The sequence below is a fragment of the Lissotriton helveticus genome, chromosome 12 (genome assembly GCF_964261635.1).
Source record: "Lissotriton helveticus chromosome 12, aLisHel1.1, whole genome shotgun sequence".
NCBI classification, from domain to species: Eukaryota; Metazoa; Chordata; class Amphibia; order Caudata; family Salamandridae; genus Lissotriton; species Lissotriton helveticus.
Window position 1 is genome coordinate 54919155 of NC_136073.1, and position 72089 is coordinate 54991243.

The 72089-nt window shown below is 43.8% G+C and overlaps 1 long non-coding RNA gene across 1 annotated transcript; it reads left to right on the top strand.

Moving 5' to 3' along the window:
- Positions 1-3750: 3750 nt before the first annotated feature.
- Positions 3751-26521, top strand: LOC144799786 (uncharacterized). The gene is made up of 3 exons (XR_013603869.1): positions 3751-3866; positions 5720-5789; positions 21518-26521. It is a non-coding gene; the product is annotated as an uncharacterized LOC144799786 (long non-coding RNA).
- The last annotated feature ends 45568 nt before the right edge of the window (positions 26522-72089 follow it).

Genomic DNA, 72089 nt, shown 5'->3' on the forward strand with positions numbered 1-72089 from the left:
TTCTCAATATGTGGCCTGGAGTAGTGATCCTTTTTTTTAATGGATTTATTTACTAATATGACTGGCTGCATACACAGATGGGTGGAGTTTAACTAGGTGGTTCCTTAGATTTCTTCCTCGGTCATCTGATCTATCTCCTTTTCCCCTAAGCAACCCCCCCTTTCCAAAGAAGTGCCTTCTTTCATTCAAATGCTGGCATGGGGTGGCTAGGAGGACAATTTTGACCCATCATTGCATCTTCAAGTGGGATGTATGTTGATACTATGCAGAGGATTGCTAACAAACCCATCGGTCTTTGAATGAGCTGCAGCTGGTTGTGCCATTGGGACGGGTAAATCTGGAGAGAGAAGTACAATCTTCTACTGGTCAGGTAGACTTTCTTTTTTTTTTTTTTTCTTTTTTAAGTAACTTGGACACATTCTATGTGGTGAGATGGTGCCAATGGGGTGGGGACCCTGAAGCAGTGAAGTTAACTGGTGTAATGTCTTGACTGCAGGACGTTTGTCCTTTTGTAGATGTTGGCACCTCATTAGGGGATTCGTTTTACACCCATTTTCTCCAACCTCTGCAGTGACAAACACAGCTTTCTGGCGATGGTTCAAGGTTTTTCATGTGGAAGGAGTGTTTAGGGGCAGAAGACCTGAACATGGCTGTAATTTGGGTGGCAGGGCTGATTGTGGTTTCAAGAGCACTTAAAGAAGGCAGCAATGCATTGTCCAGCCTCTACTTCTCCGAAGAAGAGCATTATGAGGTAAACAATGTCCAATAGTTAGCGCCTCTGTAGCAGGATGGGTAAGCGGCTTCTGAAACCTATTTTTCTGAGACGGCAGGTGTTGGAGTGGACTGCAAACAAAACCAGGTCTATTTAAGTTGCTCAGCAAGGTCAAGACCAAGTCCTCTGGATGTGGAATGAAGCCGCTTAAAGGAAGCCCTTATATGAGACTTGTATCTGAGGTAAGGTTTTTAATTGTTTAGTCTTTATTATGGTGTGGGGTATACTTATATAAATGTGCATTTAAGTTTCCATAGTCCTATGACTGCGCTAACTTACATATTGCTTCTCTGACTGACAACTGTGAAGCTTCAACTCTCGTGGGGTTGAAATATGTATCCGCTTAAGACAATAGTTGGATATTAATTATTGAGCCCTTTATGGAAGAAAAAGGAGTGAGTAAAATTGTGTTGACGTTTGAGTGGAGATACCTTTTGGCACTGAGCATATGCCAGGTGGTTAGCAATATTTCACAGGTTCAAGTCAAAGCTAAGTTTGCCCAGTAATAGTGGTTATCTTAACAGGGCTTGAGGCTAATCCTTACCTAGTCAGTAGCTTCCTTGTCTGATTGTTTATGCAAAATCTTTGCCACATCTAACTTTCATATTTTATCTGTATCACAAAGTTGAACTCCAGAGGAGAAACCTCCTTTGATTGAACCTAGATTAAGTTTACCTTAATGTCACTGGTATTCTATTATCAGTGGCCTCAAAGGCTCAATTTAGAAGTGACTCTGTCAATAACACAATAGATTACTTACCATCTATAATGTTTTCCTTTGATTCGTTGGCAGTGAGGTAAATAGCAGCAGCGCCTACTGCTAATAGGCCATTCCATCATGGGCTTGGTAAAACCTCTAATGCTACATGTGAGACAGAGCCAGATCTGAGACTGGTATAGTTGTGCTCCCTCGTAATGGTGCCTCTGTCTGCTTTATCTGTCCCCAGCATGCACAGTACCTAAATATGGGGTGCTAGACTGACTGAAGACCTGTCCCAGCGTCCTTCATTTGCCCTCTCATGCATTCCAAGTCTTATCACCACAATCGAAGGTCCTCCTCTTGGGACCTCTAAGCACTGTACCAGTGACTGGGCAGAGCTTAAAGGGCTAGGCAGTAGTCTATCCTTCTGTGAGGATCCAGAGGGTACTTTCCTCACCATTAGTACGGTTGTCCGTAAACCTACTGTTTGTTGTAATGAGACCAATAGCTCTTAGCTTGACATTTTAAAAAAATGCATACCTGGTGGAGTTCTCAAACCCTTAAATGACTATCTCTAGTAAATACCTGAAGATAAGCACATCATCTTTTAGGGTTGTCTGTCATGACGAAATGGCTTCCTGACACATGCACTTTCTTTTGTGGGTCTCTATTGATTAGAACTGTTTATTTTGCACCCCAATGTAAAACAAAAACTTATTTTAGATTGACAAAGGAACTACAGGGATCTTAACTAGACCTTAAACCTCGTATTTCTATGCCTCATGAGGAAGATTACTTGTGTTACATTTAGCTCTCTTGGACCATGTGCAAGTTCAGGCAATAAGATTCTTGGGCCCCTAAGTATGATTGATCACTCAGTTCCTAAATCTGAATTAATATACTAATCTTAATTTACCTTTTTCCAAATATATAAAATTAGTGATATCTTTAGCTCTAGAGTATGGTTTCTTCTGTCTTTTTGTGTTCCTGTATCCTTTATGCACTATCAAATGGATGTGCCCTTTGATTTGAGTGATCTCCCTCCCCAAGGACCAATGGTATAGGGATGACATTATCTCTTTAAATGTGTGATCCTGTGTAATGTTGGCAGGTGGGAACTGGGGCAAACTCACTCCCTGGAGAACCTCCACCGAAATATCGCACTCAGTCCCTTGGTTTAATAATAAAATGGTCCTTTAATCTGTGAATTCTGACTTGTGCCTTTCATTTTGTAACTATTCAGTCAGTTCCACGCTACTCGTGTGTGCGTGCTCTTCAGGGATAGACCAGTACCAGCCCCCGGTGATAAAGTAAGTTACTTCATGAAAGTACCAGTGTGTTTACATCTTTTTTAATATTCACCAAAACCCTGTTTCCAAAGGCGATACGAGTCTTTGGTTGAAGATTTGTGAAGTGAATGTATGAATGCAGTAGACATTGTGGTTTTTTGGAACAGGTACTTTACAAACCTATCTGCATGCATTTGAAATGAGCAATACAACACATTTTATGACTACTCACTTTTTATCTGTTCTTGTACAATGCAGTTGTGAGTGCATGAAGCATCATGTCTTGGGTTGTGCAAACACTTGAAATGAATGTGAAAGCTAGTAAGGACTTAACTTTAAAATCTTATAAATGTCTCCAAGCACTCGCCTTGCCTTTGACTAATGTTGCTGTGTATTCCTCGGCTTCCACACCTCAACATGCATGCCTAAGTGTAATCCGAGTGTGTGACACTGTAGGGAAAGGGGTTATGAGGTATAGAGGACACTAAGCTCCTGAGCTAGATTCTTCACTGAAGAAACAACTTCTGTTGGCCCTCAGATCACGTTCACCTTACTCCCAATTCGGCTCAGTAAATGCCTCCTAAATAAAAGCCATATGTTAAAGCATGTTCCACATGATTCCACATTTTCTAATCAGTTTCCAGCAGTTTGAATTTTTCTGTCCACTTTCTATCAATTTTGCCTTACCAAATAATAATCTTAGAGAATTTTGTTAGCTTACTAAAGTTTAATTTGATTTCTCACTATTCAACAGTTTACCGATTAAATAAATCAGAATTCAGTTTTCAAGACTGTTTCTCCGACCAATTATGCATTATTTTGCCGCTATATCTTACGGATTGAAAAGTTTTGCAAGACTATTACTGCATCCAAATTCAAATGTTTACACACACATAAAATAAAGTCTTGTAATCCTGCTGTAATGTGAATGTCCAAATTAGGTGAACATCAAATTGTTCTTGTCGTCTTCCTTTGCTTTTCACAATCATGAATTGGTGCCCCTACCTTGTCGCATAACTTGCTTCTTCTGTTTTATAGGTCCCAATGTGGAATATATGGTTACTGCCAAGGAAGACTCTTTCGACTCGATATTGGATTTCTGCAGGTAAGCTTCTCGGATACCTTCTCAATGCTCTTCTTGGGTCAAGAGAACAAAGTCAAGCAACTGGTGGTAGTTGTGTGTGTGGTTTAAATAGTACACACCCCAAAGATGGCCGCTGGTTTACAAACTCCAAAATATTGCTTGTTATTTAATAAATCACGTTTCCATTTTTTTATTTGAGGGGACATGGGCAAGATGATGGTCTTGAGGGTGGAGACAGTGAATGGTACACGGGTGATGAGTAAGTGACATGGGGATTCTAACCAGGGACCATCCGGGGATTCATTAGAAGAGAGAATGAGGGTATTTTCAATATGTGGCATTAAAATCCGCACAATAAGGAGGGGCCCAAAGTACAGTGACCTATGTCTTATTATATTTCTCCTTGGCATACAGCACATGACTAAATGGAACGCCTCCAAAATGTCACTATTGGTCGTGGTTTGGTAAAATTCTGTTATGTGGAAGAATTCGCAGCGGCGGCCCCTCAAGGCGGAGAAGCGTCGCCCTGCCTGCCGCGAGCACAGCAGGTACCACAGAATAATAAAATAGTCATTACCATTTTATTATTCTATGTGCTGCCAGCTGCAGTGAGTGGATGCTGAGGCACATTTCTCCAGATTGCAGGATGACTTGATAGGTTCTCAGTGGGCATGTCTGATTGGCTGTCTAAGTCCTATGTAGAACAATGAGGCGCTCCAATCATCAGGATAGTTTCTTTCCATATCAATCTACTAAACTTGGAGATAAAGTTGTCAATAATACCCTCTTTTAGATGATGAACCTCATTGTCAACTGCCTGCATGTTTTTGTTAGGCAAAGTCTTTTCTCCCAGCTTTAATATTGTGGGAATTGTATAGCAATGCCCCCCCCCCCTCCTCTACTAATGTAATAGATCACAAAGCGGCATTCTAGTCCAATTAAAACAAATATGAATGCCACCTTTGAGGCTTACAAGAAACTGTAGTTGCCATTGATTCTCATACAGCATTTTGTGCTACCACCAGTGCTTTATTTGTGACTGTGTATGTAGGAGCTCAGCACTTATTTTTAAACTCATGCTCTTGGTTTGAAGTGTGAACCAAACGGATTCTCTCAGCCTATTTCTTTCACATGAGTGTTCAGTAATTCAGTGTATCAAATTATACTAAAACTTCCAGGCCAATCCTAATGCTGGGGTTACCAGCAGTAGTTCAGAATGTTAGTCTTTAATTTTGGTGTTTTAGAAGATAATGCTGGCAGTGGCATTCAGCAGCAGAGGCAGGAGCTGTAGATGGGGCCACTGGCAGTAGAATACCATAGGCCCTGGCACTTACTTTTTTTGTTTTTAAAAATTAAGCACTGGCTGTCACTGGTAAAACAAACTGGTAGGGTTTAAGTTAAAGGCTGAGGAGTAGTTACTGTCAGATTCAGGGGTTTTCATGAAGTTAAATTAGAGGAAAATGCAGTAGTATTTGGACTAAACAGCCTGTCTTGTTTACCCAAAGAGGGCTGTAACACCGGCCTCAGACTCAACCTTGGCATGGATCTCTTCTTTCTTGTAATTGGTAAGTCACATAGATTTGCACTGGGCCAATATCTTTGTAACAACTTTTAGAGCTTGATTCGCTTGATGCAAAATCACTATTTCAGCTTGAATAGTAGCTAAAGTTTCCGCCACATAAGATTGGGTATGTGGGCCTCTCACAAGACCTCAAACACTATGGCAGTTTATTTGGTTATCTGCCTCTTGATCCATGAAGCATGGCATCAATGGGTTCTACATTACAAGAGGACTGGGTTGTTTTCTTTGCTATTCACAAAACCTGAATTCATGCACTAACCTTGTAACGGATCCTAATTTGCTTGTTTTCCAGGTCACAATGTGAAATGCTAGGTCTACTGCCAGGGAAGACTCCTCTTGGACTGGATACTGTATTTCTGCAGGTGAGCTCCCTTAGTCCTTGGTCCCTGGTTAGGAGAATGAAGCCATCCGGTATCAGAGTGCTTTACATGAGGACCAGTTTCGTTACAGATGGACACATTCCTTTTTGTTAGGCACGGGGAGATTAAGTCATTTGCCCAGAATCACAGTATGTTGAGCGTTGAGGCCGAGACTCAAACAAGGTTCCCAAGCTTTGAGGTAGACCACTCTAGCCATAAGGCTACATTATCTCCCCAAGTATTTGATCTAGAGCAGCTCAGTTCAGTTGATCAAACTTTATTCGGATAGGCATTCTATCATAAAAGTACATAATAAAAATTACATATTAAAATCACAAGGGAAGGGTAGCAATAAAAGCAATTTGAAGTTGATGGTTTGTAAGACACAGTATTAGGTGCTAAGATAAAAATGGTAAAGTCATTAACAATTCTAACTTGATCCATTCATGCTTTAAAAGTTCAGGGATTAAGCATTGACTTGCGTGCCCGAGTGGCAATCCTCAGAAATATACTAAACAAGGTATATGTTGCAAAATGTATAGCTATCGCTATGTATGGTGCAGACCTGTGGGGCTTCAGACCAGTTAAGATGCTTCAGGTAGCGGAGGACAATTTCCTGAAATCGATTCTATCCTTGCCACGATCTACGGCCGGTTTCATAGTGCATCAAGAATGCGGCGTAGATTATTTGGAAGATCAAATCGCAGTGGCCCCCCTACTAAAATGGATTTCAGTTTGGCTGAACCAGGAACTGGAGTTGAACCACGAAGTTTTAAAGGATTGTCTTACACTAGATCACTGGGACTTTATCCCCTGGCTGAAATATGTCCAACAACTATCCATACCATTAGGTCGGCCAGAATTGTTCACTGAGCCGGCCAAACTTGTGAAAGGTGACCTGAAATTGGTTAAAAGCACCTTTATGTTGAACAGAGGGGTGGATAGAGAAGGTTTGGAGTTGGTCAAACCAACCGTGAGAACTCACCAGTTGATTGTATCCTCAGGGTGTGAACTGGAATTATATCTAAAGGTTGTTAACATTCCCTATCACAGATATCTTTTAACAAAGTTCCGGTTAAATAAAATTCATTTTCTGATCTCGGGTTGGCCCTGTTGGACTAAGCCCTCAGATTTGGATCTATGTAAATGTGATGGTTCTTCCGTCATGGATACTGTTCATTTTCTGTTTTTCTGTGGTCACTTCATAGATATAAGGAAAAAGTTTATCATACCAGTATTAAAGGGGAAAGGGTTTAGACAAGTGGAGCCCGCATTACTGTACCTTCAATTACTGTCTAATACATGGGAAATTTACAATGTGGCCACATTTTTTACCATAGCTTTGAGACTTAGCAAAAAGATTAATTGGTCTTAGATGAAATATTGCATATGGCAAGTTTTTATATTATGTGTAAAATGATTTTATCCTTTCTCTCAAATATTCTGGCATATTGCATACACCGTTAAAATGACACTATGCGTCCGCATTTTATATATTTTCTATTGGGTACTCTTTTTTTTTTTTTAATTGTATTGAATGTCATTGTGTCTTCTGGTGTTTTTGGACCTTTATGTTTACATTTGTACACTTTTGTGGTTTTTGATAAGAACCAAATAAAGTATTTTTGGCTGACTACTAAACAAGCTCTTCATCAGTCAAGGCAAGCACACTCTAGAAGGCTGAATCCATACTAATGGGCCTGCTCCTGTTGAAAAACAGGTAAAGAAGCCCCATACTCTACTTTATGTAATATTTGCAGAAAAACAAAAAATGGAGGATGGATTGGCCACTCACCCAGTCAAATCAAGTTTGGAGTGAAAACCAAGGGGGAAACACAATGCACATTTTACAGTCCCTGCTCAAAGGTGGAATAAAAAGCTTCTTAGCCAATGACTCATGGGTAACATAAGATAGTTTGGTAAGGGGAGACAGGGCTGCTCATGGGACATATACCTGAAGACAAATGGTTTCTTCGCTTCCTGCACCAGTCTTTCTTCATTAGATGACAAATAAAGGAGACTTCTAAGTTCTTTTTTGTGCAAAGTAGCAATTTCGCTGGGGTTTGAGAAGATACAGCCTTTATTGATACTACATAAACTCTGGTAAACTCCAGAGCCAGGCGATTTCCATCCCCTTCTCACACTTCATGGATTTGTTAATATCTCTGGTTAGGGTCGCTGCCTCATTCTTCCAGACGGTTAGCCAGAAGAGGGCTGGGAGAGCACGTATAAAGTCAGTATGTAGTTTAAATTCAATTATTTATGCCAGATATATTGAGGTGTAGAGATTGGGATACCCAGCAGTTTCCTGCAGAATCTATTTTCTTCCTGCTGGATGCAGGAACTATCTGCAGTACCCCAAATCTCAGTGCCATAGGTGGCCACTGGGACACATTGTGATTTAAAATTTTTTAGGATAGCTAAAATCGCACCTGTATTCTTTGGACGGGGAAGGCTAAAAATTTAGTTGATGGTCTTTGAGAACTTGCTCCTGGAATGACTAAGATGCTCAGTCCAGGAGCAGTTTGCAGCAAAGACCACCCCAAGGTAGGGAAATTTACAAGTGCTTATCAGTTTGTGGTTGCCAACAGTGATGGAGCTGAGCTGGAGTTTCCAAGGGCCAATAGACATTAAAAATGATTTGTTAAAATGAACTCTTAGGTCCAGTCTATCCATATATTCAACAAAAGACTGTACCAAGATATGCAGAGAATTTGGGGTGCGGCATATAAGTACCGCATCAGCATATAATAGCATGGGGAGAGGTTTCCCATTAATCATAGGAACATCTTGAGACATGGATATTAATGCTTTGTTCAGTCCATTAATATAAATACTAAACAGAAGAGGGACCAAGACGCAACCCTGCCTGACCCCCCCCCTTCCACCTCGCCACCTCTGCCTATCCTCACTTGCGCCTGAAGGTCCTTGTGGAGATGTGCCAGGAAATGGACCAGAGGCTCATCCAGGCCATAGGCCAACAGGATAGCCCACAGCTTCGACCTATTAACAAGGTCGAAGGCTGAGGACAAGTCCATGAACGCCAGATAGACTGGAGACTTTCGGGCGATGGTATATTTAGCAATTACGACATTAAGGTTAAGGCATTGCTCGTTGGTGCCAACCTTGGAGCAGGAGTCTAGCTGGCAGGGCTCTAAGATGCTGCATTCCTCTGTCCATTCCAATATCTTATTATATAAGACTCTACCCAATATTTTCAGGGTGTTGACAATCAATGATATCGGCCTATAATTGCTGGGCTGCGATCGGTCCCCCTTTTTAAATATTTGGCAATGTTACTTTTTGCCCAAGTGTCAGGTAGAGGGGCGGACATTAAGTTGTTGAAGACATTCAGGAGAAGTGGTGCCCAAAAATCCGGCTTCCATTTGATCAAATCTGTGGGTAACCCATCAGGGCCGGGGGCCTTGTTCCCAATGCTTTGGTGACTAGCTTCTTCAACTTAAGGGAGTGTTATCTGTATGCTAACAAGTGGGCCATATTCGTACTGCTCAATGTCCGATAAGGGGGAGGCATAGATGTTAGAGAAGTGGGTTTCCCAGGATTGGCTGCATATAGTGCAGCTGATGGGGCTTAATAGCTGGCCCATGGATCGAAAGTTCACAGCGAACCAGAATGATTTGCCATTTTTGTTGGTTGCTGCCAATAGTTTCCCAGCGGTCCCTAAGGAGTACTCCCTTCTGCTTATTAACTGCCCTATTATACTTCTGCCTGGCCAATTTCACATCCGATACGCACCTTGGTTCAGCTAACAATACCCTGCGCAAGTTCCTGTTAGCCAATGACCTATCGTTGTCGAACCATCTAGGGCCCTGCCTTCTTAAAGATACTGGCTTCGACAAATAAGTTTTAATAGCCGAGCAAAGTTTGGAGAAGTTCTAGACCACCTCGGGGTGCAGGGTTTGAAATATCAGACAGGAGTTAATGAGGCAGATTGTCCCTGGCTAAAAATCGAAATAGATCCCCGTTATCAACCACCCTCCATATTAATCTTAAATTGTCTGTTGATAACGTTCGGACTCTTGCCCCACATTCAGATGGAAACACCGGTCGTGCTGCCAGTCTTAATACTATTTGTATGGGGTTGTGATCTCCGTGAACAGTGGTAACAACCTCCGCAGTGACTAAATAATCCATGAGTGGTGGGGAAATAAAAACAAAATCTATAGTGGAACAGTGGCCCCTGCCTCTGAATGTCGGGTGATGGTTACTGGTTTTATGTGATGTTCTCACCTGCTCAATGGCATTGACCAGGTTGTGACCTCAGAAACACTGCCAAGTCTGCACCCCTACGAGAGGAATGGGCTAGGCTGCGTGCCTCTGCTCCCAGATGCATGTCTGTGAATTTTGCATTAAAATCACCTCCCAAAATCCCAATGATATTGCCCGAGCCTAGCTGAAAATCTAGGTTAGAAATAAAATCAAAGAGCTCGATAAAATTCTTGTTAGGAGTGGACAAGAAATCGTTATTATAAAAATTTACCAAGTAAAAAGAAACGCTTCCCTTGTACAAAGCAACTTGAAAGTTATAACTATTGGTCGAGAGTAGCTTAAGACTTCCACCGGCTACGACATTAAGCCCAATGAAAAGGCCCCCTGAAGGTCGGCCCAGTTTATTGCGGGAAGCCGCTGCGTTAAAGCAGTGAAACCCTTCAATGTGCAGATCATGTGTGGCCCAAGTCTCCTGGAACATTGCTATGTCTTGTTCTTTGATTAGGGGCAGCCAGTCTTGATCATTAAGTTTAGACTGTAACCCTGCTCCATTCCAGCTAAGAATGTTCATGTCAACTCCACTGTTAACTCTAGAGGGGGGTAGGATATCCTTCTTATTGTTGGAAGTTACTATATTAGATAGGGGGGCAACTGGGGGGGCACCAGTGGTGATTGTCAGTCCTCTACATCTAGATCGGAAAATGCATTAAACCTGTTGGTTAGCAGAGGCAAAACATAGGCATCCCTGGGGGTTCCAATGGTGGCTTGTAAAAAGAACCCAAGGGGAGCGCACTAATGTGGGTCTTTAGCGTAGGTTGTTGCTCAAAAGAACTCAATAGTCGGCGGACCATGTAGGGTCTGCGAAAGTTGAGGACGACGCAGTCACCATCTGTTCTTTTCAGAGTGGCCAACCCATACTACTCTTCTGGCCATGAGGATATTCCTCATATTAGAAGAAATAAACCTCTTATGTTTACAGAGCCAATCAACACTTATTACGGAGGTCTGCCCAGCTTTCCCTTTGGTCTCCAACTAATTCGGGGACCCCAGGCAAGACTAGCACGTAGGGGCATGAGGCGGGGGGTCGGTTTAGCACATCAGTGTTAGGTCCCACACCGGCATTTCTGGAACGGTTGTGGCATTCCCTGCTTGAACTTATGGCATTAACAGTAGGACTCACATGTTTGGAATTTGGGCTACATCTTTCTGAGGCCTGGGTTAAATTGGCTATGTTTCCTAGGGCAACAACTCGGCTTGCCCTTTGTTAGCTGTGAAAGCTTAGCCCAGGGAGCGCATTGTTATTGCTATAATTTGTAAGTGAGGTAGCAGGGATGCTATCTTTGTGGGAGACAGAACCCGTGTGTGACACCAACACAGGTATGTTGCTTGTAGGTAATGTAAGCATCCTATTCCTATTGGTATTTTGAGACAAGTTAACATTCCGGCGCATAAAGTCGGTCAATTCAGAATTCAAACATTCATGTCAATTACATTCTTAATATCCGTCAGGACATTTTCAATCAATTTCGAGACAGAAGGCGGAATGGTAACATCACCATCAGGGCCTATGTTACTAACCTCATTAAAAGTAACATCAGTATGTGTACCTACTGCCGCAGTACAGGTAACCACCGGATTTGTGAAATTGTTGCAAGGTGAACAACCTTTGGGCTTTTTAGACTTGGTCATCCCTGCGACCCTCTTCCTTTTTGTGGGTTGCGTTTTTGCTTTAACAATCTTTTGCGGACCTGCTGCCCTTGCTCTGGTACTGATACCTGGTGCATCTGGGACAACTGGGACTGCCAGATTGGGTGCATCTAAGCATGTCAGGGATGAGTCTAGGGAAACTGGAAATGCTTCTGTTAAGCTTAGATTATGGGGGTTTTGTGTTACACCATCAATATTTCGGCCTCCCAGAGATAGGCGAGAGTGCAGTGTGACTGGGTCCATGGACAAACGACGCTCTGTTAATTCAATTTCATGGGAAAGTAGAGACTCGGCCCTTACAATAAAGGCGTCTAGTGTCCCGGCTACTCCTTTGCGTTTGCTCGTCATGCCAGAAGAGCAAGATGCACCAATTATTTCACCTCTAATTAACACACTCGCACACAGTTGAGCAATGCAGCTCTCATTACCTTGAAACACAAGCTTCAGTCCTTGATAAATGATTTCAGGGAGTGGCCCAGCCCAGCCTCTGCCAGCCCCTGATGGGCAAAGACGGGCCCGCCCTTGGCCCGGGCTTTGCCCGCGCATGTCCCGTGCTGCGGGAGCCCTGGCCCCCTTTAAAGCGCCTCCTGCTGCGCTGAATGTGAGAGGCGGCATGGAGCGCTGTAAGGGATGGTGGGGATTGTGGTTCCTTAGACCGGTCTCTGCCCCCGGTCAGCTGCAGGCGTTCCTGGCTCTTCCCCCGATCGCGGAATGGCAGTGGCGGCAAATGCGGGCATTTATGCACAGAATGGAGGGCTCCTGCCCCGCGGGAGCCCTGGCCCCCTTTAATTTATTAAAGGAAACAATGGCTCCTGTGGATAGATAATAACTTATTGTAATATATATCCTGCACAATGGCAATGTGGGTGATTTAGGAAAGATGAAAAACAAGGAGGCTACGCATATACAGTTAGAACTCACAAAGTTTAAAGAAGTTTGTATCAACCATTTATACAGATTATCAGCAATATTATGTACAAACATATATTCACAAAGGTGATAGTGTGTCCCAAGTGAATATTACCAAAAAAGAACCTAAACTACTAAAGTGACTTAATATTGTATAGAAAACAAGGTTTCAGGTTTGCATTCAATTTGTAAGAGACGACCAAGTAATGTATAGGCAATCAAATACAACAGTTGAAAAGTATAAGCCACTGCTGTACACAGTCTGTCTCTTTTTTCAATGTCGACGACGTTTCGACCTGAATAGGACATCAGGTCTCTTCAGGACTTGTCAATAAGGGGCACCTTTCAAGGGCTTGCGAAACTAAAGGAGTGAACAAGAGTGGCACCGTGAGGTGATGGTAAAAGTAAAAACTTACAGGGACCCCAGCTGGGACCGCTAGTAAGGGTGAGGTAGGCAGGCAAGCGAGGGAGTAATGTCGGTCCTTATATCCGTGTTGCAAGCAGTATAACGGCGTAGGAGGAGAGGCACGGGACAGGATACACACGGGGCGCTCCTGGTATGCAAATGGTGGATGTATTTCAATATTCTGAGTTCTACTCAGTCAATTATACGAGGCTCAGACGGTGCTGGCGCTCCGTTTTGGCGCGAAGATCGCGGTCTGTCCCAGCGGTTTGTCCTCTCCTCTCCTCCTCCGTGGTCATCACATTGCCTAAAGGATGACAAGCTCACAATATTTAGTATAAACATTTGGACTAAAAATGCAACAACCCAAAATGATATATAGGTGAATGATCACATTTTAATTCACCATATTTTCGACAAACATTTGAAAGCTCATATTAGTTAATGACACTTTTGGTACATAAGGAGGAGTGCTCAAGAGTTAGAAGAGTGAGTGAAAAGAGCAGAGGTTGGTGACTTAGAAAAAAAAAAGAGGAAACACAATAACTGGTCCACTGATTCCAGTCAGTGATATCTTGGTCGCATTTAGTATTTACACATAGTATTTGCTACACTGTTATCACAGTCAAGTTACTTCTGTAGCTCGCTTTCAATAGTTAGGGCTATAAGCGATCCAAGAAGGTTTATGGGGGTGTCGACGTTTTCACCTGACTTAATGCCTAGGGGTTAGTGGGTGACTCAGCCTGCGGGTCTTCTTCAGGACGGGTGGGCAACCTCAGTACCAGTGTGGTGTCAGGCTCCTAGGTATAAATGGTAGGATATCAGGGTTGTGCATAGGCTAAAAACAGTAAAGCACCCTGGTATTGTTCACGAAGCCCACTCACCTTATTATGAATGCAAGTTACTAATATTAGCCCCTCCCTATACAGATTGGAACACAACCACGGATGGACCCATGGTTCTCCATGGCTGGAGAGTTCACATGATGCCTTGCATCTATTGCGGATCACGACTGCCCTGATCTTCTCATGGGTAAGTCTGCGATAGGGCCTACTAATACAGGCTGGAGTCATTTACCGTTTTTTAGCCTAGGCACAACCCTGATATCCTACCATTTATACCTAGGAGCCTGACACCACACTGGTACTGAGGTTGCCCACCCGTCCTAAAGACCCGCAGGCTGAGGAACCCACTAACCCCTAGGCATTAAGTCAGGTCAAAACGTAGACACCTCCATAAACCTTCTTGGACCGCTTATAGCCCTAACCATTGAAAGCGTGCTACAGAAGTAACTTGTCTGAGATAACATTAGTGTAGAAAATACTATGTGTAAATACTAAATGCGACCAAGATATCACTGACTGGAATCAGTGGACCAGTTTTTGTTTCCCCCCCTTTTTTTTTTTTTTTTTTTTAAAGTCACTAACCTCTGCTCTTTTCACTCACTCTTCAAACTATGGTGAATTAAAAAGTGGCCATTCACCTATATATCATTTTGGGTTGTTGCATTTTTAGTCCAAATGTTTATACTAAATATTGTGAGCAAGTAAAAGTAAGCTAAAAAAAGAAACTAATAATAATAAGCTTGATTTGCTCCATCTGAAAATTAAGGTCTAGGACCATTGTTTTTTATACCGAACTGTACCCAGGTCAGTACCATTTTGGGTCACCCCATTTTTGTTAATGGCCATAAAGGATGACAAGCAGCTTAACACAAAATGATATTGAAAAGAATCGTTTAACATGCGCCAATACTTTCTCAAATTTGGGGGCCTTATTTGATCGTACTGGATCATGGAAACAGGCTGTTAATCAAAGGAGACTGTTATTTTCTAAGGCACTGGCAGCCTTGACCAACTTTGGTAGAAAATTGGGTAGACGCCCCCCCCCAGAATTACTTCACATCTACAAAGCTAAATGTGTTTCAATAGCTATTTACGGGGCGGGCATTTGGGGACACGCAGATGTGACCTCTTTGCAGAAGGCTGAACACAGATTTTGAAGAGATCTGCTTGCTGTCCCGGCTAGGGTCCCCACTTTTAATTGTCATTCAGAACTGGTTTTATCGTTTTTAGAGGATGTCATCACTATTCAACCAACTCTTCTTTGTAAGCAAATTTGGACTAATGAGCAGACTATCTTAAAACGACAAATGTGGGCTAGATGGGGTTTCACCAGCGGGGTGGCTCAAGTACGTCAAGGAATTTCTGTGCAAATTCGGCCATCAAGAATATTTTGATAACCCCACCATTTTAACTAAAATAGAGAGGAAGGTTTTTTAACTCAGTTGCTTACAATACCTTAAACATTAGATCAAATACAGAGATTAAAAAAAATTCAGTTTCCGTCCACCAAAATATTCTGATTACTTTCAAGATATAGCCGTATTTAACCTATGAAAGCTCAGATTTTGAAAGATTTTTATTAACATGATTCAGGATTGGCATTGTCCACAGGTTACTTAGTTTCCCAGTAATTGATGATTGGATTAGGCAGCTGTCTAATTGCCCATGTGACAATTTAGCTACACAATCCACCATATGTTTTATTCTTTTGTAAATTCTATATAGTCTAGAGGAAAAGATGGTTAATCCCGGTTCTTAAAGCACTTGGTTTGAGACAATGTCGCCCAGCTTTTATAGTTATGCAGTCCCTGGGGGAAGAACTTGTCACTTTATCCATTACATTGTTTTTAAAGGCTGTTTTTAATTGTAGAAAGACTATTACGTAAGAATTTGTACTGTATAACTCCTTTTTTCTTTTAAATGTGCTTTTATGATTATTCTCTTAATCGAATAAAGCTTGTTTGATGAATGATATTGAAAAGTCACTCTTTCACGAACCTTCAATCCTCAAGATTGTCTTGGTTTCACAGACTGGGCAGAATATTGAGTTTACAGTTTCACCAGCTGAATGTCTCCTGCTGGCCATTTACCCAGTGTGCAGGTTGGTGAAGACCCAAACACCAAGAGGGTCTAGTCGTTTTGACCACCCAGGAGAGGCAAGCAGTGACCCTGGTCTTGTGAAGAGGTGGATCAACATTTATCTGCCTCTTTCTTAGACCCAGTGGATAATGCCGATAATCTCCAGAAGTTTTTGACTATTGAGAAATTCCTTGTCTAGATGGCCATGGCATTGGTGGCTATGAAGAAATGCGGCTCTTATTCTAGGTTGCATGTTGTGGACAAGACAAAGGGCTGTGTACAATTATGAACTTGTACCTTGTAAACAAGCATCTTGTGAAGAGAAGTTTAAGACTATATCCTTGGCACAAACCCAGACATTCCACTAGGACTGTGGCTTTGTACAGCGGGTATGCAAACGGATGTATGCCGTTACAACGCATACTTTTACAACGCATACCATTAAAACGAATTTTTTACAAAGCAACATCCATTACAACGCATGCCATTACAATGAATTTTTTTAAAAACTACCATTACAACGCATTCCATTACATTGCATGTATGGTAAGTATTGGATAGTGTAGAGGTAACAATTACTATTCTAACTCCAGGGGGGTGCAACAATAGGGTAAGTGTTGGACAGAGTAGGGGTAAAAATTACTATTCTAACTCCAGGGGGTGCACCAGTTGGGTAAGTGTTGGATAGTGTAAGGGTACTTAGCGTTGTAATGACCTGCGTTGTAATGACCTGCGTTGTAGTGACCTGCGTTGTAGTGACCTGCGTTGTAGTGACCTGCGTTGTAGTGACCTGCGTTGTAGTGACCTGCGTTGTAGTGACCTGCGTTGTAGTGACCTGCGTTGTAGTGACCTGCGTTGTAGTGACCTGCGTTGTAGTGACCTGCGTTGTAGTGACCTGCGTTGTAGTGACCTGCGTTGTAGTGGCATGCGTTGTAGTGGCATGCGTTGTAGTGGCATGCGTTGTAGTGGCATGCGTTGTAATGGATGTTGCGTTGTAAAAGTTTTGTTGTAATGGTAGTGCGTTGTAAAAGTTGCGTTGTAAAGGTTGTTTCCCATGCAAACCCACTACAATTCAAATGTACTCCTAAGTTATGCCTCTTCTCTTTGATCTGGTATTCTGTGACTGTCTGAGGTTAACAGTTATGGGATCTGGACCAATGAAATGTTATGGAGGCTTGTCTGCCCCCAAAGTGGATTTGGTTTGGTTGCAATGGGCTCTTCTGATAGATAACATAGTCCACCTGGTTGGCATTAAAATGTGGGTCTTATAATTTGATCTGACAATGACACATTCCCATGCTGCCTCAAAGCTACCTGTTCAGGAAGATCTCCACTCCTGAAAACCGATATGTGACTGTTTGACAAACTTTAAATTAACTTAATGGCCTGAAGGGGAGGAGGTAAGCTAGCACAGCTAGACGGTGTTCTTCAAAATCAATAGGGTCCCGAGATAGATTAAAACAACTTGCATACTTAGTTCACTTATTCTATTATTTTTTAACAATCCGTAGAAAATGATAATAGCTGATACATTGGGTGCATGTGCCCAGAGCATTCTCACCATGAGTAGAATATGGTAGTCCATGCTTTGAAGTAGTACAAACTGCTGTCCTTTAATGTTACTAAAATTGCTGGAATGACGACCAGCATGAATAAGGTTGTGGTCATTAAAACCCTTGGATTTATTTTCACACAATTTTAAAAAAATGTGATAACTGCTGTTTTGTACACTGTAGGCGTAACACGAACTGGTGTATTTAAAAGACTGAAATGAACACCATTCATTGTAGATTTGAATATATCCTTATTTATAGCTGTGCTCAGCAAACCACCACTTTCACAATGTTGATGAGGTGTGAAGTGTCTGGTAAGTATAACAGATAGTGTAGGGAGCTGGCTCTGTATTTGCTATGCCACAGTGAGGTATAGTGTGCACAGAGTCCAGTTGATCCCCACAGGTAGGCAGAGGTTAAAGTAGATAGTACCTTATTCTCTATTTGTGGTAGTGTGGGCGAGCAGCAAGGCGTTATCAGAGGGTAGTGCTAAGCATTTATGGAACATACTCTGGCAACTGATTGCACACACTCGAAGACTGACCTCTGACCACTTGGTTATGTGTAAATATTATTTAGGTATATTTATTTTCTAGAACCCAGCAAGACACACAAGATGATGGACGGATTGTTGCACAATGGCAAAACATTCAGCCCCAGTCACAGATCTGGGTTTAATCCATCGTTATTTTGCTCACCAAGCCACCCCAGTTCAGACATGCCCATATGCAAATCAGTCTTGACCCTGTGCGTCATGGGAACAGTCCAGCCCGAACTGCCAAGCCATGTCTTCCCTGGACCGGAATCAAGCCTCCTAGGACTGGTTTCTGGCTATCAGCCGTCTTCAGCCAGGATAGCTTGACTCCAGTGGCTTAGTGAGCATGGGACCCACGTCTGGGCATACCCTTCCCACATCGGGTCAACAACAAAACACACAAGATGATGGACTGAATGTTCCACAATGGCAAAACATTCACCCCCAGTCTAGGTCTGGGTTTAATCCATAGTTATTTTGCTAAGGTTAGCTCTCTGGACACCCGCTTAGTTGAAGACTATATGGGATACTAATTGCACTCTAGCTGTCTCATTAATGCTTCACAGGCCTGTTCAATATGTACACTAAAAGTGAAAGTCAACCAAAGCTAATCAAAGCACACAACTTCTCTACTAATATAAGAGGCTGAAGAAGAGAGGCTCAGGTGCAGCAGTTGCACCCGCATAGCAGCCCCCAGTGAACAAATTCAGATAATCTAAGCATTCAAGGTGGTTTACTCCCACAGTATTTATATTCATGAGACTATTTCCAACAGGGTATGGACAAAAACCCTCATTCTCTACTCCCTCCGCACAAACTTCCAACAATTAAAATGTGGTGTATTGGTGGGGAGTGGCAGAACAGGCTTTCCTGCTAGTCAAACCAAAAGTATTAGAAGTGTTTGTATTCTTCTAAAACTTTCAAGTGGGTAGAACTGTATAACAAGGTTCCATCCCTACCCCAAGGATTGCAACAGACCTCAGCTCCTTCAGAAACTGACAAGGAGTACGGCTAAGTTTCGAGAATTAGGTGAAGCTACAGAGAAGAGAAATTACAGCAAGTTGCCTATAACAAAACGATTCCTTCCTGCCCATGGACACTTTAGCAATGGCTAGCCTTGGCACTCCCAATATGGTGCGCCATGTGACTCACTGCAGTGCCACCCCCACCATTAAATTTAAAGCATTCCACATGGTTGCCTTTTTTCCATACATGGCTTGCCCTTGTGAACATCATGACGTGGAAGATGCAGTGATGTGGAAGTTCACCTTGGTTATGCTCCGGGCTACTGGATATAATGCGGCAGGAGAAGGCTAAATTATGCATCGGAGTTGACTAAATTATGCAGCCAGAAAAGGCTAAATATGTGGTATAATGCGCCACATTTTGTGATAGTATTACATTATTTTGTAATTTCTACACTTGCAAACACTCTGGGCATGTTTCACCTCATTAATACCAGTTTAACACCTAAATATAGCAACAAGCAACAGAAAGGTGACAGATGACCTTTGCAAAGGGCCTTCCACTGCACGCCAACACATGTTGCTGCATTTTTAGCAACTTTTTAACCGTTTGAATCAGAAACAAACTTTTCTTGTGTTAAAATCTGAAGATTATGCAGCAGATGATAATGTCGCAAACCAAACAAATCCATAATTATGCAAAAAACGCAGCAGCTGCACAAGTCCAGTACCCATGGTCCTGCTCATGCGATTGATACTGCCCCCCTCCTTTTTGCACCAGGTGCCACATGCTTTCCACATCAATCTAAAGATCCCATTCCTATCTTTTTTCTGAATACTAAAGATCAGAATAGCTCTATATGTTCATATTACGGAATGTCGTCTGGCAGGTTGTTCAATACTTATTGAAGGAGGTTTAATTCCACAAAAGAACCGAGTAATATCCCAGTTGATCAACAGGTTGTTTCAGGTATCTTACAGTTTTACCTGAGACTGGCCATCTTCCTGAGAAGCCCAATGTTTGTCACTTCCATGTGTCATCATAATGATACATGATCATTGATGAGACTGTCCCTCTTCCCCACCATCCACTTTCTCTGCAGCACCCATCCTTGGTGGCAGACTGTACAGCTGTTACTAAATGTGATTAGTTAATACTAATATGTTGCTTCTGATTAGGCACATTTTAAACCTGGCTGTTTTCCCTTCCCTGCACCACTAACCCATTCCCCTAGTTCTTAATTTAGCATATTGCTTCCATCTTCAAGACTATTTCTAAAGTTATTATGAACTTTTTTGCCTAGGGCATTTGACTTCTAATTGACCCTTAACCATTCAGTGTTCTAATTTAGATCCTATATCGCTCAAGCTTAAGTATGAAATGTGTATATCAGGCTACGTTTTAATTTATAGCTTGCATCTGTCAATGGGTGTTTTGAGAGTTCTCTTCTAAACACTATTTGTGGTCATGCAGCATAGCTGTCTGCTGTGCAAAACGTGACCTGACAGTCTAGCATTGTGAGGAGCTATGATCCCCCCTGGTTGTTGATATTTTTCACTCCTTAACATAGAGGCCATTTTTGTAGTTTGCATTGAGGTTGTTTGCACTGTCCACCCTTGAAGTGCCACTATCAGTTGTGAAGGGTGCAGGATGCCTACAAGGGGTTTTGGTTTCAAAGGACTTAAATAGAGAACTATTTTAGATTTACTCTGGGGGTGAGTCCTATGGGAACATTCACCAAAGTGTCATTAGACAACAATAGATGCAAATCAGGAGCACAAAAACACAGGAATATCTTATTTGTTTGAAAATATCAGTATATTTATATAGCAGAAATTAAAAAGGAGCACAAATATATGAACGATTCAGCTTTGAGTCATGGAAAGAAGTAAAATCAAATTCATCCAACAGTTCATGACCTACATCTATTCCAACCAAATCAAAGGTGACATATTTCCTAATAAGAATAATAATCACTGGAGACCAACAAGTATCTCAGAAATAGATGGTGGAGTCGATGTTTCGGTCTTAGTGGCATCAGTCCGTCAGACCATCTTCAGGACAGTAGATATTGCTTAAAAAAGCACTCTTCTAAAGTCAGTATTGCCACGATTAATCCTTAACATGGATCTATGGTCAGAACTGCATAAGTTGATGGCGGGAATTTCACTGAACTAGAACACAGTCCAGTTGATGACGGTGGTTAAAGGTATCCAACAGTGACATCAATGTCAAAGGAAAGGGAACACTCTTCCAATCACCACTTGTCGATATATTTCTTGAAAAGAGACGTTGCATCAAGTCAAGCGTCAGTCAGTCTAACGTAACGAACTGTCAGTTGTGGGCCTAGATGTTGATGAATATTGTGGTCCCATAACAAAATAGGAGATGGGAGAATCCTGGGAAGGCATGATCAACTTCTTCTAAATAGCTAAGAAAGATTGCCTGGATTTAGATTTTCACAATTGCGTGTTTATTAATAAAACTGTTACCTTTCATTTCAGATGCAGATCTGCACACCAAGGAAAGGGTTTCCCTGCATTCATCTTACTTTGACTTTTGGGATGAGAAAGTGTGGAATAACCGAAAGGGCAGACTATCAGTCTTGCTTCCTTTGTCTGCTGGCACCCTGCTCTTCTACAAAGACTGCTCCCTGTGTGTATTGACTCAGCATCTGTTGTACAAAGAGTGCATTTACCCAAGTGCTACCCAAGGAGGACTACTTCCTGTGTCTGTGGGTACCCTGGTGCTCTCCAGAAGTTTCTTCACGTGTCTGCAATCACCCAGTTCTTCTACAGACTGCTTCATCTAACTATAGATTCCTGATTCTCAACATGGACTGATGCATGTCTACAAACACTCCTGTTTTACACAGTTTCCTATGTTTTATGCACCCTTCTTCATAGACTAGTGGTCTTGTATCTGCAGGAATTAGTTGTTCTATAAACATCTGCCTTTTGTGAAGCACCCAGCTACTCTAAAAGAATGGTTCCAGCAGCTCAGCCATCCATCAATTCTAAGGAGACTACATTCAGAGTCTACAGTCACTAGACTACCTTTGAAAAACTTTCTTGTGGTTGGAATTGTGTGCAGTTATCCAGTTGTTCAGGTGTCTGCCCACCAATAAGGTGAAGGCAGCCTCCTATCTAACAAGTCTACAAAATTGTCATGAGCTACTGGAAATGTATCATGGGCTGAGGATGTAATATGGACCACTGGATGTTTTACCTTGGGGTCTTGTAAATTGAGCTAAGCCACACTCTTTAGTATGGACTTAATTAGGTCTGGTCACCTGCACTGCAAGCCTCCTAATGTTTTAGTCTTGTTTATGTAATTGTAAAATTCTGAAACATTTCCCATGGCTACCAAGTAGGCCTATTTCAGGTGTGGCACCTTGAGCCAGCGCTTGGTTTTTAGCAGCACTATGGATTAACAGACTTGCTTTTTTCTTCATTAGTACAGGTCTTAATGCCTGAACATGGAAATTACAGGAGAGGTTGAGGTTCACACATGCTTGGAGGCCACATGACATCACTCTTTTCTCTGTTTTGGTTGTAAAATAGTGATTGCTCAACTATCCAGTTTACTCTGCTTCAAAGTGGACGTAATCCAGAAGTAGCCCTTGCTAATACCACATTTCCTGTTGTAAAAAAATGTTTGAGCTGTCTGGGCAGGATACGAAGCCAAAGAGGTATTGTAATAGATCTAATATGGAGAAGGCTGAGCTAGTGTACACAGGAAAAGTGAGTTCAGTCATGCAAGGAAGAGAAATCAGTGACCTAGAGTGGCGGATGAAAGATTCGAGGCACAGGCTGTTGGATTTGTACCGGGAAGGTGGTGAGAAGAAATAATCGGGTTCTTAGGAAGAGTGGTTATATAGGGTGATAGTAGAATGGGTAGTCTCTTGGCCATGGTGGGAGGAAGTGGTTACTCCGAGGAGTGGGGGGGAAGCAGTTCCACAGTGTCAGGGGAGGAAATGGTTGCATGGGGTGGCAGGGGGAATAGTGGTCACATTGGGTGGTGGAAGAAAGTGAATACACAAGGTAACTGAGTGAAGTGGTTAGATTGGTGGGAAGGAGAGTGGTTGTATGGGGCTGGTGGAAGGATAAATGGTTGCAGAGGGTGGTAGGAAAAAGTGGAGCCAAAGGATGATGCGATAAAAAGTAATTATTTACGGTAGTAGAAGATTGTGTGATCTCACTGCTGAAGTGGTTAGAATAGCAGTCACATGGGGTGTTGACAAGAAATGCAAAGTTTGCTTTCTCTGAGTTCATCAGTATCCACATAAGCTATTGTCAGGCTTCTTCCTTGTGCTGGTTACTGGCTAATTCTCATGTCAGTAACTTTGATGTCCCAGGGTCTTGACTAAGAACATGTTTATAGGTTACAAGTCTGACATAGTCTAATAACACTCAATGATCCAGGTCCCATCAGAGCCAACTTAAGAAAACATATAGGTCTTACTTTTACTACATATGTTAAGACTGAAACTAATGTCTATAGAGGCAATGATTCAGTTCAATAGATCAAATTGCCTCTCTTTGGTTATGGGGGTGGGATGTGGGTTTTCATCTCAAACCCTCAATTTCCGGTGGAAGAAAACAAATTCTTCAGACAACATTTGTCTCCGTCAACCCCCACGTTTAATATCCAGGAAGAGTTGGACCTTGGTTACATCTGACATTCTCCAGTTGTGTCCTTTGTTGTGGCTAGCTGTATGGTCCAAATCAGAGGCCAATCTGAATCATGCAATATTGAAATATTGTCTATCTTTAGAACATGCTCTTGACATACAATGGTTGTGATACATTAAAGACCGTTTCGGGTCACTAGGGAGTCCAGGGCTGAGTACCTCCCTCGGCACGATCATGAAGGCTGATCATGTTTGGGCAAAGAATGCTTTCCTCTCTCAGCGATTATATGGGGAGGGAGGAATATGCTTTGCTTATGCCTGCAGCGAGATAAGACATCATAGTCACAAAGACACTTGCAATGGAGTCATATTTGCGCTATGATATGCCCAATAATCACTCTCACGGAATTTGTTTCAGAATACATATGGTGCAATATATAGTAGGCACCCTTAGGGGGTGGTTTAAGTATTTCAATAGGCCCCCTTGTATCTGTGATAATACGTTCAAAAGACTTTGCACGTTGATGGTGTGCCCTCAAACCAACTATTTGCTCCATAAGTAAAGCCTCCCTTTGAAAAAGTGTTTGTACAGTTTGATTTGTACCTCAGTATTTCGCTGCGTGGGTGTTGGTGCCTGTTGTTCTAACAGGTTATATGAATTTTGCTTTTATGATGTATACTTTAATGGTTATTAACACCCATAGTAAAGTATACATTGATGATTGACAAAATAATGAACACAGCAAATCAGAAGGAAGAACCCCTTTTGGGGCTAAGCTACAATCTCGCATTTAAGTGTTTCTTCCTCTATGCATCACTAAAACTGTAACATTGATTCCTGTGGCCCTCCTTAGCTAACGAGAAATAGTCCTGTCTTTTGCCCATCAGTGTCCCAGGGACCAGACTACACTCTTGTTCAGTGTCATGAACACTAGTAGGTTGCAAGCGGACATGTGGTGGTGACTCCTGAAATAAATAAAGATACATTTTGAATCTGAAGTGTAACAAATGTGGCAAGTTGGCTACAGAGAAAGGTCGAATATTTTTGTGTCTTACTACTATCTGTCCTACAGTCTGTTTCAGTCCTTGACATCTTATATGGCTCTGATAGTGGGCTGGTAGGAGGAACATGCTCTAAAGCATCACATGAGGAAGACATTATTGGTGGGTCTGAAAATAGTTTTTCTTCTGGTAGCACCTAGAGGCATGTGTCTTTGTTAATGTCCTCAGACCGGGACGTACTAATGTATACTAGGATATTCAAACCATTTGTTTGTAGCAATGCCCTTTAAGTAAAGAATTCTGTTGTCTGGTACATTTAAGTTGTGTAGATTGCTGAAGCTTAGACGTGGCGACCAGTATCTGGATCTCATCACACAAGCACATTGCTTCCTACCTGCACCAGTGATCATCAATTTCTTTTTCATGGTTGAGGTTATCGCCTTAACAGCTCTGCGTGATAGGTCTATGCTATTAGCAGCGCTGGTATGTTGGAGGGCTAGGAACAACTAGCTGTAGGATTTTGGAGGGTGTTCACTAACTATTTTTCCATTCAACGATGGCTGGGTACCCTTACCTTGAAGAGCTCTGTATAATGCCAGGTTCTCCCCTTTTGGGCCCTTTGGGTCTCAGATGCCTTCTTTCTGATACAGCTGTTTTGATCAAACACTGGGCATGCAGTCATTCTCCGCAGAGTTCGTTCCAAACCACCCATCCCCCAACCATAGAATGGAACAATCTAGATAGACCTTTGATGTTCAAAAGTTTGACATAGTTTTGGTAACACTGCATGACAGAGTGCCATATGTATAACACTTTGGTTTTGTGATTCTCAAATAGCGATTTTTAGAGAATTGGTATTTGAGAATCGCAAAAAGCTATGTATGTAGGATTTGCAAATAATTTTGCGACTCCTACATATTCCTTAATTGCAAATCGCAAATTGCAATTCGCAATTAAGGAATACCTCCCCATTCATTCCTATGGGTCCTAGAGGCCCATAGTAATGAATGGGAAGATATTCTCAATTTGTGATTCTCAATTAGAGAATCTCAAATTGAGAATGCAATTTCAAGGGTGCCATGGTGACAGAAATACACCATGTTGCACCCCAGAAAGGTACATGTGTGCACATGTGGCACACATACATGCCCGAGGGGCATGTATGTGCACCACATGGCACTTTGAAAAATGCAAAAAAAGTTAATTTTTCAAAGCAATCGCAAATGACCACCAACTTGAAGTTGGTGGTAATTTGCCATTCCTTAAGGCCAAATTGCACTTTTTCTGTGCTTCTTACATTGCATTTAAGGAATAGCAGTTTGCGATTACTTATTATGCGAGGCAGTTTTGCTTTCATACATACCACTGGGCCAAATTGCGATCGCAAACGCCGCTATTCTGCGAATTTCAGTGTTTGCAATCGCAATTTGGAATGATACATATGGCCCATAATGTTTTGTCTTGTGTTCTCTAGAATTTTTTTATATAGTACACTTTTCTGCAATTTCCAATTTCATTCATTTTCTTTTTTGTTTTTCACAAATGCTGAATTAGGAATTTGGAAAGCATTCCCATGTTGACAGGAGTATTCTGTGAAATTTGACTTATTGTATTTCTGTTCAATACTCTAGTTTACCTTGTAAGCAAGCTAGGGGGACTTCTGAACATTTCTGTACAACCGCCTTTTGAATACAATCGCTATATGTGAATCCAATGAGATGGAGACCTTGTAATGTAATTTAAGATCATAACTACATTTTGTTAATACATCTTTTTGTCACTGTATTTTCTTGGATGCAAATATATTTTCAATGGATTTATGTTTGGAAATGTTTGGATCTGTTCTACACAAATAAATGATAATGTGCTTTCATGGACTGTGGTTCTGCGTAATGTTTGTTGGTTGCTACATATCACACTTTATATTTTCGCAAAAAACCTTTTTAATTATTAGTACCTCTGTGTTCATGCTCTACAACTTGTGTTTTGTGACATTCTTGCTTGTACTTTGTGGTTCACTGCTATTTTACAGGCCTCTCTACCAGCTCTGATTGTAGGTAGTATCTGTTAAAATAAATACCTTCATTTTTAAGACCATTTGTTGCATTTCTGGGTGTCTTTATCAGTACCAGTGCAATAATTGTCTTTTGTTGTCTTGTCTGCCCCTTAATCATGAGCGATCTAGTCAAGAGGAAGATTTTCCAATTGCTACCAATCAGCACCCAGAAAGGGGTCACGCATGCACTGGTCACAAGCAAGCTGGGCTATGGGAACACTCTCTATATAACATTGGCCCAGCATCTCAAATAAATCTCATCTGCTTTACAAACCACCTAGGCACCTCTGCTTGTCTGGACTCCTAATTGCACAAATCCCACACACATGGAAAACCAGATGGGGTGGTAAGGCCTTCTACATTGCTCATAAGACCTTGAATGACCTGCTGTTACACACAAGAGCCACCTCCTTACTTCTTGAATTCCACAAGAAGTGGGAAACCTGGTGTTGGAAGTGCATGCTTTATTCTACATGACCAGGTTTACTGAAATGGATGAGGAAGATGTTTGTCAACTTATATAGTGTGTCCTCATTTAAAAAAAACATTTTTTAGAGGAGTTTCCTGCAAACACATGATGCATAACATACCAAAAACACAATTACATGGGAGTGGATGCACAGGTAGTTCAAAGTCTGTATACAACAGCATGGTGTAGTATCAATTAATTTTCCAATGACCATTCAACACGCAGGTAATGCATTACACCATTGATCATCAGATTCATCACTTATCAAGGTGGCTGTGTGGTGTGGGGCAGTTTCTCATTGTTACATATCTATAACATAGAGGTTTAGAATACCTTGCAAACTTCTTGGCACAACATCTGGCCCTGTAGATGAGTTTTTCTGCTCCATGTAGAGATCATCCCTGTTCTTTATTCCCAGAGGGTTGGGAGTTATGGGGCACCGCAGTATTTAGCCACTTCCTGTTGTGGAACTACGAGATCCAAATTACTAAACCGGTGTTAAGATAGGGGAACAGCCACCTCCATGGACCTACCCAACAGGATATACTTTGGGTCAAGTTTCAGTTTATCCCAGTATTTTATTAAGGTCTGTCACTGTACATTCAAAGTATAGATCAATTCTAGGGCATCCCCACAGTGTGTGTATGAAGGATCCCCTCTCTGCCCCTACATTGCTGAAACTGGGACAGTCTGCCCAACTAACTCTGCGCAGGCAGGTCCTGTTATAATATATCATAGGAAGGATCTTAAATTGGAGCAGCCGGAGTCTGGAATTGAGACTCCCCTCTGGTACATCAAGGCTGCCTCCTGGTCTGTGTTGTCCAGGTCTCCTACTTCCTTTTCTAATATTGCCCTTAGGTTAGTCAGTGTGTCAGACCTGTTATTATTAATTGTCTTATACTTTCATCACCCCCTTTCACTTTTATTTCTCCCAGGAGCAGTTTCCCCTCGAACGTCTCATATTCAGGGATTTTCTCTGTAGACTCTTCTTGCCAGGCATGTTTTTTGAGTTGCAAGTATTTGAAGTGTTGGGTTGTGTTGAGTTGGTAGTCTCTTTGGAGGGAGCTAAAGGGAATCAATGTTCCATCTTTTGAGGCCTCTTGCAGTTCGGAAATCCCAAGGGAAGCCCATGTCCTGGAACCCTTAAGTTACCCAATTTCCTTCAGAAGGCTCCATATACATAGGGGAGTTTCTCTGGTAACTGGTGTACCCCATTTCATCCATATTCCCATCCCCTTCCAGGCTTCTATAGTCATCTGGGTTGACGACAATAGCTTTTGCCCCCCCCCCCCTTCCAACCGTAGAGGTAGTGCAGATATGAGCTGGTTCAATAGCATGTAGTCAGGTGCTCCCCAGGTGAGTGACCCCAGTAAGTGACTTTCAAGTCAGCAGCCCAATAATAGGCCCTTGTGTCTGAAAGAGCAATATCCCAATTAAATTGATTGCGCTGTAGTATTCACAGCACCATCCTTAGGTGTCCCTCACTCCATAGCAGGGTTCTTACTCTCCCCCCCCCCTCTGTCTTAACAAATTCCTTTGCTTAGTTGTAAAATCTTCTGCAAGTGTACTTGTACTGTGAATTGTTTTTAAACACGTTATTCTCTAAGACGCTTGACATGCATAATATTCTGTAGCAAGACTATGCTGGTATTCCTTTTTAAACTCACTGGTTTTAATACGGTTCTAAATTTGCTTAGTGAACTTATTTCAAACTCTTGCATGCTTCCCGCTTCCCCTGTATCGGGACACAGTGGCATTCTACTTTCCGGTCTGCCACAGCTAGTGCTGGTTGAGCTGAGAAACTCTTGCCTACACTTCAGGCAGAAGCGTTGTTAGCGCTCTACCGGTAGCTGCATACACAGCCATAAAAGCTGATGCCGGGACGGATGCGCAACGAACGTGCAACCAGCGTGCCGAAGGAGCGCCAAAGGCAAGCCTGTCTGCGCCTGTCCGTGCCTGTCTCCAGGAGCCAGGTATCCTGGCTCTTCAGAAGGTAACAATTCTAAATTCTCAACGCCTTTATTACTCAGTGGACTCCTTATATCGGCTCAGAGCACAGATCTGAAAGAGACATGTTAGTGATAGATTCCTTACCTTAGAATATCCCCAGGCATCAGACTGGATCTGGAAGGTTTTGCTAGCAGTACCCCGCAGGTCAGGTGGCGTCCTGCAGCTCAGTGCCGAGATGACGTCACAGAGACTACTTGGGCGCCACCCATGCACGCTGACATCCGGTCTTTACTTTTCCGCGCCAGTCAGTGCAGGTCCAGTTAGAGCACGTCCCCAAGTCATTTTTTGATTATCTTTTTGAGACTTTTGTCTCTTGTAGGCCTTCTGTGGTGCGAGTAGGGATGCCTGGTTTTAAGTGCTGCCGGGCCTGCCGTCGCAATATGTCGGTGACGGACACTTACAATCCGAATTGGGACACTGCGCCGGTTCGGCCCCGGCCGGCCCCGTTCAGTGCCGTTCCTGGCACAGTTTGTTCCTTCCCTGATCCCTGCCCCACCGCCGAGGTCTGTTCCTCATGCGGCAGTGGTGGAGGTCGACTGGGAGGGGTCCAAGGACCCTTTTGCTCGTCAGTGTGACTCTGAGCAGGACTGGGCGGATGACTTGGAGGAGGCCAGTGGCCTTGACATCTCCTCTGATCCGGGGTTTGCCCCTTCCCCCACCACTATGGAGGAAGGTGCCTCATACACGGTGGTGCTCCGGAGGCCAGCTGAGGTCCTTAACATTGATCTCCCCATGGTGACCCTCAAGACTAATCTCACTGAGGTGCTCCAGTTGGCGTCCACTTCATCAGAGCCACGGCTGCCCTTTAATGATGCCCTCACTGACGTATTGTTGGGCACTTGGTCGCGGACAGCCACAGGGACCCCTGTGGATAAGAACGTCGCCAGGCATCATCACCCGGCGCCGGTGACCCTGCCTTTGTGACCACTCATCTCAGAGTCTGGTCTTTAAAGTTCAACATCCCAGAGTGCCTTACCCACTGCTCCGCTGGATAAGGACTCTAAGAAGTTGGAGCAGTTCGGCAAGCGGTTGTTCTCTTCGGCTAGCTTAGGGCTGCGGTCGGTGAACACTGCATGCCTACTGGGTCGCTATTCCCACGCGGTCTGGGATACTGTTGCAGGGGTGTTGCCTCAGTGCCAGGAGGAGGTCCAGGCTGTGCTGTCTCAGGGTAAGGACGCGGCTGAGTTCGCCATTTGTTGTGGCTTAGACACAGCGGACTCTATCGGTAGGGCAATTTCCACGACTGTGGCGCTTCGTCGCCACGCCTGGTTGAGGTCCACTGGGTTCTCCCTGGATGTCCAGATCTTGCTCATGGACATGCTCTTTGACGGCACTCACCTGTTTGGTGATAAGGCCGACAGTGCGCTGGAGTGTTTTAGGGACTCTCGGGCTATGGCCAAGTCCTTGGGCCTTTCTGCCACGTGCACGGCCATGTCTACTTTTTAGTCCTTTCGTGGCCATGGAAGAGGCGCCCCTGCCCGCTCATTCAGTCAAAAACCTGCCAAACTCAGCATGGGAATGGAGGCTGCTGTAGTGGCTCTGGGGGCCGGCGTGAGGGTAAGTCCACCTCCACCCCTGCAACGTCTACCTCGAAGCCTTCCAAGTCTGAGCTCCAGGTTGCACCCCACGCGGTGAACAACCGTTACAACGAAACTTTTACAATGCACTACCATTACAACAGCGGTCATTACAACGCAAACTATTACAATGCATTGCTCTGGGGGGGCGCTCTAGGATAGGGAATAGGTTAATTTACTATCCAATAACCTTCCCTAGTGTCCACGGGGACTGGAGTTGGAATAGTAAATTAAACTATTCACTATCCAGCACCCCAAAGCGCTATGCGTTGTAATGGACTGCGATGTAAAAACCGCGTTGTAAAGGCAGGCGTTGTAATAGCCTGCGTTGTAACGTCATACATCCCCCCACGCCAGTGAGTGGCAGGATTTGTCATCACCTTCCCCATTGGCGTTCTGTCACTTCTGATAAGTGGGTGCTGCAACTCGTCCTGAGGGGCTCCTCCCTCCCCTTCGAGTCTACCCCCCCAGCCAGTCGGGGATCACTTCACACTTCTCCAGCAGGAAGTTATGGCTCTCCTGGCCAAGGGGGACATCGAGTTCATTCTTGGGGCGAAAGTAGGATGTGGTTGCTATTCCCACTACTTTCTGGTCCCCAAGAAGGACAAAGGGGGCTGTGCCCCATCTTGGACCTGAGGGATGTCAATCGCTTTCTCAGGAAGGAAGTTCAAAATGCTGACTCTGGCTCAGGTCTTGGCTGCCCTCGACCCTGGAGACTGGATGGTAGATTGGACTTGCAGGACGCATATTTTCACATCCCAGTGCTGCTTGCCCACTGGCGCTACCTACGGTTTACGGCAGGCCAGGAGCATTTTCAGTTTCTCCTGCTCCCCTTTGGTCTTACCAGTGCCCCTTGGGTGTTCACAAAAGTGATGCTGGTGGTCGCAGCTCATCTGCGCAGGTCAGGGGTGTCCGTCTTCCCCTACCTCAAGGACTGGTTGCTGAAGGTGGGCTCCCCCCAAAAGGGCAACAGCACCTCCAGAGTCCCTCTCAGAAGCTCCTTTTCATCTGAGCGGTTCTGGATTCGACGCGGTTTCGGGTTTATCCTCCTGAGCAGCGAGTCCAGGATATTCAGACTATGATTCCGGTCTTTCTGCCTCTATCCCGGGTTTTAGTCAAAATGACCCTCCGGCTCCTGGGACTGATAGCCTCCTGCATCCTGCTGGTGCAACATGCCATATGGCATATGGGGGCTCTGCAGGGGGACCTGAAGTTCCAGTGGGTGCAGCATCAGGGCAACCTGTCCGATCAAGTCCAGATTTCAGAGGGTACTGCATAACACTTGCAGTGGTGGCTCATGAATCGCGATTGGGTCAATGGCAGATCTCTCTCCCCCAACCGGAGCACACAGTGGTGACGGATGCATCCCTCCTGGGAGGGGGAGGCCACTTGGGAGAGGCGGGGATCAGAGGCCTCTGGTCTCGTTGGTTGGAGTCCCCAGTCCACATCAATCTTTTGGAGCTTCAGGCGATCAAACTAGCACTGAAGGCATTCCTTTCCTCTGTCTGGGGAAGTGTAGTGCAGGTGTTCATGAACAACACCACCGCCATGTGGTATTGCAAGAAACCGGGCAGTGGGGTCCTGGGCTCATGTCAGGAGGCTCTGCGCCACTGGACATGACTAGAACATCAAGGCATTACCCTGGTGCTCAACACCTGGCAGGTTCTCTGAACGCCAGGGTGGACAAACTCAACTGCCGGTTCTTGATGGATCACGAATGCTGTCTGAACTCGGACGTGGTGCGAGGTCGCTTTTTAGTGAGGAGAGCCTTGGTTAGATCTGTTCACCACTGAAGAGAACGCACAATGTCATCAATTTTGTGCATTGGAATTTCTGAAGGTGGCACCCGCTCTGAGACGCTTTTTGTTGCGAGTGGAGTTGCAGTCTGTTGTACGCCTTTCTGCCTATTCCACTTCTGCCCAGAGTGCCGAAGAAGATTCGGCATGACCGGGCCCAAGTCATCCTTGTGTCTCCGGATAGGGCACGAAGATACTGGTATCCCGAGCTACTCAACATGGCGATTGATCCCCTGATCCGACTGCCTCTTCGGGAGGATCTCCTGTGGCAGCAGCAGGGGACGGTCCTCTACCCGAATCTGTGCAGCCCCCACCTCCATGCGTGGAGATTGATCTGCGACAGTTGATGGCTTTGGGTCTTCCTCCTGAAGTCTGTCACTTTGGCAGCCAGGCATCCCTCCACTAAAACGGTATATGCCTGCAGGTGGAACAAGTTTGTGGCATGGTGTGCAGCTAAAGCGGTGTATCCCCCTACTGCCCCTCTTTCTGAGGTCCTTCTGTTCCTCCTTTCCTTGGCCCAGCAGGGCTCTGCTTTGGGCACTATTAAAGGTTATCTTTTTGCCATCTCTGCCTTTCTACAGCTTCCTGTTCAACCATCTCTTTTCAAGTCCCCGGTTGTTAACCGTTTCCTGAAAGGCATTACGCACACGTTTCCTCCCGTGCTGTTCATAATGCCTCAATGGGACTTAAACCTTGTCTTGACATATCTGATGTTCGATCCCTTTGAGCCCCTTCATAACTGTCCTTTACGCCTTCTCACTCTAAACAAGGCTTTTCTGGTAGCCATCACCTCTGCCAGAAGAGTGAGTGAGCGAGCTCCAGGCTCTTTCTTCTAAGCCTCCTTTCCTTTCTGTTCATCCGGACAAGGTGGTTTTGAGGACCCGTCCTTCTTTCGTGCCAAAGGTTGTTATGCCCTTCCACATCGGGCAGAACATCACTTTGCCCACCTTCGTTCCACCTCAGCATCCCTCGAAAGAGGAAGAGAGGCTCCACCTTCTGGACCCAAAATGTGCGCTCTTGTTCTATCTGAAGCTCACACACCAGTTCCGGGTGGATGACCAGCTCTTTGTTGGCTACGTGGGTGCCAAAAAATGTCGGGCCATGCACAAATGGACCATCTCTTGGTGGGTCATTGTTTGCATCAAAGCCTGTTACTCGTTGGCTAAGAAGGAGCCTCCAGTGGGGCTACGTGCCCATTCCACCAGGGCAGCAGCAGCCACTACTGCCTTGGGTTGTGGCGTACCCTTGCAGGACATTTGTCAGGCAGCTACGTGGGCCTCGCTGCACACGTTTGAAGCATTACTGCCTTGACGGTCAAGTCCGGAAAGACTGCTTCTTTGGCCGTTCTGTTCTTAATGACTTTCTGGTGTAATCTTGTTTGCAGACCCACCACCGTTGTTGGCACTGCTGGAGTATCCATTCTAAGGTAAGGAATCTATCACTAACTTGTCTCTTTCAGATGCAAAAGTTACTACTTGTGTAACAATATATTTGTAAGAGATAATAGTTAGTGATCGATTCCTTACGGCCCCTCCCATCCTCCCTGTTCTGCAAACTGATTACTAGGGTTATGGTCATCCCTTTCAGGGCCATAGTTTCAATGCACGGTATCTTGCATGGCTCTGCGTTCCTGGCAGGGAAAGTAGTGTGCGGAACTGACGTCAGCGCGCATGGGTGGCGCTTAAGTAGTCTCCGTGACATCCTCTCAGTGCATACGACGCCAATGACGGACGCGGAGCTGCAGGTCGCCACCTACTGACACGCAAGGGTACTGCTAGCAAAACTTTCCGGATCCAGTCTGACACCTGGGGATATTCTAAGGTAAGTAATCTATCACGGACTAATGTCTCTTACAGATATATCGTTACACATGTAGTAACTTGTGCAACAGTACTGACAGCCCATCACAGCTCACCTGTACTAACCGGTACCCGCATACTTTAGATGGCCCGGTGGCCTGCTATAACTGGCAATTCAAAAGGAGCAGGAAACTGGGATATCTCCTGGGATACCACCAGGTAAAGCACCCAGACCTCATTCATCTAAATATGGCCTGAATAGTCTTTTTTGCAATGTTAGGTCACTGGCCAAGCACACGACTGAGATTTGGGACATGATCTACTCCAAAGCTCCGGATATCTGCTTTTTAACATAGGCATGGCTAAACACCACCAACCATCCAACTACAGCATTAGCTATCCCCGACAAACTAATTCATCTTGATAGAAGCAAAAAAACTGGTGGAGGCATTGCCATAGCTTTTAAAAATACCATAAATGTGACATAGATCTCGTTCATAAGTACTGACTCCATAAAGTTAGGTATCTTTAAGATAAGTATGTTGGCTACGGAGAGCAAGACTACTGACTTATCAGTGAAATTGCTCTCCCACCCTCGCAACTCCATCACGTGAGGCCCTACTGAGCCCCTGCACTCAAGTGTTGGTGTTCAAGGCCCTTTTCCACCCTCAGGTTGTACCTGCGCCTCATCCCTGGTAGTCCAATAGACCTCTCACTCTTTCTCTCGCTCCATTTTTCTGCTTGCTTTTCCCTTTAACCTCTCACCTTAGTTTTCAACCCAGCGGCACTCTACACACTCAAGCCAAGTCGCAACAATGACTGCAAGCTAGCATTCCCAGCCGGTATCCACAGGACATTCAGCTGTCACCACTGCCGCAACTCCTGCAGCACGGCAAAGACCACAGATCCAGCATAACACACCCGAGACAACGCGACCACACCAAAGACCCTGCAATGCATCCTTCTCAGCGTCTGATCCCTACACAAAAACGCCACCGAAATCTGGGACCTCCTCGACAGCACCACCCCAAAAGTGTCAAACTTAACTGAAACCTGGACCAACACCACCTTGGGACCTGACATCACCATCGCCATTCCCCAAGGACACAATCTCCCTAACTTCCCCTTGAGGCAAGAATCACTTTTAAGATTCTTACTCGAGCGCACAAAGCCCTCCACAACACCGGACCAGCATACCCGAATTGCCGACTCACATTCCACGTACCCCAAAGGATCCTAAGATCAGCCCAGCTCTCCCACGCCATGGTCTCTCACACCAGGAAGTACAAATCGGCAGGCCACTCCTTCAGTTTCCTTCCTTGCGGCCAGAGGCTGGAACGCCCTCCCTTTCCACCTCAGACAGACATTACTCCCCAACTTCACGAGGGAACTCAAAACATGGCTCTTCGATAGACCTCCTTCTTGATGGAAAGGACCCTGTGCCTCCTCGCCCCCCCCCCCCCACCTCCCCCAGCGCCTTGAGACCCTTGCAGGTGAGTAGTCTTGCTCAACAAACTCCTGATTGACTGATTGATAGCTGGAATGGCGCTCTGATTTATCGCCCCCCCGGGGCCCAAAGCCCACTTTCGCCAAACATTGACATAAGAGATAGTCATGCATGTCCTAGCCGCCAATACATTTCTCTTGCTAGGTGATTTTAACATTCATGCGGTAGAGCATACCAACCCGAAAGTTTGGAAACTCCTAACATGCATACTGCAGGCCATACTTTGGACCTATTCTTTTCCAACTTACAATAGCTGGACTGTAAGAGATCTCTCCCCCTCCCTTGGACTGACCACATTTTAATTACCCTTGAGATCTAGCTTCCTCATTCCAAGGGTACTATCACAAGCATCAGACTGCGAGGTGATGCACACAGACCCTGGCATAAACTTACTCCTGGAACTTTTAGCGATGCCTTTCATCCCAAGTTAACAAATTATAATTGTGAGATTTCTGAATTACTGAACTCTTAACTCTGCCCTTACAGAGGCATTGGATGCAACAATCTCTCTTAAAAATTATGGCTCCACTTATCGTCGACCATCAGCCCCATTGTTTACGCCAGAAATAAGGGTAGAAAAAACTAAATGCAAAACTCTAGAGAGATTCTGGCAAAGAAGGAAAGAGCCTCAAGACAAGGAACAGTACAAACGAGCTCTGTCCCGATACCATCAGAATATTAAATCGGCCAGGCGGACTTTTATCATTAATCAAGTGAGCTGACAACTCCCCCAAAGTCTCTTTTAGTATAGTTTGTGATTTTATTTCCCCACAAGCATGCAGCCAATCTCCTGTGGAATCCCAGGACCTCTGTGACTCTCTGGCAAAAAAAATTCAGGAAAAGATATCATACATCTACTTATTTCCGGTTGCTCCTTTGCAGGACACAGGGATCCCCATTCCCAAAGAAGAGCAGAAAAAAGCAACCCTCTATACACAAGACTATTTTCAGCCTTTTACTTTAGAGGAAATATACAGCTCTGTGGCTGCAGCCAAGTCTAGTTCCCCTGGGACCTTTGCCCACCTAAGATATCCCTTTTGGCTACCTGCTGCGCCCCTATGATCCAAGAGATCTTCAACTGCTCAATAAAAACAGGCACTATTCCGATAGTGGAAGGAAGCTTACGTACGGCCCATATTAAAAAGAGCAACGTTGAACCAACAATCCCTCATCAATTACCGCCTGATATTCGTGCTACCTCTTTTGGGTAAACATCTTGAAGGCCTAATAAATTAGTTGTTGTGATCTTATCTCAAATTCAATCACCTTCTGAATGCCTCACAATCCGGTTCCTGCCCAGGATACAGTACAGAGATAGCGCTCCTGACCGTGACTGAGTCACTGAGACAGGGGGTGGATGCAGGAAGGCCTGCGATACTGATATTATTCGACCTCTCAGCAGCCTTTGATACCATCTCTCATCCAAGGCGTTTGGAAAGGCTGCAGAAAGTCTGTGTACAGGGGGTGGCACTTAAGTGGCTTCAGCATTTCCTGTCTAACAGCAAACGGTCATCCTGGTCTTGTATTCCTCTAGCAAAATGCGTTTGGACAAGGGTGTACCACAGGGCTCATGTCCGAGTCCTACCTTGTTCAATATCTATATGGCCCCGTTAACAAAGACTGCAGGGCATTTTTGCTTTGAGATCATATCATATGCTGATTACACCCAGCTGATGTTTACCCTAGGCCAAGACCTGAAAATAGCAACAACAAAAGCTTTGCATCAGGAATTTTGTCATCTCCAATTGGATGACGGAGAACTGCCTTCAGCTAACTATGAAAAGATAGAGGTTATTATACTGTTTGGTAAAGCCCCAACCATCTGGTCCAGCGATTGGTGGCCCCACCAACTGGGTACCATCCCTCTGCCCAAACAAACTGTAAGAAATCTTGGGATAAAATTAGATCAAGCTTTAACGATGAAAGACCAGATTGCAGCAACATTGAGTGCTTGATACCACAATCTGTGCCTTATACGCAGAATCTTCCCCTTCCTTCCCACAACAGTCCAGGCCATGGTGATTAGAAAACTGAACTATGGAAATGCTCTATTGGCAGAAGCTAGTGAATCGCTGCTTTCCAAACTTCAGGTGCTCCAGAACACAGCGGCCAGGCTCATTCTGAACCGCCCTGCAGGGACTCCCTCAGCCACTTTGCTGAAAGAACTGCATTGGCTACCAGTGAAGCAGCGTTCTCGTTTGAAGATCTGTTGCCTCACATATGCCTTAAAAGGCAAAGGCCCTCTCTATCTCCAAAACAAGTTAATGGCCTACTTCCCTAGTCACACCCTTTGATCCAGCAATCAAGCCCTACTGTACGTTCCTCGTACTTTTAATATGCAGTGGGGGAAAGGCCTTCTCCTATCTTACCCCAGGACACTGGAACAAACTTCCTCAAAGCCTGTGCGAGACACCTACTTACTAAATTTCTGGAAACTACTAAAAGCCTATTTATTCTGAACCCACTTGGTACACATTTTCTGTTAGGTCTGCGGCAGCACCGAGATGCCCCCGGGTGAGTTGTGCGCTATAGAAAGTAATAACATAACATTGTTCGACTAAATGAAACACAGTGTTGTGCTTGTGACATTTTGTAGGATATCATTGACATAATGAGATCTGTTTACCCGCCATCGCCCCCTCAAAACCCTGTGATGTCAGGGGGTGATCATACTATACAAGCTAAGGGCTCCAGCATGAGGTCGAAGAGTGAGGGTGAGGCATCCATACCTCGTGCTTGATTTGAAATTGTGGAAAGGATTCCCCATTTACCCTCACCCGAGCTACTGGTTCTTTATAAAGCAAGTCTATCCAAGCCCAGAATTTAGAACCAAACCGTTTTAGCACCAGGGCCTGTTTCAAGAAGGGCCAATGAATGACATTAAATGCCTTCTCAGTATCTAGGTATTGAAATATATAGTGGTCAGCTCTGTGCTGTACAGTCTCAAGCCAATTGTAGAGCCTGCAAAGATTGAACCTGGTTGATCTCTTCGGCATGAAGCCCGATCTTTCTGAATTAGAGCAGTAAAGACTAGTAGAAGTCACTTGAACTATAGTCATAATTTTGGTTTCTGTTCAAGAGGGGGATCGGGCAATAAGAACTACATTTTGTTGTGGTTTTCCAGGCCTCATGAATAATTTAAGCATGTATCTGCTCTGTATCCTGGCATTTCCCTATAAAGGGTCTGCTGGTATGCCATTAGGTCCAGGGGTTTTCCCTGTTTTGAAATTGCCTATGGCTGCGAGCACCTCTGAGGGTCATGTTCTCCTCTAGGGATTGGAGGTCATCTTGGGTAAGGACCTACACCCCATCAAGGTAATATCTTATCCAGGGGGTGTCAACCAGTGGGCAGACTTGATAAAAATCAGCATAATATTGGGCAAACTCATTTGCAATCTCCCAGGCTGTAGTGTAGGGGTTGTCATTCTCTCCCAATATGGTAGGCACCCATCTCACCTCTGCTTCCTTCCTGCACAGCCCAGCCAATAGTCACCTTGCTTTCTCACCCGCATCCAGCAGAAGTTGCATGGCCATGATCGAGGTTTTGGCCTCCTGGTGGGCTGACCCCTGATGTTTTGCAGAGTATTGCAATGGTATACAACATGGAGGTGTCAGTCATTGACCCAGATTTCCTCTCTAGCTCTCCGTTTACCCATATTTCTTTCTTTTTTTTTGTATTTTATAAAGTTTTGCACCCTATCTCTTAGTGCCATTTTGTAGGCCTCCCAAAGTGTGGTGGGCAATGACACTGGGTCTTTGTTTTTGCTAAAATACAGTTCTGTCTCTACTGTAATTTCTCTGGTGACATTCTGGTCCCTTAACTCCCAGGTGTTGTTGCCACCTCTTTCTAGACATATGAGATCATGTCCCAACCATTAGCCACATTGCCCAGTGGTCAGACAGACGGCAGACCAGTTATTCAGCCTTCTCTATATCTACCTCCTCAGCCGGGGGAAAAATGTAGTCCTTTCTGGAGAACACCTTGTGGGTGCCAGAAAAGTAGGAGTATGTACGGTTGTTGGAATGGCAGTAGCACCATAGGTCCACCAGTCCCAGGACTGCCACAAACCCTGCCAATAATGTTTCTCCCCCCTTGGCCTTTTAGTTGGGCTAGGCTGTTCCAGATGTGGGCTTACGACATCCTTTAAGTCACCCCCGATTATGTCTATAGAAGCCTGCCCCCATTAGTATCTCGGCTCCCTTGTCCAGCATTTCTCTATTTGTGTGTGTGTGGGAGGGGGGGGGGGTGGCTACACTCTAACCAGGGTTGTCTCTCCATCCCCATATTCCGGTGACAACCACATATGTCGTGGTAGGGTCAACCCATGTTTTTTAAACCCTGAATGGAGCAGCATTCCTCACCAATACAGCGACCACAAAGGAATCTGCACTGGGTGCCCCATAGGTGTCTCCTCTAGTAGGACCATGTCTAGTTTCAATCTCTTAATGTAGGCGGCCACCAGCCTTCTTTTAATCTTATTCCCTAGCCCATTTACATTCCATGACCGTATCAAGCATCTCCTGTCATCTGATGTGTCAATCTCGCTCATCTGGGTTGCATGATGGATTCTGGTCACTCAGTGTGGTGGTCCCTACATCCGTGCCTATATACATCCCTATTCCACTCCACATGCATGAACAGCTCGCTCCACTAAAAGACTTAAAGTGGAAGAGGTGTGGCGCAGCGGCCAGGGTGCCGGACTCTAGATCACAGGGTTCATGGTTTGATCCCCGGCTCCGGCACCATGTGACTCTGGGCAATAGCTTGCTTAATCTTCCTGATGGCCCTCAGCGCCGGGACACCTCTCCGGAGGTAGCTGTGTGCTTTACAAATGCTGGCATTTTTACATTTACTTAACCTAACCACTCCCTCCATCCCCCCCACTCTCCGCTGCGCACTTACTCCTTCTCATCAACATGACAACTGTGTTGCAAGTAAATCAGAGAGCCTGTTGCCCCATCACCGTTCAATTTCCCATGTGTTACTCTAGAAACCCCTCAACTTAGTTACGGACTAGTTAGTCTTAACCCTGTAGGGTATAAAAATAAGAGTTAGAAGAAAAGCACCCTTCTGCTTGCAACCAATGGCTCTTCTGGTGCATTTTTTGCTGACTCTGCATCCTCCATGGCTCAGCCTGGCTCGTTCAATCATCCCTCATCTTGTGGTGTGCCTTTTCCAGGTTCCGGGGATGTTCGAGTCAACTATTCTGCTTCTAGATTGCCTACTGTCACTAGCAAGGGGTGGTTCTTTTCAGAATCCTTGGAATATTCATGATCAGATGGGTCAGTTGTAGTGTTACTCTGGAGGTTGTCCTGTGTTTTCGGTTTGACCAATCTGGTTGTTCTTCCTTTTGTTTCTGATGAGAGGCAGGACTTTGTGACCCCTCTAATTGGAAGGGAGGGGTCCCAGCCATTGTTTATTTGCAGTGCTACTACGACATGCCTGCTTGGTCTGACTTTTGGTTCTGGCCCCGTCCTGCATGTTCCATGTTGTTTCTCTCAGTTCTGTCTGGTCGCGAGTGCATAAAGTTAGGCACACATGGCATACATCCACAAATTGAGATAAAAATACAAATTCTATTGAAAATGACACAAAAAATATAGCAACGTTTTCCAAAATCGGGTAACCATCCAAATAACCAACCTCACCAACCCGTGTCCACATCTTGTTTCACTTCCTTGACTCATGCAATGCATTAAGATGCAAATGGATGGACGTGGAATGGTCAGACAAAATTAAACACAATCTTTCAAAATTTGCACAGCCACGGTTCGGTTTTAAAATCATACAGTCAATAGCAGCCCTATTTTGTAAACCTGAACATCCAATATCAATTCCGCTAAAGCAGGAGCAGTTTCATTTATATTTTCATTAGTAAACATGCAAGCTTGTTTATTATCCTAGTGTTATACACAGTTAACCCAGAAATGCCTACTATGGGCATAGCTGGACTAATATTTTCAGTTTTGAATAACAAGGTAATTTCAGAATCTTAGTCTTTAGATCGAAATTCGTCTCTAGCATCGCGAGAATGTAAAGACGAATGCAAAGAAAACATAAGTCCTAATCGTGTGAAGCCCATGGTACACCAGTCATGTTTGCTGGAATATTGCTGTATGATGTTTTGACACACCGAAACAGCAATCCCATGGGTAATTTACCATGCTTTTGATACTGGCAGTTTAGTCCCTTGGCTGTGGTTATCCCTGGACGCCTCTGGTCCCTTCTGGACACACCTGAATACGCTCCAAATACTGCAATCATGACATAAACATCTAGAAGAACAGAGAACAAACCAGTATTCTCATTCTCCCAAATATTCATCAGCAGGCACATGTTACCATTTCCCCTCTCCAGGTCTCATTCCAACTCTGATGTTGTCTTTTCCTGTAGCTAGGATTTCAAGAGGATTGTTCGAACCATACTTTGGTTCATGGATTCTTGTCTATGGAGCCAAATCCTCCGTTCTCTCGTACACTAAGAAGGTCTGGGGCAGTCCCCTTCTTAAAACTGCCTTCATAGACTGGCATGATGATTTGAGCTACTTGATCCCTTGGTTGCACTACAAAAATCACTGTCCCCACTGTGCAACAGTATCCCTTTTATATCTTCTTGGTAATCAGTCTATTACCCCTGCCAGAATGTGGATACCTTCTAAGGCAAGCCGTAAGCGAGGAGCAATCAATCCAAACTGCCCCAGGGGAATCCAAATTCCAATCCCGGTTTCAATTAAAGCTATATCTCTGGATTTCAGACTGCAACTGTAAAGCATGTAAATCAAGACCTGCTGCCTCTGGGGTGGCCAGATATGTAGCTCAGGCTCTAAGAGTTGTCTTCCAGTTCAGGATAGTGTAGGTGGCCACATGAGGTTGGATCTGAAAAGCTGGTGTCAATCCTTAGCATTAACAGAGTTTCTGCCTTTTTCGAAGGCCTGTTAAAAATGAACAAAGCCTCATACAAGTTATCTCCAACCTTTAAAGACCCACCTGACAATTTATTTCTGCTGAGCTTTCAACGATCCATTCATTCTCTCAATAAGGCCCACAGCTTGTTGGTAGTGAGGGATATGATAAATCCACTCTGTTGGGCAATCTAATCCTGCACCAATTTGCCTTTGAAATGAGAATCCTTGTCACTTTGGATCTACAATGGAATACCATAATACAAATTAAGTAGATTCAGTGGTTTCAAAGTATTCTGCCGAGTGGCGCTTTTACACGGAAAGCCTATCAAATATCCAGACTAACTATCCACCACTGTACATTCATACTGACACCCCAACTAGTTGGCATTGGCTCCATGTAGTTGATCTGCTATGTGTGTCCCGGAAGCTTTTCCCCATCTAGCTGACAGCTCGCCACCCGTGGGACTGGTCTGTGTTGTGTATGCTGACAAACGGGACATTGTATAATTGCAGTTTGGATCCAGTCTAGGGGAATATGCATCCCTCTAATCTCTGCCCACCTGTTAGTGGCTTTCTCTCCCAGGTGTCCACATTCTTGTTGTGCCCACTGAGCCATTTCCACCAAATCAGAATCCTGTATCCGCTTCTTGGCTTCCAACGTTTTAGCTTTTTCATGTGCAAAGGAATTACACCACCATTCTAATGAGTCTGTTTAGCATTGGGCAACTAGGCGATATACAGTAACGGCTCTTTGCGGTAACATTTCTAAGATCTCTTGCCACAAATCCTTCCCCCACACCTCTTTTGAATGTATCATCCAGTTATGGGCAAGTGATGTTGGAAGCCATGTAGCTAGCCCATTGGCAGTAGACCACAAGTTTGTATAAATATAACACTTCACAAAAACACTCCGAGACATAAGATCATAGGGAAATTTTTAAGACCAGCCCGAGTTTACATCCCCAAATACTTAAATATGAAACACAATGAATTGGGGGTCTAAAAGCCTAATATAAATGAAAAGGCCAAACATTTCTCCCAATGGTAGAGTGTATCAGTATGTAATACAAAATTGCTAAATATAAGGAACATCACACCCGGGGCCAAAAGCTCTTAGTGGTAATGTGGTTGGGATCAGTCATATACTTAGTCTGGATAGCCATCAACTGTTCCAAGTGATCAATTTTATCATTTGGTCAACCAGCTAAAGGGGATGGTGAACCGCTTGATCATAAAGGACACCACGCCTGTGTGCGCAAGGCTGGAACCCAACCAAAAAATCACTGAAGAAAAATACAACCGGCTGTAACTTCTAAATGCCCTTGGAAAAAGAGAAAGAAACAAGCAGTGCAAAGGTAAGTGGGTTAAAATAAGATGATGTGTCCCAATAAAGAGTATTTTTATTAGGAGTGAGGACACACCCCTTAATTAAAAACAGAACAGTGCAAACTGCAGCTTAAACAAATAACTGCCACAAAGGGGCCAACATGTTTCAGCCAAACAGGGTCTACTTCCCTAGGCTTTCTTCTGGGCCTCTGTTCTTATAAGTGCTACTGCGTATATTAGTGTGAATAGCTTGAAAATAAACAAATCAGTGAAAATAAATACTTGCTGTGATACAGTGAAAGAATACACAGTCTGTTCCTCCACATCAAGCAAGAAGCTTGGCCGCAGAACATAATGCTTGTTCATCGAGATCACCATGGGGCACCAACCGGGGACACAAAGCTCGGATAAACTTGATAACACGCATGGTCCATCAGGGAGAGGGAAGTGACCGCTGCACAAATGCCTCTTAACAATCCATGGCCGCCCAGAAGAAAGGTTGAAACAGTGCTAAGGAAAATGAGATTTACCAGGACACCAGTTCCAAATGGCCTTCCGGTGGTCCTACTAAAATCTGAACTGAGTCTTTAGACATCGATTCTAACCCAACTCTTCTCGGAATGTCATTTTACGGCTACAGTCTACGAAAGTTGGAAGGGACCAACTCTGGTACCCATATATACCAAGGGAAGTAGAGATTCACCCACAAAATAATATACAACGCACTATTGGATGTGGCAGGAAAGTGCTACACACGTTTAATGTTTAACTGGAACTTCAGCAAAAGAGAAAAAAACTGAGCCCATAGTTTCAGAATGGTTTCCAAAGGAACAGCCACATTGAGGATAATCTTCTGACCTTATCCTGCCTAGTTGGCGAAGTGATGCTCTCCAAGACCCGACCACTTAATGTGCTATTTATTTATTCATTTAACCTTTTTATCTTTAGTCCAAGCGGGTGATAATCCAACACGCTATGGTTTGATAGGGATCCTACGTATAGACCCTTATAGAATTTTCTTTTATATTTTTCCCTAGGAAGATTGCCCAGATCACCTTCCTTGTCCTGAAGAAGACCCGCTCTGTAAGGGAAACTGTCCCTACCCTGATTAGGGGCGAAACGTAGACTACTTACCCCCGCGATACCAGCTTTTAACTCTAGCAAGATTAATACAGCTGTCCATAGAACTCTGGTTTTCAAGGATTGTTGGTTTTTGTTTACCCGTAATATGTGGCCCCTACGAGGGGAACCACTGTGACATTGTACAAATTTGGTTTGTCACCTAATGAAGATTTGTTTTTCTCATCATCACCAAATCCCCTCACTACACACCCCCCCCAACACCAATTTCACTTATGTGGGCACAAATCTTTTTGATCTTTGTGATGTTTAATTGATAAACTAATAAGAAGTTTTCGAGTACCCTGTGAATAAAACATGGTACCTTGATTTGTTCTGTGTCTGGTAATTTGTGTTTGTATTTGGTTCTATGGTTAATAGAATGTTTCCTTTTCTCAGTCTGGGACCCCTCAGTCCATATCATTATCTACCCAGGTCCCTAGACTTTGTTGGGTTCAACCCTGTTTGATATAACGTAAAATGAATGTCCGGCAGTAGTTCTCTGTGAACAGTTCTTAGTAGGGGTCAGGGCTAATGGAAGGACCTAATGTGTGTATTTTAAAGAAACATTTACTCTGACATTGTGTGCAGTTAGCACCATAATGTGAGCACAGGGCCCGGCTCTAGGGCTGTGCAATCGGTGCAACCACACTGGGCACTGACTTGGGGTGGGGGCCCCATTTTTATTGTTTTAAAAGCACCAGATGCCAAGTTACTTGTCCCAGCAATTTTTAAGCATCAATGACAATTTCAATATAACTCCAGTGATTAATGTTCTTCCTGGAGAGAGGCTGGAGCTTTGTCTGGTAGAGGAAGTTTTGACTCATCATAGTGCCTGCTGCAAAGAATCTGTCCCATTCAGATCACAAAGTACATACGCTTTAAATAGGTCAACGGGTTGTCACTTTTGTCAGAGAGATCCTTTTGTGAACTTGCAGTTTAAAAGTGTTTCCTTATCCTAATATTGCAAAAAGGGTTTATTTGGGTAGAAATTAATTATTAAACACACACCCTAAAAATGGTGTTACATTTCAAATTCTGAAATTGTGCTTTTCCAGACCAAGGACTCTTAAACTATCCTGCCTACCAGTATGGGTGACCTTTGACTCCTGCACCTTGTAGGCCTCTGTCTTATGTAACATTTCCTATACACTGATTACACACATAGGATTGGCTCTGTGCAATGTATGTGTGATGTAAAGTGTTCTGACCCCTTAAACTGGTATGAGTGAAGCTATAAAACTAAATGAATCGAAGAGACAGTGGTTATGGAGACTTGGGGGACATTGTCTAATGGTGGCAGTGAGGGAATCTGTGACGAGGTGGGCATTGGAGGGGTATGGGGGGGGCTGCCAACAAACATTTTTGCAGAGGGCGCCACCAGTACTAAAGCCAGCCCCTGTGTGAGCAGGGGCTACCCTGTGAATACAGTAGTGTTGCAACATTGTTATTGTAGTCTCTTTTAAATTAGAGAGTGAAAACATAGGAATTGTGGTCATCTCCATACGCAGGTCATCTAGGAGCATCAGCTTTCACTAGCAATCAGTGCTTAATTTGAGCCGTGGTTTCCAAGGCTGCATGGCACTTAATTGTCAACACCACACTTAGGACAGTCTGCCCACGGTGGCGCTGCTCATCTAATTTAGAGATGAGCAGAACAACTGTTGTTTATGAATACAATATACACTAAAACTTACTAATACCTCCCTTCCCATCCAGTCCTTCAGCTTTGGGAACCTGGAATAATTTAAACTGTTGCACTTAAAGGGGATTCGTTGTTTTGGCAGAGGACAGTGGTAAAAGGTGCTGCAAGCTGCAGTGGTACTTATTATTTTACAAATTAAGCACTGCGGGCACCGCACTACATTAGACTCTACCAGCCCCTCTCCATGAGACCAGGGAACGCCTCTCAGAGCCCCCTGCACATCCGAATAAAGCAGAGACGTGTAACTGGGACAGGTAGTGAGCGGTGCACTCTGCTCGGATTCGGGTTGCCAGTAGACTGTCGTCAAAGGTTTATAGTAGCATCCGAGGATCAAAACTACAACAAAGCACAGCAGCAATGCTGCTGCCAGAGACTCCACCGCGGACAAGACCTGTGCTGACCCCAGGAGGCAGAGGTGTCCAGATATACAACTGTCCGATCCCTGGCCCTCCGGGACCCTGCTCCGCCTCACTGTAAACACGGTAATCATTTTGCAAGGTTGATGAATGCTTTCATCTTGGTGAAAAACTGGCTTCCACAAGCTGTTCTTTTTGAAGCAATGGCGCGCACAGGAGGGCGTGGTGGGTGAAGGAGCCGGGCTTTGATAGTGAAGCCTTTGGGGCCCCGCGTTACGCCACTGGCTGGAATGTTTGCTACCTGGACTTCAGCTCCCAGACTGCACTTCGGTGGGAGCACTATGGCAGCCTGTCTTGCAATGTGAAATATGGCCTAACACCACATAGGCTATTAGGGCTGCAGTGCGCACAACGTTGGTGAAAAAATTCAGAACAATTCTGTATTATTTAGAACATTTGACCAATGTTAAACCATGTTATAACATTTTATTTCTCGATCATCTCAAATCATAAGCATAAACATATTCACATTTTGAATTTTAAACACATTTACAAAGTCATCTGAACCACAACCCAATGCATTTCGGGACATCTTGGTCCCTTCGTCAGGGGTTCCAGTAGTCACTGTAGAGATAACAAGGATGCAAAATCAAAAACGATGCCCAATCGCAATCAATCATTTCAATCATCATAATACTTAATATTACGTGTATACTGCAACGTTCACATAAATGTTATTCATGTCCACACTACATACATTTCTACTCATATAATCTAAACCACAATCTGTGTATACAAACAACGTGAAAAGAGCTCATGCTAAAAAAATACCCAACCACCAAACAAATACCAACACGTAAACAAACATACCTCGTAAATATTTGGGGAGTTGTTTCTGAAAGAAATCCAAAATATCACTTCACTAAACCCAAACAAACGGAGAGTGAAAAAAACGATCACCAATGTTATTTTGACAAACTTCTCACCTTTTTGAACCAATATTAGCACTTAATCAAAACAGCCAATTCCGTGGTCAGATGCGGACTCTAGAGAAATACGATAACGCAAATTAGTACCATGACCCTTAACCTAACTGTTCTCAATCCATGTAATCACCGCCAATGGCTTACCTCTATTGTGATGCTTAATCCCAACAGAAGTCCGTATATTTCACCCTCAATGCCTGCAACAAACGTAAAGGTAACATGAATACCTTTAAAATATATCCCGCTACTTACATTTACCAAAAAACGATCTCCTCGCGTACCTCAATGTGCACCGAGTGCCTTCCCAAATCATCCGCCTCGCTGTTTGATGCACTGCCGTGTCATCAACACAGCTTATACCGAGCTCTTCCGGTCAAGTTGCTAGACATCGCCGACAGACTATACTGAACTACAAAAGAAGTAATCGAACTACAAAAACGTCCGTTTATGCTCATAAACAACTTGGCTATCTATACCTTAATTTTCACTAATCATAAAAAACGGGATGTAGGACGAGAAATCATAACTAGTGACGAAACGGTTAAGTACTCACTACCCACTAATATCTCTCGCATCAACAACAACTTTATCAATGACAAAGGGAAAAAAATGAAAAAAATACTAGACACCCAACACAAACGTGGCTTGACAAAAGACAGTGACAAAAATAAAAATAATGTAATACCATCAAATAAACTACTATGATCAAAAAATGAATAAACTAAATACTCCCCTGCCTGCTATTTACACCTGAACATAAAATAACAAACAATAAGTAACCTGCCTGCTATTTACAACTCTTGCATCCACGAACTATATACATCAATTTACAGCTCTTCAAATTTAGATTACTATCTGTAGTGTGATCATGTGCTCAGTCGGATTCCTTAAGGCCATCTGAGGCTGTACACCTGCCCTACTTATTAAAGAAAACAACTAAATTCAAATTTGTCGTTAAGCCCCCCTGGGGTCAAAGTTTGGAGTTTCTTAATCCAGAAAGCCTCTCTCTGGAGGAGTGCCTGATCATTGTCTCTGCCTGGCGAAATATGAACATGACCACATACTGTTGGATACACATTGGCAAGAAGGTCTTGTGTTTTTTCGACGTTATATCGACGACATTTTTCTAATTTGGCGTCTATCTGAAGATTCACTTAGGAGTAACATCGCTCGTCTTAACCAGATAGATCCGAGGATACAATTCACCTCCACGATTCATCATGATGAAATATCATTTCTGGATGTTGTGGTAAAATTGAAGGAGCAAACCTTAGACACTAAGTTGTTCAAGAAACCAACGGATAGAAACAATGCATTGTTATATACCAGCTTTCACCCAAAAAATCTAATTGATAATTTACCCACATCCCAATTCATGAGGATTAAACGGATCTCTTCGAACGAAACTGATTGTGCAGCATCCCTAATGCAACAAAAGGCAAGGTATATGCAAAGAGGATATCCAGAACCTATGCTTGACAGTCAACTGATCAAAGTCAACAACATGACAAGAAGCTCACTACTGACCAAAAAACAAAAAACCAGCACGAACCGGATGATTTTCGTGTCAAAGTATTCATCGGCTTCGAGGGACATCAAAAAGATTTTATTGCATAGATGGGAATTGTTGGAAGTTGAACCAGACTTTGGAAATCTGTTCAGCGAAAAACCATTATGCGCATACTCCAGAGCCCAAAATCTAAAAGAATTGTTAACAAAACCAGTGAAAGTTAAACCGAAAAGTGGCTCATTTCGGGGCACTATGAAATGTTGGAATTGCAACAACTGCAACAATATGATACTGGGAAATACACTACTACACCCTAGAACTGGTGAAAAAATTTCATTATACCACACGTCGGATTGCAACACTGATTTCGTAGTCTACTCCATTAAATGTCCATGCGGGCTATTGTATGTTGGCAAAACAACAAGGAAATTCAAAATACGAATATCAGAGCATAAAAGTAGGATACGCAATCTAAATCGCACGTCTCCATTGGCAGTACATTGGATTGAACAGCGCCATACCATTGCGCAGATGAAATGTCAAATAATTGAAGTAGTAGTCCGGTATGCAGGCAGAGACAATGATCAGGCACTCCTCCAGAGAGAGGCTTTCTGGATTAAGAAACTCCAAACTTTGACCCCAGGGGGGCTTAACGACAAATTTGAATTTAGTTGTTTTCTTTAATAAGTAGGGCAGGTGTACAGCCTCAGATGGCCTTAAGGAATCCGACTGAGCACATGATCACACTACAGATAGTAATCTAAATTTGAAGAGCTGTAAATTGATGTATATAGTTCGTGGATGCAAGAGTTGTAAATAGCAGGCAGGTTACTTATTGTTTGTTATTTTATGTTCAGGTGTAAATAGCAGGCAGGGGAGTATTTAGTTTATTCATTTTTTGATCATAGTAGTTTATTTGATGGTATTACATTATTTTTATTTTTGTCACTGTCTTTTGTCAAGCCACGTTTGTGTTGGGTGTCTAGTATTTTTTTCATTTTTTTCCCTTTGTCATTGATAAAGTTGTTGTTGATGCGAGAGATATTAGTGGGTAGTGAGTACTTAACCGTTTCGTCACTAGTTATGATTTCTCGTCCTACATCCCGTTTTTTATGATTAGTGAAAATTAAGGTATAGATAGCCAAGTTGTTTATGAGCATAAACGGACGTTTTTGTAGTTCGATTACTTCTTTTGTAGTTCAGTATAGTCTGTCGGCGATGTCTAGCAACTTGACCGGAAGAGCTCGGTATAAGCTGTGTTGATGACACGGCAGTGCATCAAACAGCGAGGCGGATGATTTGGGAAGGCACTCGGTGCACATTGAGGTACGCGAGGAGATCGTTTTTTGGTAAATGTAAGTAGCGGGATATATTTTAAAGGTATTCATGTTACCTTTACGTTTGTTGCAGGCATTGAGGGTGAAATATACGGACTTCTGTTGGGATTAAGCATCACAATAGAGGTAAGCCATTGGCGGTGATTACATGGATTGAGAACAGTTAGGTTAAGGGTCATGGTACTAATTTGCGTTATCGTATTTCTCTAGAGTCCGCATCTGACCACGGAATTGGCTGTTTTGATTAAGTGCTAATATTGGTTCAAAAAGGTGAGAAGTTTGTCAAAATAACATTGGTGATCGTTTTTTTCACTCTCCGTTTGTTTGGGTTTAGTGAAGTGATATTTTGGATTTCTTTCAGAAACAACTCCCCAAATATTTACGAGGTATGTTTGTTTACGTGTTGGTATTTGTTTGGTGGTTGGGTATTTTTTTAGCATGAGCTCTTTTCACGTTGTTTGTATACACAGATTGTGGTTTAGATTATATGAGTAGAAATGTATGTAGTGTGGACATGAATAACATTTATGTGAACGTTGCAGTATACACGTAATATTAAGTATTATGATGATTGAAATTATTGATTGCGATTGGGCATCGTTTTTGATTTTGCATCCTTGTTATCTCTACAGTGACTACTGGAACCCCTGACGAAGGGACCAAGATGTCCCGAAATGCATTGGGTTGTGGTTCAGATGACTTTGTAAATGTGTTTAAAATTCAAAATGTGAATATGTTTATGCTTATGATTTGAGATGATCGAGAAATAAAATGTTATAACATGGTTTAACATTGGTCAAATGTTCTAAATAATACAGAATTGTTCTGAATTTTTTCACCAACGTTGTGCGCACTGCAGCCCTAATAGCCTATGTGGTGTTAGGCCATATTTCACAGTGTATTAATACTTAGCAGGTGTTAATGCAGTGCTGCACACATATCGTTTAAACAGAGTTCAAATTTTAAGGAGAGTGTGCGACAATCATCTACATTCATTTAGCCTGTCTTGCAATGACAGAATACCTGGCACCTGTGGCAGCGCGTGGGGCTCCTAAGCGCACCTGCGGTTTGTGAGCGTGGGAGTGGCTGGCGTTCGAGGGGCAGCGGAGGCTTCCCATTGGCGGTTGGACAGGGTAGGCAGGTGAGGCTCGTGACGTGAGCTAAGTGCAGGTTCTGATGGGGTGAGGGCTTGGCACGTGAGAGCGATTTTTTCCAAATTGTTGCTCTGGTGAGCACGCGCTCAGGGTCACGGTATGAGGGGTACGCGGACTTGTGCTGTCTTACAAGCAGCGTCGGAGCGGAGTAAAGAAAACGGGGTAACTACATTCTGGTTATGGTAAGCGATAGTTTCATATACAGAGAGGATACGCGGGGAGTTTATATGTTTTATTCTGTAGATACCTGGTGGCAGAAAATAAAAACGTAGCGACAGGAAATAGTCGGTCAGGGAGTGTTTGCTGGTGGATTAGCGAGGCCGGAATGAGCAGCAGACATACAGTAAGTTGCCCCAGCCCTGCACTTGTGGACAAAACTATGGGCCATGGGGCATATCTTATTCATTGTAAAGCACTCATCAGCGCGTTGATAAAGTGCTGTTGTCGCTTCAATTCACGGTATAAATCGACATTTCAACCTGGTCAGTAGAAAGTGTCTCAAACCCGGGTCCCCTTTGGTCCTGTGAAGTCCCCGCCGCCCAAAGCGGGGTCTCCTGCCCCCCGAAACCGTACTGAGGCCGTGCCAGTCTGTTTGAAACCGCAGGGATGGATGACGTACAAAGGTAGTGCCATAAAACGTACATTTTTACTTCAGCTGACCTCCTTTTTTACCGTTATAATCTGCCCCACTAAACGCCGCTGGAGATTAGCTGTCCACACCCTGGGGGAGGAGGAGGCTTCGTGGCCCCCAAGAATAATGCAGTCCCGGCGCACCGCGTGAGTTCCTTTTCTCCTCGTTTCATTAAACTGGGGCCCAGAAAATGGCAGATGAACCTGCATAATGGAACTTGGTGTTTTATTTGCTAGTGTCATTTTGTTCCAAGAAAAAGTTGGGAACTTTGTTAAGGAATGGCTCCTTTCAAAACATGCAAAAACAACAGTTGATGGACAGAATGCAGAACAATGTCATACATTCACCCCAGTACAGAGATCTGGGCTTAAATCCATCGTTTTTTTGCACTCCACACCACCCCAGTTCAGACATGGCCGTATGCAAATCAGCCTTGACCCTGTGCCTCATGGGAACAGTCCATCCCGAACTGCCAAGCCATGTCATTCCTGGACCGGAATCAAGAATCCTGGGACAGGTTTCTGGCTATCAGCCGTCTTCAGCCAGGATAGCTTGACTCCAGTGGCGTAGTGAGCAAGGTACCCACGTCTGAGCATACCCATCTCACTCGGGGTGACAAATGCAAAAACAGTTGATGGACAGAATGCAGAACAATGTCATACATTCACCCCAGTACAGAGATTGCAAAAAACGATGGATTTAGGCCCAGATCCAACAAACAGACCAGTTGATACACCATGGAATTGAGAACCACAAAATGCAAATGCAAGTGATTTAGAAAGAACTGGCACACCAGCAAGGAGCCCACAGACTGAGTCACCATTAAGACTACACCCAACTAATGCCACCAATTCCTTAAAGAGACAAAAAGGACCACCCTTGTCGCCCGCATGCACAGCAAAGAACTCGTCAACATTGCCAGTTATGCAGCAATCGTAAACATCACCACCCCCCAGGAGCCATATTGAATTCTGCAGACATACTTGTCCTTGACCTCCCAAAGCAGACCCACATAGCCGCCTCTCCCATGAAACTCTAATTGCTCCACGTTCAGAAGAGATGTCCATTCAAGATACTGATCAACACTTACAAAGCCCTGCACAGCCAAAGACCAGCATACATGAACCACTGCTTGAGCCTCGCCCAGGCCTCCAGACACCTGCACTTCACCTCCCTCTCCCTCACTCACACCATCTGCATCTGCCAAAGCAACGGCGGCAGAGAGCGCTCAGTCCACCTTGCTGCAAAGTCCTGGAACAACCTTCCCCTTCACCTCTGGACCTCCCTCTTTCTACTGGAATTCAGAACAGGGTTCAGGACCTGGCTGTTCGGCTGAACCGTCCCCTGCTGCAGGGTTCTCGGCACCTGGACAATTTCATGGGTGAATAGCTGCTTTATAGGTCCTGCTTGATGGGTTGATTGTGAGTACTGGAATCGAAATAACAAGGTGGGTTTGAAACTACACCGGAGAATTGGGGCGATTCAGCTTAATATTAACTACTGGATCTAAATGGATCTGGACAGCTTTTAGTGAAATTTGTTGACTTTGTCCCAGTGCAACCTGTATGAGTTCCTGCTGAGCCCCACAAAAATGCCTCTATTAAATTTCCATCACCACTCCTAGTTTGAATCTCATCCTTGCCTGGAAGGAATGGCAAGAGCATAAACCTATGCCCTTGAGGAAAAACACTCCCCTTGTTGCTTCTTAAGTAGTAGTGAGAATCCATGATTTGGGGGCAGGTTTTGCAGTTATCCAAGCTGTGTATGTAAGCTGTACATGCCCTGAAAGGTTAGATATACATGTGTATGTGAGAAGTTGCACTAATGGTGAATTATATAGCCCTTAATAATCTTTCCCAAAAAAAACATTTTAACAAAGCTTAGACCAACATAAGATAGCTTGTTTTGTAGATTGTGGCGTCCACCCAAGAGGGTTTCATGGCACTGTTCAACAGCACAGTAGAAAGGATTACTCCGTCTGTGAAAATAGACATTTTTTAGAGCTTTCCTAAACTTTGGTAGTTCAGCTATATGCCCCAAATTGTGTGGGACTTTAAACAAGTGTGTCCTGAGATCTTAGGACTTGAAGCAGCTTGTAAAGTAGCAGCTTGTAAAGACAGTCAGGGACTCAGTGGGGAGTTCTGGATGGAGTACAGTGTTTTCTTTATAAGATTTCTGCTCAGACAACCCTATCTTTCGCTGAGAACCAATGCAAGGAGACCGTGCAAGAGAGGATTATTCATCAACTTAATATCAGTCTGATGGTAGAGTTCTTTAGAGGGCTGGGATGGCCTGGAGCGCACACTTTGCTTGTGGCAAACATTATTGCTTGTGCAAGCACAGTTGAATGCAGTGTCCTATACTTTGCAAAACACTTATTCTAATTTTGCTGGTTTAAACCTGCCCTGATTTGCAAATTAGAACAAACCACTTTCGCAACCCACTGAACTTTAATGATCAAGAGCCGGGTGTATTCTTTTTATCCATCATCTAACTAAAGGAATGTGTGGTAGCTCACTGTCACTTACAGACTGGACACTTTCTATTGAAAAGTCCACTAAATTGGCCCAGATATATAATTTTATTGACAAAACTATATTGCTCACAAAAGATATGTGGAAACTGGGTTCCAGTGAATATTTAGAATTTGTGCATCACCAAGTATTCTTGATTTGTTTGGATCCTATTAAGGTCCTTCTTCTTTTCACACTTCAGAATTACAAAAATGTGCTTCATTTTTGTTTTTCTAACTGCAAAATAGGTACAGTTAATTTTCAGCCAATTACATTGTTACAAAAATGCCACCCCCAGCCTTTGCTATCAGTCTCTGTACGCCAGAACGAATGTTGTATAATTCACTCTACTTTTCTTTCTCTGACTGCAAAGTGAGAGTAGTTTGTAAACACCAATCCCCACATTAAACAGAGAAAAACTGTCATTTGTGAGAAGACAGCCTGGAATTGGGTGTGTCTTTGAGTAGCAAATGAGTCCAGATAGATACAGAATTTAAAGACATCTTTATTTGTTGCTTTGACTTTCACGACCCAGTGAAAATCGACTCGAGACCTACCAGTGGGTCGCGACAAACAGCTCGGGAAACAATGCCCTAGTATGTGGTACAAGGTCTAGACAGGACTTTCTAGTTAAATGTCACTAGTGGATGGAAACACTTGTTGTTCCTTCACTACAATGACAAGGTGAAACATGACCCTAGGCCTGCCACTGCAGCCTAGTCGGGCATCTTTTAAACTATCAAATCGACATGACAAACCCCCTTTTGTTTGTTTTACACATTCTACGGCTTACTCTTTAAATTTGTCACCACTCATGTCAACCGTAGCAGCTCCTTAAGCCAAAGTTCAGGATGTTAAAGGGCATGTTTATTTTGTTTTATGTGTCCTGACCATTAAAACTCACCACTGTGGTTTTTTACTGTAGCAAGGCTGGTATGCCCATTGGGTAACATGGGATTACACTTCTTCTACATGTACAAAGTGCTAACTTCCATTTGGGACAACCTGGAACGGTACTTCAATGTATCAAATTATTAGTGAAATTAACTTCAAGGCGTTGCCAAAATTGGATTCAAGGTAGCTATTAATATAAATGTACATTTAGTGAGTCCTCACTACTTGATTGTCTAGTAGCAATTTTTGATTCACTACTGCAGTTGTCTTCCGAGACTGCCTGCTTCCACCCTGCAAGGTGTGAATGGCTCTCAGGAAAGGGGATCAAAGTCGGCTGGAGGATAAAGATGTGATGGCTAAAGGGACGTTTTCTCAGATGGCCCATCTTCAGAGACTTCTGGTAGGCAAATAGAAGTCACATCGTAGCTGCCTACTTCTTTGTGTAGGTGGACAGGCTGGCATTTCCTTCAGGGGTGAAAATCTGTTGCAACATTGTTTTTTTCTGGAGGGGTTGCCCATTAAATTGGACGCACCCTTAACTGCGCCCAAAGCTCTGACTCTGGGAAGAAGGGTTTGGATATCCTGGATTTGGGCCGGAGATTCACCGTGGGATTCTAGGAAGTGATGCAAGAGTTGGTAAGGTTCCCCATGGAAGTTTTTATCTCCATGGTTAGAGAGTTTTCCCTAACCAAAAAACTGGCTTAAAAGTGGCGTCTCTGGCTGCCAGCCTCCGAACACAACTGAAACCAAAAGAACAGGAGGACTGCATCTGCTGAAACAAAACAGGACACAAGAAAGTGGACTGTGCCTCATGTTAAATTCATAGAGATAGAGACCATCTCAAAGGCCTGGACCTAATCCCATTTGTGCCAAGGGAACAGAGTGACTTCCAAGGGCTAATTGGCTAGCCTCCTGTTTAGTTTAAGGAATAACACAAAAGCTAAGAGAACTCTGCACCTCTAGAAGCCTAGCAAACCAGTTACAACTGGAATTGCCCTGGACCCTGCTGGTGCACTCTAGTGGAGACTAGAGTGGAACGAGATCAGGACATCTACCACAGGCATGAGAGCGTCTCTCAGACAGTTGGTTTAATGCTTAAGGGGTAATTTGTGAATTAAGGCAGTGGGGCGACATTTCTACACAGTTTTAACATGGTTTATAATGCTAGACTGAGAGGGAGAAGAATGGGGTTATATCATATTTAGGTCTTGTGTTGTTGGCCATTAGAGGGAACATGCCGACTAAATGCATATATAATGAGCATGCTACAAGTTTAGGATGTAAAATGTTTTATGAATCTAAACATCAAGTCTAAATTAATTGCTTATATTTGTAGTGAACTCCTGACGAAGGGCGAGGAAGATACCCGAAATGCATTGGGAATGACATACTACTGAGGATGAAATATGTATATGTCCTGCTTTATGGAAAAGGCCTGGATGGGCATACCTTCAGCATCAGATGTGTATAGATAATATGGATTTCATGTGACAGAACGAATTGAAAAATTGAAAGATTTAAAAAAGCGGAATACCAAGAATAAAATGATCGAATGGAAATTGTGGCATATACTTCTTGCAATGCAACAGTGCTTTCGGAATGGGAGCGATTTAGTTCCCGATCTATCAATAAGAAAGAGAACCAGAAAAGTTTCTAAGTGCAAAGGTAAAAAGTTGGCAGAGACCAACCTAATCCTTGCATTGCAATCGGGCAGAAACGTTGGCCAGGATAGTCTGCATTCGAAGCTCATGGACTACCATAAGGGTAAAGCAGTGATTTTCGTGAACCTTTGAAAAATTTAACTGCAGTACCCTTCATCAGATGTGTCATTTTGGTCTCCTATTTAAAGATAAAAATATATACCCTTTTCATAAATGGTATTGGGGTAGTGTTCTAAGGCTGTTCTACTTATTTACTGTTTTGGTAGTGATAAATGGTTCACATTTATTTCTTCTTAGTTAAGCCTGTCTGCTCGATGCCACAGCTACCAGGATTGAGTGAAGGTTTAAATGGAAGGCACCTAACTTGACTTGATAGAGAATGGGGACATTATTTGCTGAGGTTCCAAATGATCCACTCTATCATTGGTGTAAACCCAGAAAGTTATACATTTTTTAAAAATAGACACAATTTGTAGTTATTTGCATACTCCTGCTTTAAGAAACAAAACTAAGTGTTGAAATAAAATGTGGACAGCCTTTTCATATGTATATTTTTCTTTGTCCCTGTGGTCCATCAGATCTTTCAGGTGGCAGAAGTTCAGTGTTTGCTGGGTGTCCAAACAGGCAGTGCACTTGGAGCCAACAACTTAGCTACAACTTGCAATGATTTTTCATTAAATTCTGACCATTCAGCAATTTGTTGTTTCATAATGAATGAAAAATGGATAGGAAGGAAACCAATGCTTTTTTTTTGTAGTATTTATAACCTATTGAGCTTAGTAAATGTGGTAATTTGTACACCTCAGAATTTGGGGTTTCGTATACTATTTTGAGTCAGAGGTAGATGTTCAAAATTTGATTTTTCTTGCACCCTGGCTTGCATTTGGATGCCAATAATGAAGATATGATTTCGTAATAGCAAAGGTTAAACCATTCTGCCCCCCACTTATTTCGATTTTAAGGATTTTAGGAAATGAGCATCTTTGCATGGTGCACACATCGATTACTGCCCTGTTTTTGCTGGCTGTAGAACTGTTCTTTACCCCCTGCTAAAAGTTTACAAATAAGTGACTAGTATAAGTATGAATGTATTTTTGGAGGCAAACACTTGTCCCCTGAGAGATATCATGGTGCTAAAACTGCTCAGAGCTCTCAAGTCAGTTAGGGGCTTAACTGCTCTATGGTACGTAAGATGTATAACAATTAATTTGGGAAAATCCACATTTTGACGTTTTTTCCATTGTCTTCTGAAATTGATGTGGGTGTCTAAGAGGTGGTAAGTTCCGTTGGGTTGGTGCTAGATGAGAAAAGGAAAGGCCCCCTGTCCTTACTTTTTATTGCCTTGACTGGGAGCTAGGTTCTGTAATCTCAAATTGTGGGTTAATATGAAACATCGAATGCTGGGCCCAATTTATAGAGTGCCTTCTGTGCGTGGCAGAGCAGTTTAAATGTTGCTATTTTTTTTTTACGTAGGCAGCCAGTGAAGCATTTTATAAAGTAGCAGAAGGTGAGCTAAATCTTTGTTGCATACGAGTCTTGTTAGACCTGGCATCTTTTGGTGTGTTTTTCCCAGCCTTTTTTTAGTTTCTGACCTCCCGGTTTTGACTGTTTTTGCTAGTTTAGTGTCTCTGCGCACTTTCTCACTGCTGTCCAGTATTAAAGTGCAAGTGTTCCTATTGTAAATTGTATTATGGATTGGTGTTTCCATGATTGGCATGTTTGATTTACTGGTAAGTCCCTGGTATAGTGCACTGAGAGTGCCAGGGCTTGTAACTCGAATGCTGCTAGTGGGCATGCAGCACTGATTGTGCCATCCACACGAGCAAACTTTCAAAGGGTTCCCAGCTCTGCCATTGCAATGTCTACACGCAGTGTTTACTGCCATGTCAACTTTGCAAGTGCCAAAGCCTAACCTTACATTATTTTACATGTGCATCACCCTTAAGGTAAGCCCAAAGTGCCCCTATGGGCAGGAGTCAGTGTACATGAAAGGTAGGACATGTACTGGTGTGTCTGACGTCCTGATAGTGAAATTCAGTATATTTTGTTTTTCACTTTTGAAAGGCTATCTGTCTCATAAGATAGAATGGGAAGTACTGGGTAACATTTTCAGAGTGTATCTTATTATTATTATTATTATTATTATTATTATTAACGAGTTTTAATATAGCGCCTGGTTACCCTTAGGCATCCCCGCGCTCATCCAGAAAGAGACCCACCACACTAAGCACAAGGGTTAGGCAGGGAACAGAAAAGTTTTTAAAAGTTTATAGCTGGGACTAGATAAAGAAATGGAGTTTAGTATGTGTGAACTCTGAATGTAGAAATGCATCTTTTTAGTAAAAATGATTTTTATGTTCTGTGTTTGAAAATACCACTTTTAGAAAGTATGTGTATTCTTCCTTATCCATGTTATGTGCCTCTGCTGGGTTGTGGATTGAATGTCTGGTTTTGGAATTACAGTGCCTGGAAGATATGCATTCTAATATCACAAAGCAACAACGGACCTCCTATGCCACACCTCGTGTCAGTTCCTCTATGTATGGTCGTTGTGCACACTACCCCTGCGCCAGTCGTTGAGTGAAGTCACTGTGCTCCAGATCAGAGAGTAATAAAAACCAATAGGGGTGCGTAGCTCAAGAAGTCCAATAAACCAATATATAAGTAGAAAAATAACTTCTTTATTCAAAAAATTCTTTTAAAAAAATCGTTGCGTAGACAGTCCAGCCAATGCGTTGTATTCCCATATGGGAACTTCCTCAGGGCTGTAAAGTGTTACAAGAACATATATAAATCATGAGACACAGGACAACAGAGCACATAAACACAAAGTAATACTGAAAAATACCCCACACACACTAAACCATATTGTTACAGACCAAAACAAGGCAAAACACAAATCTCCTAACGTTCAGACTACACAGTAGAAAATGAAGCAAGAACACATGTTAGACAGAACCTACTATAACACAACGTTGATACCAAAATATACGAAAAAATATATATACAAAATGTGTCAGGAAAGTGAAACAACTGTTGATATACCAAGTTGAAAAGTCTTCTCTTTTATTTTAATGATTTCCTGTGTGAGATACTATGTTAACATTACATATTATATATAGGTCCACATTTCGCAAATCCTAAAAACACATCAAAGACGTGTAGTGAATCCGAAAAAGAGACAGAAAAAAAATATACATTAAAAAGTTAAATCGTGACGAGAGAGGGATTGGGTGGGGGCATGGAGAAGGACAATACTCTGTGTAGTACAGAGAAACCAAGTGTGGCAAGAGGCTATTATGACCGAGAAGAGATTGTTAAAAGGGCCGTAAACAACTTCTTACCAAATAATGTCACGTGTAGCGGTAAATTCGAAAAGGAGAGAAATGACAAAAATGTCAATGGTCGGTGTATGGACATCCGTCGCTATTCACATAGAGCAATACTCAAATGTACTCCTACAAGACCATAAGTAGACAAAAATTGGTGAAAAGAAGAGCACAGGACAATCACGAACATGAATTATCAATGAGATAGTGGCTGAGGAAAGAATGTTTTAGGTGCAGACAGACAATATATTTGGTGCAGAAAAAAGGGGAGGTTTTGCTTATATGGGGAAAAAACTAATTTGCAAAAAGAGAAAAGGCAAACATAAATATACACCTCAGGTTGTGGAATCATACTGGGGGTCATGCTACGCAAAAAATGCTGTGAGCTGTCCACTCACACACACCTGTATTAGACAAAGCATCTCCCACTGGAATTCATGGAAGAGCCGGTCCAACTGTGGTAAAACGGCCCTGTATGTCAAGATTGATATGCATTCTCTTCAGACAGCCACTGGGGGCGGTGTGTTCTGGATGAGTCAGGGCTGGGCTGAATAGGCCTGAGCTGCATTTCGAATAGTGGGAGGAGATTTCTTCATACCTGACTGGGCTTGGTCCGTAGGAAGTTTGTTCTCGCAAAGGCACGATGCGACGATCTTTAAAGTTGAGACGATCTCCGGGGGGACGATGCGCGGACCAGCAGTGATCTTCTCTCTCGCAGCTCCTCGACGCGATGGTTTCTGCGACGACACTCGCAGCGACGTGATGCGGTCCGCAAGCAAGCGGTGCGGCGATCTCACCCAGCGACGACAAGCTCTGCGACGACACTCGCAGCGATGTTAGACTTTCCCGCACCGGTCTGGTGCGTCCCACAAACGAAGGATGCGACGGCTCTGGCAGCGGCGTCAGGCGCTGCGACGATCCCGGCCTTCGTAGCGGCGGGAATCTTCTCGCACTGTCGGGGATGCGCTCCGCAAGCGAACAATGCGACACTTTTCAATTGCAAAAGTCTCTCAAGCTTAGTTTCAATCGTCCCAGCACAGGTACAACTTCCAGAGGCCCCACAACTGGATCAAGCACTCTAGGAAGGACAGAACTCTCTCAGCAGAGTTCAGGGATGCTGGGGGTGAAGTCCTTTTGTTCCTGGGACTTCAGAACAGGGAGCCAGCTCTTCTCGGGTCCTTGGAGATTCCTTCAAGCAAGGGGACACAGCACAAAGCAAAGTCCTTCCCCTCTCCTTGGCAGCAAAGCAACAGGTCAGTCCAGCAGAGCAACAGCAGGACAGTCTTCCTTCCTCTTCAGATTCAGCTTTCTCCTTGGCAGAGGTTCCTTCTTGATTCCAGGATGATCTAATTTTCTGTTGTCAGGGGTCCTGTACTTTTACCCCTAAAAGTCTTTGTTCTCTTTGTGCAAGTGGGCCCTGAGCCCGGTCTGAACCAGTTCTGGGTGTCTCCTGAGTACTTTGTTTTCCTGGCTGCTCCTTTTCTTTCAGAGTGAGGGGCAGGGTCATCAGCCGCCCAGCAGGAGGTGGAGCCAGCATTGTGGAAGGCAGGCACAGCCCTATTCAGGCCCAGGTGCTAACTCCTCCCACCACTCCAGTTGCAAATGCAGTCATTCAGCCTAGGGCTGACTCAGCCAGCCTCCTGGGGAATCCCCAGCCCCTGTCACTCTCAAACCAGACAGTCAATCCACAAACAGGCCAAGGCACACAGAAAGGTCAGACAAGAGAACAGCAACTTTCTAAAAGTGCTGTTCTCAAACACAGGATTTAAAAACAACCTTTCCTAAAAAGATGTGTTATTAAATTCTGAGTTCAGGGATACTATATACTTATGTCCTATCTTGTTCCTATGAGAAGAAATACTGGAAGCCACTGTAGCCAGCATCCCCCATGTTAATCTATGGAGCAAGATAGCCTTACAATAGCGAAAAACGAAAATGGCTGTAATTCACTACCAGAACATTTTACCTGCACCAGTACATGCGCTACCTTTCACATACACTGCACCCTTCCCAGGGGGGTACCTTGGGCCTTCCATAGGGGTGACTGATGTGCATAAAAAGGGACGGGTTAGACCCGGTCAGTGGGGACACTGACCAGGAGGACATGGCAGTTTCTAAACTGCACACAGGCACTGCAGTAACAGGCCTGAGACACCATTTTAGGGCTACTCATGTGGGTGGCACAATCAGTGCTGCAGGCCCACTAGTAGCATTTGTCATCACCAGCCCTGGCACACCCAGTGCACTTTACTAGGGACTTCATGGTGATACAAATATGCCAAACAGGTATATCCAATCAGAATAGCAATTTCCATAGGGAGCACTTACACTCTGGCACTGATCAGCAGTGGCAGAGTGTCCAAAGCATCTAAACCAGCAAAAACGAAATCCAGCACAGCATCAAAAATACAGGAGGTAGAGGCAAAAAGATAGGGGAAAACCACTCCAAAGATGCCAGGTCTAACAGGGCCCAGATCTCAAAACTTTCTAACTCGCTTGGATCAAGGAACCTGCCAAGAAGTAAAGCTGCAAGAACTGGATCGAGGAGTACTGGCCCCCCTTTTTTTTTTTAAATTGGCATTTAGTTTACACATTCTGCCTTAGACAGGAGTTGTCTTACATTCGTCATTCCATCTCCTTAAATCCAGTAATAAAGAAGTTGAGGATTGTACCCAACATTACTAGACTCTGCATAACTTTTGTGGAGAGGGTGTAACACATCTGTTGTTAGTAAACTAAGTTTTGCCCACTCCACCTATTGTGCTTTTTATAATTCAGGTAGTGCTTCCTATACAAGTCCCTCCAGCAATGTAATGTGCTTCGTCTTTGTCGGAGTAGCTACGTTTGGACGGGAAGTGGTGTTTTGCCATCTGAGAATCATATATAATAGAAATTAGAGTGAGGCAAATAATAAACTAAACTACTTGGCTTAACTAGTGCAGTGGTGGATTGCAAATGTATGTTTGAGAAGCTTGTGGCGGCGGGACAGTCATTCATCTTTTAGCCCGCACTATAGCAGGTATGGTCCCTACGCAGGTCCCTCCAGTCCATATGGCTCTAATATACCTTCATTGTATGGCAGTGGTGGGGGACGTCACCAACTAACAGATCTGAAAAATTAGGTCAGATGGAGTCCCCACTGTCCTTCCTAGCCTGTGAGAGACTCCCCTTCTTTGGTCAAACTACTGGGAGGGCTCAGACTTTCCCAAGCATGTAATGTATCCTTCCATTGCTTTGCTTTTTGGGTGTTGTCGTAGTCCCATAAACTCCTCTCTAAACAGAACTTTCTCCTCCTCCCCAGCCCAGTTGGTCACCTCCTGACTCCAAATGTTTAGCTGTGGTCCTGTAGGTGAATTCCACATTATCAGCGGAGGGGAAAAAAAGGTAATCCGCTGTGCCCACAAAGTACATTCCCATATTCTAGTTACTAGTGCCTGGACTACAGTTCTACATCTGTCTATGGGAATCTAGCAGAAGAGTTTTCTCAGGAGTTCAAGTACGCCAATAAGTTTGCCACATGTGGCGTTTACTTGCTCTTGTATGGATAAGGAGTTGTCTATTAGGATCCCTAATTCTTTTGCCAATTTCTTAGGCTGGGGGGGGCTGAGTTCAAAGTAGCTGGCCACCAGGAGGATTCCCAAATCTATTGTGCTCCACCAAAGATTAGGATCTGTCTTTTCAGCTATTTAATTTGTGTGCCCTCATCCCACTTTATACCTCTGCAAAACAGCTGGTCCGATTACCCCTTGTTTCCTGACTTTTTTTCCCTATCAAACTTAGCAGCTGGGTGTCATCTGCATAAGAGCAGATCACAAAACCCCATTTCCTTACAATGGTTATGATGGATGAGACGCACATGTTAAAAAGTAATGGGCTTCAGATAGAACCCTGAGGGACTCCGCATTTGGAAGTACGTAGGAAAGACCTGAAGGTGTCTAACTGCACTGATTGGGTTCTCTTACTGAACAAGGAGCTGTGTCCATTAGGGCTTTGGAATTTATCCCAAACTCATACAGTTTTTCTATCAGATAATTGGCGAACTTGTCAAATGCCTCAGACCGATCTAGTGGGATTAGGACTTCAGCCTTGCCCTGATCTGCCTCTAATTTGTTAGATGCCGGCACACACAACACATTCACTCACCTGGGGTCCAGGCCAGCGAGGGCGATGTATGATGACCGTCCAACCACTCCCCTAAGGGAGCTGCCAGGAGAGCAGTATGACTTTTCACTAGGAGCCCACTGAAGGGAATGTGGTGTGGTGAACATAAGAAAAGGCAGCCTACTTCTCTGCAATTTGAGCCTTCTGAGGATATAACTGCTGTATCAGGGTGGAGATGTCCGAGGGAATGTCATGAAAGTGTTGCTTCTAGCAAAATGTATACATTGGCTGTAAGCGGCTTGATCACAGAAATAGGAGTTTGAATGCCTTGCCTTGATGCTCTATGAAGTCAACAGCTCTGCTTGTTAGGCTGCTGTTGTGTGCTTGATATGCAAATGTCAATGAGGCTTGATAAGCAAATGTCATTGAGCCCAATTTCACCGAGTTCATGATGTTGGAGCTCTTTCTGAGATCACACAAAAAGGCAAATTAACAAGGTAAATATTTGACAGCAACAGCATTAAATTTGAGTAAGCAGGAGGAGATACTTCGATCAAGTCAGTGTAACGTTATTCTACGGTTGAGGTTCTGCTAAAAACAAAAAAGCTATTATGATGAAGGTACGTCACTCACACAATAACACTGCATGCATCCCATTCAAGGCACTTAGCTTTGTGGCAACGGCGGCTTGTGGCATAGCTGCAGTTGTTGGGAAGATGACCCCCCACTGGAGCGTAATTCCTATAGTACTCCTGCAGGACCTGCACTTATGGATAACATACACTGTGAGTCTGGTGGTAGACTGATTCTGTGCACCCCCATTGCGTATGTTAGCCTTGTTTGCATTAGCTAGCTCAGAGTGCCATTAGAATCTCCTTTTATCAGAGATTAGTTTTTGGCCACCTCAGAACGTAACGCTGATTCCTCAGACTCGTGGAAACAATACACTACTTTTTTCACCCTGTCACTCGTGCTTGCTCATTTGGTCTACGAGATGCACGGAAGAAACAGTCTAGCGTGTTTACAATACGAATGTATTGCACTGTTCTTCTAGTGTAAAATATATATGTTGCTACAACAGTTACACAGTATCAGATATAGGATCAGCAGTACAGTGAATAAAAAGGAATAGTACAGTTATATCATTTTGAAATAGTCATGAACATATACAGTACTATAAAATGCATTTATAAAATAAAGCGAATACTCCTATGATGCCTGTCTAGATGTACCTAGCATGTGAATAGGTGTGAAAGAGCTAATAAGCCTAGGATCCAAGAATCCCGCTAGGATTTAGTCGAACCCCATTACCTGAATGAGTGTGGGACCTCGTCCTGGTCTCGAGTTGGACAACCGCAAGGGATGTTTAGACCACTGTCAGCTGGAGCGACTGCATGCAGGAGCCTCAGTGTCTCTGGTCAGTGTGTCGGCCTTGAAGTCTCTGTTCCCTCCAACTACTGATAGCAAGAGGTGCTGTATTTATACAGAGTCCCTTTGTCCCTTGTGCGTGTTAGCCATTGTTTAGTATGAGGATGACCTGGGATAAACCTTGTGCGTAGATAGGAGGAAGGTGAAGTATACCCCCTGGGTAGTATCCTCATGAATTATTCATATGTGCTAAGGATGATGTCCCAGCAGTATTGATTGGGAAGAACCCTCCCTCTGCATGAAAAAAGGTGAAAGGTTCAGCCCTAATAAGGCGCTCAGTCCCTAAAAGGCTCGTTCATGTGAAATGTAGGGGAGATAATGTAGGTGAAAGGGTACAATGTTCCCTGGACCTATATTAGAGAACCTATATGAAACATAACACCACCTTGGGAGGAGCTCTTCTGTCAGCATCTGGGAGCTCAGGAACAGAGACCTGTCTTCCGCATCGGTGTTCTCTCTTATCAGGGACGTAGCAGTCACTTTGCTGAAACTGGATTGCCAAGCAGGGGTGTGGCAGCCAGGCGTGGCCCTTATACCGTCTGGCCAAGATGGTAGCCAGGGCTTGGTTCTCACAGGATTGGGCTGGTTCTGCTGGGAAATCAAGTGTTCATGAGGTGCGCCGAAGAATTGCTCTTGGTATTGAGGACACATTCAGTTTCCCACTGCAACGCGCTAAATGCCATACCACTTAAATACTGTTCAGACATTCATACTATATAGTCATGCACCCTGGTATGTCCTGATCGCTAAGTGTACCCAGACTACCTGAGCACAATACCCCCTATGCTTCTCTGACAGCAGTGTCTCTAGGTTCATGACTGACAGGCATCGGGTAGCTTTGGCATCAATTATTAATACACATGGCATAATCTGATGTCTAAAACAGCAAAAAGAGTGGATTATGTGTGATTCTAAATCCTATCTAGGATGGTGTTTAACAGGTTATTGTTTTCCAACAAAGTGGTAAGCTGGGCATCAATTAGTCTTTCCAGCACTTTGGACATATATGGGAGCAAGGAGATGCGTCAATAGTTAGGATTGAGACGTCCATGCCTGTAGGTGGAGATGGGTCAATAGTTAGGATTGAGACGTCCATGCCTGTAGGTGGAGACGGGTCAATAGTTAGGATTGAGATGTCCATGCCTGTAGGTGGAATCAATCAATCTGGGAATTATAAGCACGCTTCTCACCCATTAGGGTCTCAAGGTGGGGGGGGTGCGCAGTTCTGTTCAGCCGAAGAGCCAGTTCTTGAGTCTTCCTGAAGGGGTTCATGGAGGGGGCACGTCTGTCGACCGGGAGCTCGTTCCAAGTCTTGGCCTTTATATAGGAGAAGGATCTCCCTCCTGTTTTGGCTCTGGATGCATGAGGGTTCGGCAAGGGTGAGGTTGGCAGAAGGGAGGTTTCATTTGAGTACGTGGGGGGTGATTCTGTTGAGGTATTTGGGTCCGGTGTTGTGTAGGCATGGGTGAGTATCTTGAAGGGGACACTCTTCTACTCTTCTTGATAGGGGGCCAGTGGAGTGTCTATATGTGTTGGTTGATGCACTAGTGTCGAGGGCTGCAGAGGAAGAGTCTGGCAGCAATGTTCTGTATAGTCGGGAGCTTGTGGAGTAGAGACTTGCTTATGCCGTTGTAGAGGGTGTTACCGTAGTCCAACCTGCTGAAGAATTAAAGCTTGTTTCCAGTCTTTTGGGTATTCTACAGTGGCCAGTGATACATTAATCTGTGTCAAGAGGAGCTTAAAAGGGGACCCAGCTGAGCCAAAATAAAATGGGAGCAGGGATCTAGTGGGTAGCCAGAGAAATGTGCCAAGCTTCCTAGCTCTACGCCTCCTGTCGTTGGGGAGCTAAACTGTTGCCAAGGAATCTTGTCTAGAAGACATTGTTAAAGGTTTCATAAATACGGTCGCTCTGATCAGTGAAGAAATTCCCTATTTCCTCACAATTGGTAGAAAAGGGGGTAATGGTTTGTGATAAACTGGTTGCGTGAGTCCCTTTACAATTTTTTTAAGTTATTTGAAGGAGCTGCTATTTTCTTCAATACGTTTCAAGAAATACCTCTTTTTGGCATTTTTGAGAGCTTTTTGGTAGTTATTCAACTCTTGTTTAAATTTCTGCCGAGCTTTGATGCATTTGGAGTTTTTCCAAGCTTGCGCAAGGGATTTTTCTTATCCTTGTTTTCGTCCGTTATTTTAGGTAGTACTATTTTTCTAATTGATTGCTTTGCTGAGATTGGTTTGTACCCAGAGCCTGTAAATAAATAGCAGTGTCTATTTTGCCACTCAACACGGTGACAGTGTAAAACATGGCTTCCGTCCTACCATTTGTAGTCTGACTAGAGCAGATAAAAACTGCAATATCAACACTCTTGATGGGTATAAACCTTCCTTTCAAATATTAATTCCAACCTTAAGCTTGCTTTTTATCCTGTGAGGCACAGTTCATGGTATTTAAAAGTAGGGCATGTAGAAAATTCATGTTAAATATGTCCTTACAGTGACTAGCACCTGAAAGCTATTTTAAACCGTCGCAATATTGACTGTTCAGTAGAGAAATGCTGGGGTGCCCATTGAATTTAATATTATACTTGGTAAGAAAACACTTAGACATGCCATTCTTGGACTCTGTGTATTCATTAAAAGCCCAATTCACTTGTGATGTCAGATTTTGATACAAAGTAGGGAAAAGATACTATTAGAAAGTAAAATGTTCCCCGCCTAAAACTTTTGGAGGCTAGTTTGCATTAGCCTCCAGCTGCAGCCCTGTGAGTGCTCCTGTCCTGAAGAGGTGTGAGAACTGCTCCCAGGCAGGCTGCAATCCAGTGGTGAGGGAGATGCCCCCAAGAACTGGTTTGAAGTGACCACAAGAGGAGGGTTGTTTATTTCCCTAGTTAACTATGGGTTGGTAAACTGGCACTGCACAGGCATAGATGGTTTTCACCTTCAGAGATGTAGGCGGAGATGCACACTGAGGGATTGTTTGCATTAGGACACAGAGGAAATGCTGCATAGGTGGAAGTGGTCTCCCCATGGAACTTTTATCCCATTGGTTTGGGAGAAGCCAAAAGTCACTCCTCGCCACACTTGGTGCTTCCAGAGGTAAATGTGGCATCCCCAGTACCCTCCTTGGAACACTACTGGACCTGAGGAAGATCAGAAGAGTGCGTAACCTGCTGCTGAGACCCAAGAAGATTCCTGAAAGCATGGACCTTCATTCTTTTGTACTCCAGACAAAGAAGTGGACTCTTAGGGTCATATGCTGATTGGACTGGGCAGTGGTTTGGTATAGGTTACTTGGCGCCTCTTAGAAGTAACACAATATGGTTGGTGCTAATTTATTAGACGGTGCTATAGGGTAAAAGGAACCACTATTCCTTTTAAACTTGGCTACTGCATAAAAGCTACAACACTACCTACTCGAGCGGATACGCTACGAATGAACGGGGGACCGATAGAGACCGTACCAAGCGCAGATTACAGGCGAAAGCCACTGCAACTGATATGAAAAAGAAATAAGATTATTGAATTCCATACCGGAAACACAACCGAAGTCCCCCGTAGAACACATATGCGGGTTGGAATTATCACTGCATTACACTAAAGAGAACACAGACCTGGAAATAGCCTTGAAAAAGTTGTGGGTTACATTCCCAATTATGACGAAACACGTGTTGGCTGTGTGAACGTTTCCAGTAAACGGGAATAAAACTTGGAACTGAACTACAAGAACAAGAATTCTTCTCCATTTTTATTGCAACAATTGGTGGAAACACTATTATATAAGAACTGTATTTAAATCATACGTGTGCTAGGGAGTGTTTTATCTTCGGGTGATATGGCTGACCTCCTATTCAAACTGCAAGAAGCTTTTCCTACAACTGAGTTCAACTGGGCTTGTGCTTGACCCTGCTCTTGGCCTCTTCTGGAGGAAGTCCTAACCACCAAGTGTACTTAGTTAGGTCCTGGAACCCTTGGTTATCCTTGGCCGAACTTCTCCCATCACCCCTGAAAACCAAGGCCTTCGAAACATTTTGTTTCACGAGACCTCCTGAGGACTGGGACAAACCTGCAAGCTCATCTTACTCTGGTGCGTTCCCGCTGGGCTAGCAATCCAGGTTTCTGGAGCTCAAAGATTTTCTGAAGCAGGAAATGTGAATAAATGGGACCTCGTGGATAAGGCACATGGCCTTGTGGAGCCCTCTTCAGTTTCAGCCCAGTCTTGCCCTGCTGGAAGCATCTGAGCTGTGATAAAGCGTGAACAAAGAATTCTACACTGGGAAGAGGTACCAAAAGTGTTCGGCTGTTTAGGGAATTCGTACATTCATATTTCTCCTCCTCTAAGCTTTCCCACAAAAACTAAGTCTTACCGGAAACTTGTTTGATGGCTATCTTCCCTCTGCTACAGCATGCTGCTTTGCCCAGCTGAAGATTTTGGACTTCCATTTTTGAGACGAAGTCCCATGGTAAAATTGGAGACTGGGTCAAGCCTGGTTTCTGTATCTGGCCTTGCTCTACATCGCAGTTGACCTACAATCGTGCTGAGGCCCCAGTCTGCTGTGACCAGTTAACTGCGGTTGACTCTTAACACTTTAGTGTCCTTACTGCCTTGACAATTTGCCTTTTACCTACACATGGACCTTATGAAACACTTCAAGTGCGTCTAACTTAGAGTACTGGCTAATACTGGGCGAGTGCCAGTTGAATCTTTACTGTTTTTGCAGGATCGAGAACTTCTCTCATGTACCATTTTAGCTTACTCACTCCACTTAATCCAACTTGTGCCATTGTGATAACCCAAGTTTAGGTGTCTGGGGTAGCGCTTGTGACCCATTCTCTGGACAATGAGTAATTCTACCTTTAAAAACTTGGGTAAACCTGCTGGGACATAGTCTACTAAAGAGCACATCCAGAAAGACTAATGGCTTTTGGCTTTGACAGACGGGGAACTCGATGAATCACGAACAAGAAACCAGGAGGTCTATGAGCCATACATTGTACTGGCCATACTGACAAATCTTCCACTATGTCAGTTGGTGCTCCAGTCACCATATACTAAATTCTGAAGGTCAAACAAAGGAGAACAAGAGAAACATGTGTGGGAGACAAGAAAAGTAATCTCTAGAAAAATAGTGTCTAGAAAAATGATCACAGACTGGACAACCAAATCCAGTACAGAAACTTTGTGGATAACCATCAAACAAACCAAGTGATCCGTCCTATCATTTGGCCGTCCACACCGTGGCCTGGCGGGTCCCTAGATCATCTAGACCCCACG